General features: G+C 36.0%; 5 protein-coding genes across 6 annotated transcripts in view; 4 read left to right on the top strand and 1 right to left on the bottom strand.

Annotated features, from left to right (window-relative positions):
- The first annotated feature begins 7,331 nt into the window (after positions 1 to 7,331).
- On the top strand, positions 7,332 to 29,547 carry LOC115928516. Its single transcript, XM_030995796.1, has 10 exons — positions 7,332 to 7,556; positions 8,251 to 8,418; positions 13,881 to 14,048; positions 14,731 to 14,898; positions 15,595 to 15,762; positions 18,846 to 18,943; positions 19,441 to 19,580; positions 19,959 to 20,092; positions 26,473 to 26,601; positions 29,521 to 29,547. Exons 1-10 carry the CDS (start codon positions 7,467 to 7,469, stop codon positions 29,545 to 29,547), a joined length of 1,290 nt encoding a protein of 429 aa, XP_030851656.1. The 5' UTR covers positions 7,332 to 7,466.
- A 2,748-nt stretch (positions 29,548 to 32,295) lies between these two features.
- LOC115928515 lies at positions 32,296 to 33,108 on the bottom strand. The gene has a single exon (XM_030995795.1). It carries the CDS (start codon positions 33,106 to 33,108, stop codon positions 32,296 to 32,298), a length of 813 nt encoding a protein of 270 aa, XP_030851655.1.
- Positions 33,109 to 33,312: 204 nt separating this feature from the next.
- On the top strand, positions 33,313 to 41,305 carry LOC105438879 (protein NLRC5-like). The gene is made up of 3 exons (XM_011667231.2): positions 33,313 to 33,546; positions 34,974 to 36,655; positions 41,300 to 41,305. Exons 1-3 carry the CDS (start codon positions 33,414 to 33,416, stop codon positions 41,303 to 41,305), a joined length of 1,821 nt encoding a protein of 606 aa, XP_011665533.2. The 5' UTR covers positions 33,313 to 33,413.
- Positions 41,306 to 45,282: 3,977 nt separating this feature from the next.
- LOC100888825 lies at positions 45,283 to 54,731 on the top strand. Its single transcript, XM_030995794.1, has 6 exons — positions 45,283 to 45,456; positions 46,077 to 46,241; positions 47,473 to 47,634; positions 49,098 to 49,274; positions 52,524 to 52,621; positions 53,124 to 54,731. The coding sequence occupies exons 1-6, from the start codon at positions 45,283 to 45,285 to the stop codon at positions 53,605 to 53,607; spliced, it is 1,260 nt and encodes a 419-aa protein (XP_030851654.1). The 3' UTR covers positions 53,608 to 54,731.
- Positions 54,732 to 56,729: 1,998 nt separating this feature from the next.
- The window catches only part of LOC578259 (hydroxymethylglutaryl-CoA synthase, cytoplasmic), a 20,092-nt gene continuing 16,178 nt past the window's right edge, over positions 56,730 to 60,643 (top strand). For both annotated transcript variants that reach the window (XM_030995695.1, XM_030995696.1), the window contains exons 1-3: positions 56,730 to 56,861; positions 57,888 to 58,183; positions 59,071 to 59,245. In XM_030995695.1, coding sequence (XP_030851555.1) covers positions 57,908 to 58,183; positions 59,071 to 59,245 — 451 coding nt within the window. In that variant the 5' untranslated portion in view covers positions 56,730 to 56,861; positions 57,888 to 57,907. The remainder of the gene's footprint in view (positions 56,862 to 57,887; positions 58,184 to 59,070; positions 59,246 to 60,643) is intronic.

The following is a 60,643-nucleotide window of genomic DNA, read 5'->3' as shown; positions in this document are numbered from 1 at the left end:
ATGGCCCATGATCGCATTATCTCAAGAACTGCTTAACGGATTACCGCCAAACTTGATTTATTTATGTATCTTGCAGAGCCAATGAACTGATTAGGTTTTGAGGTTACAAGGTCAAAGATCAAAGGGTCATACATGTATATGAAAAAAAGCTTGTAATCATGATATTCTGAGAACCTGTTAATGGATTACAATCAAACTTGAATTTAAAAAAATGCTTCTGATTTGGTTTATAAAATTGCTCCATGGCGGAGGCATGAAGTCCATCTAGTCTATTTTGTCATCAGTGAACTCATATTTGCAACACTGTGATGTATCTTGTGAGCTCCTGTCCAATTTGCTCTGTACAGAAAATGTCATAAACTTTCATTTTCTTAGTTATTGATGATGGAATCGATTTGTTTCATACAGGGGTTGCATTAACTATAAAATATTATTAGGGTAAATGTATGAGTGAAAATTTCTTAAAGGAAAGTAAAAAAATTTTGAGTATTTTATTACAGGGTCAAAGGGAGGTGACCTTGCAAGATTCGTCACAGAGTTGCCAAATTGTCTTTTGTTGATCGCACCTTCAAAAATTAATAACTTTCTTATATCACTTCCCATTTAATATGATAGATAAATGTGGTTAGAGTATTTCATTCAAGGCAGTTTTGAAGCAAAAAAAGAAATTATTCATCTTCTGATTATGTCTAGAAGTGGAGCTTTATGAATGAAAAGAGAAAGCACATGTAGTAAAACATTGGGTAGATAATAATATACTAATTTTTTAGATACTTACAAAATCTCATACTATGCTACATCCAATGGGAAGGAAAAAAGGAAGAGTGATTTTTGCCTTTATTTTGGACTCTAATGCGTCTTAGTGTCGGTCAAATTCGCATTTGCTAGAAGGGAATTTGCATAATCTTTACGAATCGTGATTAAGGATTGTATAATAAGCAAATATTATTCGACTACGAAGGTAACGGTACAAACTATCATCACCGAGGTGATCTCGGGGCTACTATCATCCCGAGCGAGGGATGATGGTAGCCCCCTGTTCACCGAGGCGATGATAGTTTGTATCCAGGAGGTTAATATTTGTTTTATATCCCACATCGGCAATAAGGTCTATTTAAAGTGAATTTTACATAATTAAAAGAACTGATTCACTTTTATGTGTATGTAATAACTCAAGATCAGTACAGTCAATTTCTTTCAATTTGGCCACTGTCATAGGTCATTCTCATAAGACGTGACAGCAACATTTTAAAGGTCATCAGGTTATCGTGATGTCATCCAGGCGTCAATTTTTTTATTTTTTTTTACATTCAAGTTATTGTCATATCTTCATAACGGAAAGTCATTTATCATTCATATGTATCATGATCAAGGTCAATATCTGTCCGGTCAATTTCATGTAAAAAAACGCGCGCGTATGCATATTTTCTCGCTCCAGTAAGCGCGCAAAATTTCAAAATGCTCAAAATAACTGTTTAATCAAATTAGAATACGTTTCAGCATTTTAAGCATTTCCGAAAAAAATGTGACTCCGCTCGTCATGGCCGTACGCAACATAGAATCGCCATTCTTATTCTTTCATGATATTTCACATTTTTTTCTGAACAATTTGAGACCATGTTTATCTTTTTGTGATGATTAATAACGGAATGAGCGTCCATTCAAGATAAATGTCCGTGTGCGCGAGCTCTTGTAATACATAGCATATATGGGCAAAAACATGCCTATACATAATCCATCATAGCTCCTTGGATGCTTGGGAACCCCCAATTTTATTCTTCATATATGGAAAGACTATGCGTTGGAGATATGATTTCATGGCTAATATGGCCATTAAATTTATTGAGACGTCATAATAGCCTCGGAACTCAAAATAGGAATTTGCATATTATGACGTCAGCATATTTATGGAAAATTCAGTGTATCTCTGTAAATATCGATCGATTGTCTCCCAAATTGTGATATGTTGTAGCGAAGACAATTCCCTACCATCAGTTCCCACCATTTTTTATTTAGATGACGTCATCATAGTGAATATTTTATAAAGGGATTGGGTAACTTTGATTCTAAAAAAAATCCTGGATTTAGCTCATGCTGCAATCATAATTATAAACCTTTAGGTCATACATGAATCCCATGACTTTTACAATCCAATCTCCTGTCTCATTATCAGGATATCTATGATTGGAATTCGTTTTCCTAACAGTTTTTATAACACTACAGTCCATTGGGAAAAATGAGTATGGTAAAACCGGTCACTCAAAGAATTTTACTTTTTTGAGGCATTTCTTGATCATTTTGAAGCACCATCTTTTCAGGGCTTCAATATTATAGTATTAATGACTGCTTTGAGAGAAATAGTTGTTTTTATACACTCAAGGGAAGGTTACAATTGTGCTATTGCCCGAGGCGTGCCGAGGGCAATAGCACAATTGTAACCTTCCCAAGAGCGTATAAAAACAACTATTTCTCGAATATCAAAGCAGTCATTAATACTTTTATATACCGAAGAGTCAACTTACCAATCAACTGGTAGAACAGGTACTCAGGTAGAACTCAGAACTCTGTAGAAAATAACTCAACTGTAGAACTCCGTAGAAAATAACTCAACTGGTAGAACTCTGTAGAAAATAACTCAACTGGTAGAAATCCGTAGAAAATAACTCTATTTGTAGAACTCTGTAGAAAATAACTCAACTGGTAGAAATCCGTAGAAAATATCTCTATTTGTTAAAAATGTTTACAGTACAATTGTTAAAATGATATATGGGGGCTTGCACCTGCTGACTAGTAGAAACATGGGCATGGCTACTTGTAGTGATGTTGCATGTGCGTGGGAAGTTCTCTGGGTTATTTGTGATCTCATTGAAAATATCATTTAGTTCCCGCAGTTCCTGGCTTTAACTACGCTGACCACCAGTAGATGTTGATGACGATGGTACTGATTTCGGATCAACAGCTGCCGCGATACCATGGCTTATGTTTGATGACGATGGTACTGATTTCGGATCAAAGGCTGCCGCGATAGCATGACTCATGTTTTCTTTGGCTGTACTGCTGGTCATAGCATAGTGTTTGAGACTGGTCTCCGCCTTGTGTCCGGAGACACTCATGATTTCTCTGTCTCTGAACCCAGCATTTTGTAGGGTACTGATGCTGGTTGCCCTTAGGCAATGGTTGGTGTAAGCCTTGGTACCTGCACGAGATGAAATTGTTTTCATTTTGTCTCCGATGCTGTTTTTCCCTAGGGGTGCATTAAATTACCTACCATGGATCAGAAGAAGATGGATTGGATTTCAACTCACGCTTGGCCTGTGCATTTGCCGGTCTCTGCCAAAAACTCCCAATTTATCTTTGTAGCGTAAGAAGGAGGCAACAGGACATCGTGGACCATTAGTTGGAATCATGACACTACCTTGGCTTTTCTCTAGTTTATCTGCACGGTTATTTTTTGTGAGTGTATGGAGCATTTTCCCCCTTCATCACAAATGTCAAAGCTGTCAAGTGTCATTTCACGCAAATTCTCTCTACCCCGATTGCAAAAGTACAACATTACGTCCATAAATACCTTGTCCTGAAGACCCACAGGATCATCCAAATCAAGCGAACCTTGGATTTTGTCCATGTCTTCTGCTGAGATAGCTGGTTTGTGAGTTACAACTCCCTTTCCTTCCTGTTTAAGCATTGCTGAAAAACACTTAAAAACTCTCGTCGAGTTGGAAAAATCTTCATGCTTGATGATATCTATCTTATTACAGTTGAGGAAATGACGCTGAAGTCCGAATCTAATAGCTAACATTGACTTCTTCATGTAATAACTTCCGTTCTTCCGTCTAGCACCAGCGTAAAACTTTTGCAGTACATTGTCCAGCTCCGAATTTGAAAGCTTGTTTACGCTATCGAGGTCTGTCTTGATAACTTGCAGAAAGTCTTCGAATATTTTCATGGAGCATTTAACGGAATTTTTCGTGTTCTTGCTATCAGCAAAATCAATCAAGTCTCTCATTTGATCATCATTAAGAAGCTGAAATCTTGGGAGTGTTTCTAATTCAGCCATTTTGGCCTAGTAGTACAGTCGGTCGTCTGTGCTGGCAGCTACTAGGGAGTCGGGCTAACTCGCCCCACGGGACATCTCGCCCCAGTGAGATATCCCGACATGATTTATCGATCGAGAGATACCAGTAGTCTGCTAATTAACGGCCAGGACGAAAGAATGTGAACAAATATCAGCCATATCGTCTAAAATGTACAATGAGCTCAAACATATACACATTGGTATCTCTCTATCGATAAATCGTGTCGGGACATCTCGACCCAGTCTTTGATGCTGGGGCGAGATGTCCCGTGGGGCGAGTTAGCCCGGATTCACTGCTAGTTGTATTACAAAATTGGTAAAATATAGCGACCAATTCTTCGCACATGTACGGTATCCTCGATCGCTCAAACCATTTTTTAACATGTAAACCTATGGGGTAACCATGGAGACTGAACTATTTTCCCAGTAACCATGGTTACTGGGATTTTAAAACTGTTTTAACCATGGTTACTGGGAATTTTACAGAAATAGTTAAAGTTTATGAATGCAATTTCGACCAATCAGATGGCTGGATTTCTTAAGTGAGGTATATAATACACCATATCACAGTCACTGATAACACGTAGGGCCATGCATCTCAGATATAACATTGTTAAACAATGCCTTTAGATGCAACATGTCAGGATTTTCTTAATTTGCGTGTTATGCCTAAGGAAGGTGAATATCGTTCACATCATGAATGTACACGACATTGTTCTTTGAGCAGTATCTCACATTTGTTTGCTCTATTTTCCCCCAAATTTTAGTATGTTATAGCTGAGACTAGGAGCTATCGCGAGTGTGCCTTCTGTTTTTTTTTATCAGATGTTGGGATCAGGTCGAAAGTTCAATTGAAATTAGAAATTGCGACTATGCGAAGGCCGTTTGTCAGCTTTGCATGTAATGTCTATAGGACATATTTTGGTATATTGGTTAAAGCACTCGACTCCTATTCTGGTGACCCAGGTTCGATTCCTGGTTGGTCAATTTTATTTTTAATTTTTTTTGCTTTCATTTTATGTTTCATTTTATCATCTTCGATTAGTATAAAATATCATATATAATCACAAACAATGTAATAAAATGCCTTTTTTGCGTGTTGTATCTATATTGGAGAGGAATGTTAATAGTTTGGTACAACCCTATGGGAAATATGAATCCTTGTTGTGTATTATACCTATAGGGTCAATGTCTCTAGTCTGCTAAAATATCAAATTGTCCTATTTTTATGATGCTAGTCTCCTTCTCAGACGTTCATATTTTTCCAGTTATTCAGCCCAGGTATATGCAGTGCTTACATTCCTCCCACAGACATAGAATTGTTAACACATCTATAAAACTTCTCTCTTTCTCTATATTCAATTCTATTTATGCTAGAAAAATTAAACGCATCATTCTCCATCGCATCTCTCTCTCTCTTTCCCTCTCTCCTCTCTCTCTACTCTGTCACCCTCTCCCTGTCTCCCTTTCACTCTCTTGCTCTGCATCCCTCTCCTTCTCCTGCTCTGTCTCTGCATCTGTCTGTCTGTCTCTCTATTCTTCCCCCCTCAGCCTTCTCTCTGTCTCCGTCTCCCTCTCTTGTTCTGCCTCTCTCTTCTCTTGCTCTGTCTCCCTCGGTTTCTGCCTCTCCCTGGCAAACTACCTCATTCGTCTTTCATGTGATGATTTCATCTAGCTATTATCATTGTTATCATTATTTGTGATTATTATCATTTTTATGCCTCCACCCACCAAAGGTGCTGCCTGAGGCATTACGTTTAGGGGCTGTCCGTCCACTTTCTCTATTGCAATATCTCAAGAACCAATTGAGATATTCTTCTTTCAGAATTTTCTTCTACCTCCTTCATCCTTCTCTCTCTCTATCTTTTTGCTCTCCCTCTCTTCCCTATCTCTCCCTCATCTCCCTTTCTCTCTCTTTGCCTCTTCTCACCCTGTCTCTTGCTCCCCCCTCTTCCCCTGTCTCTCTCTCCTCTCTCTCCCTCTTTCTCAAATTCATGCTACCCACCCGCCCCCTTGAGTGCCCATTTTGGGTGGCCGTGCCCCCGACTTAAAAAATTGTGGGGTATGGTTTTGATCAATATTAAAATGATGTAAAAATGATGTAAAAACATGGGTTAGTTTACATATTAAACTAGGACTTAATTTTGTTGGATCTCAAATTGGAGGTACATGTATTTCAATCTGTATGAACGTCAAATAAATAAATGTATTCAACTGGTTATATAACACCGGACGGCAGTGTGTGGGATAAGGCTTGGAGGTTTACAGGTGCTATAGGATTTAAGGAAGTTTGGAAGAAACTGATCGCCCCCTACCCCCCCCCCCCCCTCCTCCCCTCCTGAAGGATGCCCTTGGGGTGATAAATTATGTGAAGCTCTATAGATGCTTAAGGTAAGGGGAAAAGTATACAATTCAGCAGTGTGTAGTAGATTCTAAACAATCACATCAAATAATTATATTGTCCAAATACAGGAACAGTTTATTCCAAATGATTAGTTACAATCTATTGTTCTGTACATATTTACTCCATGCGGCGTAGAAAATTATGTTTTATATTTAGATTAATATATTTTTGCATGGTACTCAACTATTCATTAACAGTAATCAATAACATTTCAACATAATTATAACTCTATCGCTAATACTTGATTCATGCAGAGATTATATTTGAATAATCATTTACATTAATGAATTACAGACCACCCTTAAAATCACTGTGGGTGTATACATTACACCTGGGAGCTGCCATTTGAGTAAAATTGTTACGTAAACTGTATATATATCCATTGACCTGCATGGTACACATAGAACCATGATGCAAACATTAGCCATCTCATTACTTCGGCATCTCAAACAGGCCAGTGATTTCTTTGAGCAGTTCTATGTATGTCCTGGCCACTTTTATGAACAATTGCATTGCATCCAACGCTGGATTGGGACAATCTAAACAAGAGTGAACTTTGTGGCACATGGACTTGAGAAGAAGAAGACCACTAAAATAATCCTTTTGATAATCATTTTTTTGACAGACAAGAATTAATTGAATGAAAAAGAAATAATATTATTCAATTGTTTTTGTTATGAATATGAATATTAATACAGCTTTATTATGCATATACATGTAGTTGGTGATATATAAAATAATGCAATGAGAAATTTAAGATGAGTTACTTAACTATATTGACAAACTAGGCAGATCCAACTATGTAATAAAATATAATTTCTGTTAAAAGGAAGAAGACGATGAGAAATATTTAATTAAATATATGCATGTGTAGGTAAACTGCTTAACTCTATTCACAAAAAATGGCAGATCCAGACTCTCGAGCTTGGTGATATCCTGTGTCCCACATCAGCCTCATCACATCACCTAGTAGAAGCACTATGTTCTATGCCAAACCTGACTGACCTGAAACTGGATCTATTGTATCTCAATGGGGAGTTCTGCACAACATTGAAAGCAAAGGCATCATCCATACAGGTATGTGTGTCCTAATTCAAATTTCAGGGAGAGGGTCATTGATAGAAAGAAAATGCAGAATTTTCTTTTCATGCCAAATTATTTGAATTGATTTGAATTGAATTCAAAACTATGCATGTAGAGATTCAGTTGAATTTTAAGTGTGCAGGAGATTAATATTGTCTTAATCAATAATTAATATCCAACCTTTTAAAAGTTTGGCTGATAGGAAAAAATATTTCATTAAGTATTTTAAGAGAAAATTTTGATAAAGGCTTAATTTACAAAACTGAACCATATCAGCAAACCTGACTTAGGATTCTTGTGCACATGATATCAAGAGTAAAGAATACCTTTAATACATTAATAGCAAATGCATATTTCTGGGTATTATTAATTTTCAGTGTTATTAGGATGAGAACTTATCAATGCAAACCGTTTGGAAGCCCTATAAAGAATACATATAGCATTATTTTAAAAATCACCCTTACTAATCATCCTCTCAAGAGCAACGTGTGTGTGTTCTTTATTTGTAATAGGCAAATTTGAATTTGAAAACAAAATGTATTCAATCAGTTTTGTCGTGTATTTTATTGTGAATATAACTATGTAAAACATAGAATTTCTGTTAAAAGTAAGAAGACGATCATAAAATATTTAATTTGATATATGCATGTATAGGTAAACTGCTTGACTCTATTCACAAACAATACAGGTCCAGACTCTCAACCTTTTTCGTCTCAAGAGTTCCACATCAACCTCATCACATCACGTAGGAGAAGCACTGTGTTCTATGCCAAACCTGACTGACCTGAAACTGGAGCTAATGGATCTCAATGAGGAGTTCTGCTCAACATTGAAAGCAAAGGCATCATCCATGCAGGTATGTGTGTCCTGATGTAAATTTCACGGATAGGTTCATCGATAGAAAGAAAGAGCAGAATTTTCTTTTCATGCCAAATAAATTGAGTTGAATTGAATTTAAAACTAAGCATGTGGAGATTCAGTTGAATTTTAATTTTTGCTATGAATACAGAAGTACGTTTTTTGTATCTTTTGTTACGTTTTTTTTATGTTTTTAATTTTTTTTTAAAGTAATTTTTTATAAACATTTTTGTAAAGTTTCGATTTATGCCTGGCAATGTCTCCCAGCTCAGTAATCAGTGTGTTGACTCACCACTCGGAAACTAGAACAACACTTAAATCTGTCTGTCATCTCAATATGTAGTTTATAATAATAATTCCTCCAATTTTTCTTCTATTACACACGGTGTACCAGTGTACCTCAAGATTCTATCCTATGTCCTCTACGGTTTTTAATTGACATTAATGATCTAATACACATTCTTCTAAAACGACATTGTTAATATTATTTGTCACAAGTTCACAAGCACAAATCAGCGCCTTCAACTGCACCTTGCATTCCTTCCCGCGTGGGTTTTTTTTATCACGGACCTGGCTTGCTGCCGACAGAGTCGGTAACAAAAAACAAAAAAAACAATGTTACGTGGTACTGCCGTTTTGTTAAGGTGAGGGATTTTTTCAAACATACTGTTTTTTGCTCTTAAGAATATTTGTTGTTGTTGATGAAGGTTGGCATCTCTGGGAAAGTAAGAAGACAATGAGAAAATATTTAATTCAATATATGGATGTATAGGTGAACAATTTTTTTTTTAATATTTAAAACTTTTATTGCTCCTTCATGTTAACAAGGAATAATATAGTATTAATGACTGCTTTGAGAGAAATAGTTGTTTTATTACGCTCAAGGGAAGGTTAGAATTGTGCTATTCCCCGAGGCTTGCCGAGGGGAATAGCCCAATTGTAACCTTCCCGAGAGCGTATGAAAACAACTATTTCTCGAATATTAAAGCAGTCATTAATACTTTTATATGCCAAAAAAAAATAGACTAAAAAATGAAAAATTAAAAATATTTATCAATTTGTCGAAGACGGGATTCGAACCCTTGCGTACAACAAGAGGTGTATCGAAAACCAATGCTTAGACCACTCGGCTATGGCCCGCCGTTAACATGCTTGGCAGTTTTCTCCAATATATACATTAAAATGGATTGAAACCGGCTTCGCGTGTGATGAATGCTTCGCAAAAGCTCCATATACGGACTCTTCTTTTACTTTTGCAATGCATATTGGCACGAACTTAGATCAAGATCTATCGGCAGATGTTGTTTTTTTGTTTTTGGAAGTTTATTTTCGTCTTCATGTCAACAATGCAAGATAAAATTGTCGGTAAGATCGATCGAGATTCAATTGTATTGAAATTACCGACCAATCCTTCGCACACATACGGCATCCTCCATCGCTCAAACCATTTTTTAACATGTAAACCTATGGGGTAACCATGGAGGCTGACCAACTGTTTTTAATAACCATGGTTATTAAAAATATTGAAATGTTTTATGCATGGTTACCGAGAATTTTACAGGAACAGTTGAAGTTTATGAATGCAATTCGACCAATCAGATGGCTGGATTTCTTAAGTGAGGTATATAATAAAACATACATTCATAGGCATTTTACAAATTAATAACTTCAATCGTATAATAGTACATTAGTCAGAATCATAAGTGTGAACATAAATGGATGAAGGCAAATGAAAATGAGTAAGACCTTTTAAATTACACTAAGGGTTTCCATTTTTTAAGATGAACATGTAGTTTCCCTTTACGTAAAGCAATGATTTGTTCAATTTTCCCAAGGTAAAGCATATCTGCCTGAAACTGACTGAAAATCAACGTTTTGTCAAAATATTTGTTTCTTTGTATTTATTTAAAGTATTTACTGTAAAATATAACTGTGTTTACAAAAATGTCTCCTGGGTGTATGCCAAAACAGATATCTAGTTGAGAAAGTGGTAAAGTAATTACTTTTAACTCACATAACCACTTGTAAACATAGGTCCAAAATTTAGCTACAATTAGGCAGGAGAAAAACAAATGCATCAAATTCTGGTTATCCTTTTGGCAAAAATTACATTTGGTGAGGTCTTTATACCAATATGAAAAAGAAATTCGTTGGTAGCAAATTTCTGGTGAATGAATTTAAATTGGAATGTTCAAATTTTTGTATCTAAAGTTGTCTTGAATACTTTAAGAAAACGGTCTTGACATTGCATTAAATTCTCTAGACTTCAATTAAAATCATCTTCCCATTTTCTCAATTGGTTTGTCTTTTCCAAATTCAATGAATTTTTTTTCCATATATAACAAATAACAAAATTTAGAAGATTTCTTTTTTGACAAAAATGTACTAAGTTTGTTATCTTCAAGGCTAGGATTACAAATTCTTTGGGTAAAAACTTTCTTCCAAGTTGACCTGATTGCATAAACAATAGCACTATAATTCATAAATTGAGTTAAATTCAGTTGAAAATCATGTTGAATTTCAGAAAATGTTTTAAAGCTACCATTTTCTTTCAATATATCGTGAACATATTTAACTCCTGAATCATACCATTTTCTATAAAATAAAATTCTACCGTCTACTTTGATGGCAGAGTTATTCCATAAAAGTTGTGACACAATATCCTTGAATTTAACCGGATTGTAGTACTTATAAGAAGACCATGCCATTAAGACATTTAACCAGAATTGATTTATTGAAAAGGAATGTATATCTCCCGCCTGAAAGTTACAACTAAAAACAATTTCTTCACCATAATGTTTCATTTGGCATTGAAATAAAGTTTTCCAAATACTCTTGTGTTGTTTATCCAAAACTCTCTTTACCCATGCAACTTTGAGTGCACTACAAAAGCTCGTAAGATGGGTCATTTGCAACCCCCCATCTCCATATGTATTAAACATAATATGTCTTTTGATCCTATCTGTTTTTCCACTCCATAAAAAATTAAAGCACATCCTTTGCATTGTGACAAAAAAACTATCTGGTGGATCTGGCAAATTACTAAATAAATAAACAAATGTGGGTATACCTAGTGATTTAATTACTGTAGTTTTCCCAAGTAGGGTCAAGTTTTGACAGTTTCATACCTTTAAAAGTGTTTTAGCTTCTTTTATCTTAGCCTCAAAATTGATTGAATAGATATCTGATAAAAAATCAACTGGAATGTTTATACCTAAGTAATTGATAACATTATCAACCCATTCGACAGTCAAATGATTACATAACATACCTGTAAACTTTCCCAATCTCACAATTTTACTCATATTAACATTGATTTTCAAACCAGAAATATTTGAGTACACCGATAAAATATTGAAGCAATTCCAGAGATTAAGTTCCGTGGCTGCAAGATAAATAAGTGTATCATCTGCGTATTGACTTATCCTCACTTCATTGCCTTTAAATTTAATACCTTCTATCTGAGTACTCTGTCTAAATATGATACCTAGAATTTCAGCTCCAATTAATAACAAGTAGGTAGAAAGAGAACATCCCCCCTTTGTAAAGTAAAAACTGATGACGAGTATCCATTGTTTATGACACAACTTTCAATATCGCTATACATCATTTTAATCTTGGATTTGAAAATACATCCAAATCCAAATTTGGTTAAACATACTAAAAAATTCCATTCTATCGTATCAAAAGCTTTCTCAAAATCAATCGAGCAAACTATACCCCCTATTGAATATTTTTTGCCAAAATCAATTGAGTCTATAAACAACCGAATATTTTCACCTATATATCTAACTTTAAAAAATCCAGTCCTCATGAATAATAAAAGGGAGAACCTTTTGAAGTCTGGTTGCTAAAATCTTCGCTAAAATCTTATAATCTGTATTTAAAAGTGATATTGGACGCCAGTTCTTCAGATGGCAGTTATCTTTATTTTTTGGGGGGTAAAAAAGTTATTATCCCCCGTTTCATTGAAGGACACAGTTCTCCATTTTTATAGCGAATATTAAAGCAAAAATTCACAAAGCAATGTTTTTATATTTTCCCAAAATATCTTATAAATATTAACAGGTAAGCCATCAGAGTCTGTTGTTTTATCACGAGACATTGGCATAATTGCATCGTAACATTCTTTCTGTAAAACAGATCCTTTACAAAGCAAAGCTAAATCATTATTGATACAAGGTATATTCAGATTTGTCAATGTGCTCTCGAGATAACATAATCAATATTATTTGAAGTACCAGTATACAGGTTTTCATAAAATTGTTTTTCTTCAGTCAATATATCAGATGGCTCCGTTATAATGACATCACCTTTTACCAACTGTTGTATATATTTCTTATCAAAACTCCTCTTTTCTACGTTCAGAAAATAACATGAATTCTTTTCTCCCTCTGGTATCCAAGTTGCTCTTGTACGGACCATTATTCTGCGAACATATTCTTCATGTATCTTTTGTAACTCTGCCTCTTTACAAATCAAATTTTCTTTCAACATGTCATCATCTTGATTTGCTACCAAAACTTCTTGGAGCTTCTCAATATCTTTTAACAAAACATCTACTCTCAGTTTCCTTTCCTTTTTTGTGAAGAGGACAATGAAATACATTTTTCTTTTACTTTTAACTTCAGATATTTCCATAATTTGTTCACTTCCATATTTATATTTCCTCAATAACAGAGCTATTAATTTTGTGTATCTCACTCCTATTAGGCAGTGACAATAATAAAGAAGTATTTAGCTTCCAGAATCCTGGACCCCTTCTAGGGACTGATTGTTCAATTGATAAACTAATTGCAGAATGGTCACTTCTGTAACCATAATGTATATCTGTACGAACAATAGAATTCTTAAAATTATTTGAAATCAGAAAATAATAGATTCTACTTTGGAAAGTATTTGAAGGCCAAGTGTATTGAAGTTTACATTGATTCATAAAAGGCCAGATATCTACTAAATCAAAATCCTCTTTCAAGGTTTCTATATGTGTGAAAGAATTCGGATGATACTGATGGTTGTCGGGATAGCGGTCGACGTGAGGATCTTGGACAGTGATCCTATCACCTCCAAGAATATAGGGTTTTTCACCAAACTGATTTAAAAAGTACATGCAAACCTTCAAAAAGTTTACTTCCATCTTTATTCGGACCGTATATATTTGCAAGAGTAAACTTCATATTTTCATGGAAACAATTGATACCAAAATGCGACCGTCTTCATCTCTATGCACGGAATGAACTGTGATACCACAGTTAGGTTTAAACAAAATACATACTCTCGCGCTGTTAGACTTTCCATGACAAAAGTAAATCTTATATCCCCACTCATTAGACCACATCTGTTGAGATTTTCTTGTACTATGGGTTTCCTGAAGAAAAAATATTTCATATGATAAATCTCTCATCCAATTAAAAAAACATCTTCAGGTAAAATTATTAACTATATTGACAAATAATGCAGGTCCAGACTCTCGAGCTTCATTATATCCAGTGTCCCACACAAGCCTCATCACATCACCTTGCAGAAGCACTTAATTCTATGCCAAACCTGACTGACCTGACACTGCATGGAATAGAGCCAAAGGGGGAGTTCTACTCCACATTGAAAGCAAAAGCATCATCCATACAGGTATGTGTGTCCTAATGGAGAAGTTCATTGATAGAAAGAAAGAGCAGAATTTTCTTTTCACGCCAAATAAATTTAATTCAATTGAATTCAAAACTATGCAAGTGGAGATTCAGTTGAATTTTAAGTGTGTAGGAGATTAATACTGTCTTAGTCAATAATTAATATCCAACCTTTTAAAAGTTTGGCTGATAGGAAAAAATATTTCATTAAGTATTTTAAGAGCAAATTTTGATAAAGGCTTGAATTGGCCAAACTGAACCATATCAGCAAACCTCCTGACTTAGGATGCTTGTGCACATGATATCAAGAGTAAAGAATCCCTTTAATACAATAATAGCAAATGCATATTTCTGGGTATTACTAATTTTCAGTGTAATTATGATGAGAACTTTTCAATGCAAACCGTTTGGAAGCCCTATAAAGAACACATATAGTATTATTTTAAAAATCACTCTTACTAATCATCCTCTCCAGCGAAACGTGTGTGTGTTTTTTATTTGTAATAGGCAAATTTGAATTTGAAAACAAAATGTATTCAATCAGTTTTGTCATGTATTTTATTATGAATATAACTATGTAAAAAATAGAATTTCTGTTAAAAGTAAGAAGACGATGATAAAATATTTAATTTAATATATGCGTGTATAGGTAAACTGCTTGACTCTATTCACAAACAATACAGGTCCAGACTCTCGAGCTTGATGGTATCCTGTGTCCCACACTAGCCTCATCACATCACCTTGCAGAAGCAATGTGTTCCATGCCAAACCTGACTGACCTGATACTGGTTGGAATGGATCCAAATGAGGAGTTCTGCTCTACATTGAAAGCAAAGGCATCATCCATGCAGGTATGTGTGTCCTGATGTAAATTTCACGGATAGGGTCATTGATAGAAAGAAGAGCAGAATTTTCTTTTCATGCCAAATAAATTGAGTTGAATCGAATTTAAAACTAAGCATGTGAAGATTTAGTTGAATTTTAATTGTGTAGAAGATTAACATTGTTTTGATCAATAATTAATATCCAACTTTTTTCCAAGTTTGATTGATATGAAAAATATGTAATAAAGATTGTAAAGAGCCAATTTTTAATAAAGGCTTGAATTTTCCGAACTGCACCATAGCACCAAACCTCCTGACTTAGGATTCTTGTGCACATGAAATTAAGAGTTATGAATAACTTTAATACATTAATATTAAATGTATTCCTGGTATTATTAATTTCAGTGTTAGTAGGATGGGGACTTATCAATGCAAACAGGTTGGAAGCCCTATAAAGAATACATATAGAATTTAAGAAAAATCAATTTTTACTAAATCATTTTCTCCGTGGAAACTTTATTTTGTTCTTTTTCTGAATAGACAAGAATTGAATTTGAAAACAAAATCTATTCAATCAGTTTTCTTGAGAAAGTTATTGTAAATACAACTTTTTAACTACCGGTAATGTAATTTGTGTGAAATGTAAGAATACAGTCAGAAATTAGTAAATATAATGTATGCATGTATATACGTTCTGCTTAACTATCTTCACAAACAATGCAGATCCAGACTCTCAAGCTTGAGGATATCCAGTGTTCCACACCAGCCTCATCACATCACCTTGCAGAAGCAATGTGCTGTATGCCAAACCTGACTGACCTGAAACTGGATCTAATGGATCTCAACGAGGAGTTCTGCTCAACATTGAAAGCAAAGGCATCATCCATACAAGTATGTGTGTCCTAATGTAAATGTCATGGAGGGTCATTGATCAACAAGACAGCAGTAATAGTCATATGGTACACAGATATATATGTTTTCTTTCCCAATCACCCTTTTTTAAAGGCCATTCACTTGGTAAATTGGAATAGAAATGAAACATGAAATGAAAGCAAACTACATGTAAGCTGATTCAGTTGAAATTCAAGTGTGTATAAGATTTACATTTGTTATGCCTCCGCTACAATGTAGCTAGAGGCATTATGTTTTCGGGTTATCTCATATTATCGCGTTATCTCCAGAACCAATTGATGGATTCCCGCCAAAATTGGGTCATGTATTTATCCTGCAGAGCCAATGAAATGATTATATTTTAGGGTCACGAGATCCAAGGTCAAAGGTCACAGAGCTCATTATGCATTCAAAAATAGCTTGTGATCGCGTTATCTCAAGAACCCATTGATGGATACGGGCCAAACTTGGGTCATGTATTTATCGTGCAGAGCCAATGAACTGATTAGATTTTGGTGTCACGCGGTCAAATGTCAAATGTCACAGGGCTCATTATGTATGCAGAAATAGCTCGTGATCACATTACTCAAGAACCATTGATGAATTCCTGCCAAACTTTGGTAATGTATGTATCTTGCAGAGCCAATGAACTGATTAGATTTTAGGGTCATGAGATCCAAAGTCAATGGTCACAGGGCTTATGTATTCAAAAATAGCTCCTGATCGCGTTATCTCAAGAATCCATTGATGGATTCCCGCCAAAATTGGGTCATGTATTTATCTTGCAAAGCCAATGAACTGATTAGATTTTGGGGTCACGAGGTCAAATGTCAAAGGTAACATGGCTCATTATGTATGCAAAATTAGCTCGCTTCTGTTTTGGTTTGCAAAATTGTTCCATGGCGGAGGCATCATTTTCGACTGCACGCGGTCGAAGGTCCATCTAGTTTAACCCTATTTTAACTGGGCTATTTCAGACCAGGTTTTTACTGGGGGGGGGGGGTCAATTTGACCCCCCCTTAAGATCTCGGCCGTTTCACGGCCGATCGCCGCGAAAATTTGCATACATGTCAACTGAAGTGTATAGAATACTATGGTATTTTAAATTTTTTGAAAAATTTACTTATTTACATATTTATGGTAATTTATCCAAATAAGGTCATAAAATTCACATTTTTGCCCATAAATCATACATTATTGATATTTGAGCATTCTTTTTCACTACATATATTAGTTAGACCGTTTGGAATAATAATACAACATAAAAAATTAGAAAAGCCAGGTTATTCCTTATGTTATCTCATGTTTTAATAATTTCTTTTGTATTTCATTGTTTTTTCAACTTGTGTATTTTATTGTTTTTGTTGTTTTATTTCATTTATAACTACAATTCAACTATTTTGACCCCAAAACAAACACCCAAACTTTAAACAAGACTAAATAACCAATGTTTTATCTCTTTTTAGGAAAAATGACATTTCCATATGTTTTGTACACAAATCACAAAAATTAGCGATTTTCGGGCTGACATGCAACAACAAAATGTCACGTGACTCCGTAACTATGCGTCCGATTTTCGAAAAAATTGTTTTAAAAGATGCGTAAGACTTGAAAGAAAAAAGTCATGAAAGGAAAATTTTATATCTGCCGCGGTTTCGGAGTAGTCGCGTAGGGTTAAATCAATAATCAATATCCAGCCTTTTCCAAGTTTGACCGATAGAAGAAAATATGTCATAAAGTATTTTAAGAGCCAATTTTGATAAAGGCTTGAATCTAACAAACTGGACCATAGCAACAAACCTCCTGACTTAGGGGACTTGTGCACATGGAACCCAGGGTTCTGAATACCTTTAATACATTAATAGCAAATGTATATGTATGGGTATTAGTAGGAGACCAGCCTGTAGGTCCCGTGACCAATCTCTGGGAACAAAGGTTTGAAAGTGTTTTTGTGTTCCCTGATGAATACCGAACAATTTTGACTTGGGCTGCCCCCTTGAAAATCCCGGGCATTTTCGTGAGGGGTCAACAAAGGTCACACAGGGATAAAAATTCAAATAGTTCCAATCGTGTCAATATGCATATAAAATTACTCGTCTGGTCATGAGGATTCCAAAAATGTATAGTTTCCTATACCTTCGACCTTAAATGAGGGCGCTATGGTCAAAAACGTTGAAAGGTCAACACACTTTTGACAGGTGGTCAAATTCACCAACACAGTGAACCTTATGAAATCACATATCAAATTACTCGTCTGGTCATAAGGATTCCAAAAATGTATTGCTTAGCCAATGAATCATGACTGTATGCATCGGGTGCTAGGGTACGTCGACGCCCCCACAAAAACAAAAAAACAAAGATAATGCAATAAATTTGCAATAATTCATTGCATTTTGCCCCGACCCCCAACATAAAAAATCTTCTATGTGGGCATGCCTTGAACCATAATGCATGGCCCTACAGAGCAATCATTCTTGACACTGCACAGTAATCAATGTTTAAAATCTATAAATTTAGTATCAAAGATGCTGTAGACTCTAGGCTATTAAGTCAGGACAGATCTTGGAAATATATTATGCTCAAACATATTGCTAACAGGAAAGAAGGCAGCTTCCAACCACCCAAGCCCTTTTAGAGTCGAATTATAAAAGTAATGCTCTCCTGTTCTCTATTGTTGTTCTCTGATCCTCTAATAGTATGAGAAAGTATAAAGATTTGTCTAGCAGGTATTTTTGGGGGGGTTTCTTTTAATCTGATGTCGATACCATATTTCAATTACTACTGCTTATAGAAAGTGATAGTGGATACTACTACCAGTACTACTACAGTAAAACTACCACTATTATTAATATTACAGGTTTTCATGGATCCATTTATTTTTGAAATGTTGAAAATCTCTTGTGCGAAATTTCTCTTATTCTAGCTTTTTTTTAACTTCTCGAAACTCCTTTAGTTAATGGGATGTTACTGTAGCTCTTGGGTGTATATTCCCAAGAAAATAGATTATATGCCAGAATGAAATAGATCCACTTACTTGTAACTAATACAAGGTTTACAAGCAATGTTGCTTTTATATGTTACAGGGTTGCTTTCCTCAGATCAGGAAGGGAAACTTCAGGTTCAATGGAGTTGCTCAAGTTGACTTGAACTTATTTCTCAAAACCCTCCCATGTTTGCAAAGGTTCGTACAGTAGGCCTATAAGTGATTAGAAAATAAAAATTCTGATAACAGCATATACCGGTAGTCTTTTCAAGGGTGGTGCAATACAGAAACAATAAAAAAGCCTCTAATGTAATACTAAGAAATGATATAAACCCCAGTAGGGAGCATGTGATAAAGTGGTACTGCATGTGTACCTTAAACAATTTAAGATTCTTGCTTGACAAAACTAAATATTCAGTAACGCTTTATTGAACAAATTCCGTACTGTACGTAAGTGCTTTCAACCTTAAATTTGTAGATTTTTTCCATTTTTTTAAGTGTCTGTACTTTATTTTTGATTGTGTGTTCTTGATATTTTTGTTACACTGTAGTCTCTTCTATTTTTTTCTTTTTCTTCATTCACTGATCAAAATGTTTCTTGAGACAGGTACTTTCAGTAATACCAATAGTAGTTGATATTTTATTTCTCATCTTTCATTCAGATAATAACAAAAAGAAATCTGTTTCCTCTACAGCTCGGACTTAGACTGCTCAAGTGACTCGGATGACTCTACCAACTCAGGCAACTCAAATGACTCAGACAACTCGACCGACTTTGGCAGCTCAAATGACTCGTATTTCTCGGCCAACTCAGGCAACTCAAATGACTCAGATGGTTAGGCTGACTCAGGCAACTCCCATGACATCCAGCTCTGCTCTGTTGCATAACTCCAGTCTCTGGATATCATCAACCTGCCATGTCGAGATGGCACTTTCAGATGCACCATTCAACCAATGATTGTAGAGTGGTCAGGATCTTGCTGACTTCAGCCTAGTCAGGATTGCTCCACTACAGGATTCCATTCAGCTTCCAATTATCGACCATTTATATGTAAAAGAAAAAATTCTTCAAGTAGGCCAGGTTCCCTCCAGTCGGGTATCGCATTCAGCCAGCTTTTCTCCCATCTCCAAGTACAAGCAATACTGGTCGATATCAAAACTTTTATGTTGGCAATATGTCAGATACTGTATATCAATTCTCTCAGACATACAGAGAAGGTAGCAGCAGTCGGAGCAGGCCCTGCAAGAGGCAACCTCCTTGTACTGAGTCAAGAGTTCCACAGGATGATCCTGAAATTCCAGAGAAGCAATCAAAGTATGAAATCTGGTTGCTATGGTATCGGTAGAGTAAGAGTGTAAGACAGTGTCCCACCCACTGGTAACACTTCATCTTGACTTTTTGTATGTATGATTCAGGGCTACACTAACTATTTTGGGGGAAAGAGGTTCAGATTTAACTTTTTACAGTCTGTATGCATGAGCCTAAGTAAAAGTTTCCAAATTCTGGGGGTCCGGACCTAGATTTAGGCGTCCACCTGCTGGTTTCAAGCCCTGGACTGATATCAACAAATTTGGGGTTAAAGGGATAATTTTCGGCGGATGTTTGTAAATGTTTGAATATTTATAATAAAGCTGTTTTCTTCTTTTTCACCTTGGATGAGTACAGTCCAAGGTGTTAGTGTATACATTTTACAAGAAAGAGATCATAATATTGTCACAATGTTTGAAAACTTGTGAAAGGAGTAGGCCTACCGTATGTAGAAAGTGATGCGAAAACAGGATATGTTTTGTGAATGTATACTTATTAAAGGTATTACAAAGTTTTGGGAAATTTTGAAAAATGGGTGGATACTGATTCTTTACAATTTTGATATATTTAGATGCCCCTGTGGATGTATTAAAAACACCAGAAGTGTTAGCCCCTAAAACACTTCTGCTTTCAAGAAAAATTGAAAAGATGGGAGTTGTTGCTACCTTGTTTGGCGTTCAACAATAAGGGATAGAGCAACGTCGATCTGGCGCTGCTCAGTGGCTGCCGGGCTCACGATCAAATTGGGCAAAAAGAATTTCCGTTTCGGTTTAATAAAATTTGGAGTGGACTATTAGGATATTATTATTATTATTATTATTATTATATATAGTGATTTACCGGTGCTCCCGGTAAATTTTGATAAATTTCAAATAGCTCCTACGGCCGTACAATGGTAGCTGCGACCATGAAAATCTCTGAGTGTGTAGTTGTGGTGTATATATATTGAACGAGAATAGCTAATCGATCGATTTTAGTCAATAAACATTGTTTTATAGCTTAATTAATATCTTGACCTTGAGAGGGAGCTATTCAACATAACATGTTTATTATTTACAATTTCGTAACTTTAGAGTCGATTTCGACCTCGACGACGATCACTGAATATTGTAGGATCGTATATGCTTCCAATATGTTCATTTGAACAAAATTCATGACCCCATACCAAAACTTTGTATTACCTTTAACCCCAGAGTTGCATCGAGATCCCATTGTGTACTTGTTTTATGCAGAGAGGGTCATGTTGTGTGGAAAACGTTTTTGAAAAAAATCTGAACAAGGCTTCATTTTTTACTCGGCTATGATCATGCATAATGCCTGTGTAGAAGTTATGAGTTAAAGCAGGGAGGTGATATAGAAGGAGTGGAATCAAGCCGCTCTCCTTTGACCCCATGCTCAAAGCCGCCAACATAGTTATGCCCTAATCTGCAACTGTTGACCAGGTGGTGATTTCAAAGAGCGCATGCAATATCAGAATTTAGAATTCCTACATCAGAAAATGATATCTCAGCAAATATTTGCTGTCCCTTTCAATGATTTCTCATCAATTGTTGAATGTGTAATGAGTTGAACAAGCGAACACAAACTTTTGTAATTTCATACTTTTTTTCCAACTGCAACAACACAAAAATCATGCAAAAGCACGCATTAGCAAACTTAAAGTTATCAAAGATTGTAAATTATGTATTATGTGACGGGGTATTAAAACATGCGAAAATAATCAGATTATCCTGAAATATTGAATTTTTGTCAGGATATAATTTTTCTTTTACCAACGCTGGCACACAAATTATAGGAAGGGCGGAGTACTAAATTTGAAAAAATTGTTTGATGCACTATTCCCAATACAATCCCCATATAAAGTTAATAATTTACACTGAAAGTTTGCCGGCTCTAGTTATCATGTCAACAAACTTCATATAATTCAATAGGTTAGTTGAAAACTAACTTTGTCTGGTTGGGGTATAGGCCTGAGTTATCGGTGTAACATTTTGTCTGATGTGGATTATTGTTTATATATTTAGAGCTACATCCAGTTCTAGATTTAAAAATCTGCTTGAAAAAATATTTTCCAGGATTTTCTTTACATCATTCCAGTGTATATGTAAATGTCCTGCTATAATTTTCAGATACATGTCTCTTTTGTCAATCTAACATGCCTGAGATATCAGTGGTATATTTAATTTGACATGGATTATTGTTTGTACATGTTTAACTACATTCACCAGTACTATATAATAAATCCATTTGAGGAAATTTTTTCCAGGATTTTCGTTACATCATTCCAGTGTACATGTAAATATGCTATTATTGTACGACACATGTTTATTGTAATATTGTATTCAGTATTGGATTTCAATTATTTTTACGATTCATATTCTAGGCTTTTCTTCGCATCATTATGATTATTTTATGGTATGATAGATGTATATTTTTAACTTGTTTGTGTTTGCCATACTTGCCTTAATTGTAAATAAGTTTTATATTGGAGTAAGTTTGCATCCTTGAGTGCCTTATAAGATACAAACATAGGTATACTCTTATGAGCATTCCGTTACCTTGCCTTTTGATCACCATGCATCCTCTCCTGATTAAGTGATGTCATTTTTATAATCCACTCTGATTTTCATAATAGACAATGCAAATTGCTCAGATCTGTGAGTTTATTCTGAATTATGTCATGCAAAAGGATGTTCTAAACAGCTAGGTCTTTCTATGTACCTCGGATGATCATGAATTACTGAAATAAAGTTTGCAGTGCCTTAGATATTTCAACAATGTGTTTTATAAAGGAGACAAAGGAATATGATGTGCTAGTTGTAGTTTGATGATATCTATGTATTTGTTAGCAAGTATTCTTTTAGCTGAAATGGTGTCATGTGACACTCAATATTTTGTTATATTTACACAACTGGGCGAGCCATAATGTGTGTCCTATTTAGCAACAACTAATGTAAGCAATTCGAATCCTGACTATTGAAATACATTTATTTGTATAAACAGGTAAGGTATATGCATAAATTTGGTTACATGACAGAAATGGCTTATTGATGTGCATGTCATAAGCAATCATGATTCTAAATTGAATAAAAAAGGAAGATTTAAATATACCTTCTGAATCTCTGATCTTTTTGTCTGATTTGAAATCTGGGAGAGACAGGGAAGACTAAGAGAGAGAGAGAGAGAGAGAGAGGAAGCGAGAGGAGGGTAAGAGAGAGAGAGACCGAGAAGATAGATAGGAAGAGGACGAAAGAGAGGGGTTAGAGTGAAAGATAGTGAAAGAGAAAGGGAGAGGGTAAGAGAGATGACTATAAGAGACCGAGAAGATAGATAAGAAGAGGACGAGGGAGAGGGACTAGAGTTAAAGATAGTGAAAGAGAAAGGAAAAGAGAGAGAGAGAGAAAGCGAGAGGTGGTCAATATAGATCATTATAGAGACCGAGAAGATAGAGAGGAAGAGAACGAGGGAGAGGGATTAGAGTGAAAGATAGTGAAAGAGAAAGGAAGAGAGAGAGAGAGAACGAAAAAAGAGACACAGATGCAGTCAGTGGCATTATCTTATAAATGAGCGTTATTCTTCTTTCATCTCTAACCCTATAAGAGCAATATATAATTTTTTAAACTCGCTCTCTAGCTGATCTTCGCTCGCTCGCATTTAAATTTGATATTATTATGTTTCTTATTAAAGCTCTTGTTGGCCTTTCATGATTAGGTTGTGCTTAAAAATGAGGAAAAAATATCACTCATCAGGATTGTTTTTTCCTCTTTTATATCAGATTAAAGTTTGTACACTGCGACCTCACAATTTTTTAAAATTGTGTATACATACCCAGGAGTGGACAGGTGAAGCTCAGGCGTTTTCAGGAGTTTCCAAGCTAGGAACTTTGACGACTCGACTACCCGACTGATTAAACTTAAGCATAAGTCAAATTTGACTGAACGCCCAAAATACAAACAAGAGATATGAAGACTGTCCGCGCGAACGTAGAAGATAATCTTGCTGAAATGACTAGAAGACAAAAAACACGCACGCGCACAGCCGCGCGCCGGGGATTCCCCTTCATTCGGTCGCACGTCGGCCACTTGAGTTCATTCGCCATTTTTCTTCCAGAAATTTGCACGTACTGCCACGCCACCTTGCTTCTGAGTTCGATTCAATGATTGATCTGACTAAATTTATCTTTCTTCAGTTGCAGCAGATTTAGATTTAAGTCTGTCGACGACATGCTGTCTTTGTAAACTTGATCAGACTGAAATGAAACAAGGTTAGTCTATCTAATCTATTTCAAATACCCATGTTCCTTGGGCTTGACTTTGTTGATACTGAGTCACGGTGATAGTTGTAACTTGTGTGAATGATGCACACCAGCAACACATAGTCAGATTGCTATACTGTTGTGGTTAATACTAAACTGCTAATGCGTATGGATTGGGCAAGGGTTGGGTGTCGGACACTACAAACATGAAGCCACCACTTTTGTCTTTCGATTTAACGAAATGCATGCAATATATAATACCAACCCTGATAATTATTTCTACTTTAGATCTAGTATTTTATAACATAATTCTTAAAATATCTAGACTAGATGATAGATCTAGACCGAATTTGCTGTCTCTTTCATTCGTTAAGCCTCTTATTTGGGTAGGGTCGGCTCTCTCTTTAGAGACGGAAGCCGACTATACGCAATCGTATTCACTTTCAAACACCATGGCCATTTATGGCCATATTTTTATGACCCGAAAATTCCCCCCAATTTCATTTTACCTCGTGCATATCCAATTTATATTATATTGTAATTAAATTAGGCCTAGGCTATAATACATCGGTTCCACTTACCTACTTGACTAAAATAATCTGTTTAATGGTCCCTTTTTAGGAAATTATGGGTCAAAATCGACATCCATGTTGAAAATCTTGCAAGCCGTATTTTAACTCTCGCTGCGCATGACGTCATCTAAATCTCATCCCTTCTAGTCTACGCCGAAGGCAAAATGATTATGAAGAAAAACTGTGATAACGCCATTACTAGCTCGCGCACAGTTTTTCCTTCAAATTACCGACCGATTTAAATCAACTGTCTGCACACAACCTCTGGACACAGAACATCTGAGTATACACGTTGTATCACCTACCTTTACTTTAAAGGCCGGCTGCACTAGTTCAGTCTGAAGGGATTAGACCACACAGCGAGGTCACTGACAGCACACATAGCTGCATTCCTATCCTGCCTGTGTATTAAAAGCTGTGCTATTGATTCTCAACATTTCAAACACCACTCTGTACAAAACTCAGCTGATTTCACTCAAAATCAGTACTTTAGTGAAAATTGATGACACCTAAATAGCAGTAAAATACAATTTTTTAACTTGCCGATGTTAGAAAGAATACTATAAAAATTCAAATTGTAAGTCTACTGTCAAACTTGCCGATCAGCCGCATCGGCATGATTGTGTGTATTTGTGTATTAGAGTTACTATTCATGTGTGCAAATGCTGCCTATTAACATGTAATGCAGCACTAGAGGTCACGCATTAGCATTGACTCTCTATGCTTTACTGGAGTGACTGACAGGTGGCTATCTCATTAACTCAGCTCTCAATCAACATAAGAAAAAGAGGATCATGGGGGACCAACAGGCACCGATTGGGGAAGTTTTCTATATAGAGGGAGCAAGTAGCTACCAGTAGGACAGTGTGGCTTTAACACATTTTTTAACAGGTTTTACTTCTAGGACAATTTGTGAATTACCCCCTGGACAATCACCCCCAGAAGATTACCCCCTGGAAAACTACCCCCAAGGACTATAACCCCCCGAGGACAATTAGCCCCCGAGAAATAACGCTGTAGACGATTACCCCCAAGGATAGTTATCCCCCCTGAGAATTACACCCTTAGACAATCACCCCCCCCCCCCCCCCCCCCCCTCTGAGGGGTACACACTGCTCTGTTTCTACAAACCTCATCAAAATCCATTGGTCTATCTATTATATTGGCTGCTTGTTTGACAATGGTTTTGAGGTTTCCTTGGTCTTTCTTTCTGGCACTATTGTACAACATTACAGAATTATATACGTCATTATACTTTCAACTATACGGACCAATCAAAAAGTGACGGTATGGTCGAAGTTGTGAAAGATTAACAACTACAAAGAATCACAGAATAATCTTCTCTGCCCAAATACAGCATTTCTTCTTGGCTGGTCCTAGCCATTCCCCGCAAGGGCAGGGTTCAGGAGGTGGGGGCAAAGAACTTTATAGCGTTGCAAGTCCCCCAAACATTATGCTGTTATACATGTAGATACAGTGAAATTGAAACTCCCAAGGATCTTTATTCCATATGTTTTATGTACATGATAATGCAGATATTTTTTAATATTGTTTCAGGTATTGTCACTTGTGTCATATCACCATTTTCCAGAGGACTACATTTCTGTCGAGTGAGAAGGACATCTGTTACACCATGGATGGATTCTGCCTTCTCTATCTGCTCCTGATCCTCTTGATGAGATCTGGTGACGTTGAAACCAATCCAGGTCCTAACACTGCAGTAAGGTATGCATTTGCACCAGTAGCACCTTCAGGAGTTAACAATGAAGTTGAGTCCTGGGCCCTTTTTCATAAACCTTGTTATCGATAACAAGTTACAATAACTGTTATAAGCTACTGAAATTGGGGCATTTCATCAGTTGAGAGCAAATTTTTCATAGAAATTTTTATTTAGCATTTGTGATTGATATCAAGTTTTATAAAACAGGGATCTGACTAGTTACACGATTGCATCGCGAAAAAAACAATGTGAAAGCGATTGGAAAGGTCGATCATGTAGCACACCAACATAAGTGAGGTTTTGGAGTTCTCAAAATGATAATTTTGCCCAGTCTTGCTAAAAGTCACATGTACTGGACACAGTAATTTGTATATCGGACTACACAAACAATTGGCAGGAAAGTGTGGTCCACAACAAAATATTTGTCATATTTAGAAAATGAAGGCATTTGAAGAACTGTCTTTTTTTAGGGAATTTTTTTCTTCTAAGAAACTCTTCCACACTAACATAAAAAGTGTGAACAAATTTGTTTCACCTTTCCCTAAACTCGACCTTCTTAAACAATTAAGGCAAAATAATTAAGACAAAACACATGATGTTTTCAATTGTCGTGAATGAGTCAGTGTGACACTTGAAATCATCATGTTATCAATCAAAATTTAATAGTGATTACATAGATTATGCATGAAACAGGTAATAATTATGATGATGAAGGTAATAATAACAGTCATAATGATGATGATGATGATGATAAATGTAATAATAATAATAATGATCATAAGAAGTATGATGGTGATGATAATAATAATACTAATTATAATATTAATATTAATATTAATATTAATATTAATAATGATAATAATGATCCTGATCATCATCATCATCAAAATCATGAATTCTAGTAATGATAATACATTTAAAGATTATCATTATTTTTACAAGTAGTAGTAATCATTTTTTCTTCTTATTATTATAATTATTGTATTTATTGCCATAATTTAATGGGAATAATTACCCTTGTAAGAACAATACCGCCCTGACCTGCAACTTGGGGCAATATGTTTCAAATGTTCATATCACATGCAGGCATTATATTCTGATATCCCAATGCTATTTTACTTTGTATGTCTCGTTGAAGAGACTACATAAGAGATCTCGCTCTTACCACATGCGTACATATAGTCGTTCTTCGCAGCTAAGGCTAATGGAAAGTAACTTTTCATTGCGGAAATTATACTGCAATTTTCATCGAAAATCTTCATTATATATTGTAAACAAAGATGACTTAAAAAACATTGTTACGACGTTTTGAACAGGTTAGACGCTGTCTAGGCCTACTATCGTTTTAGAGCGATTCTGGAAAATTTGGTTAGTAAGTAAGTCGTGAGTTCACGAACAATGTCTATAGACACAGCTGATTTTCCGCCTCACTTGTCGGTGGACTTGGCCGACACTGGAACACTCATCCCGCCTAATGAGCCTAAGAGCTCCTTGCGGGGGAAAAAGAAAAAAGTAAAGAAAAAGACTGACATCCCTTCGGGAAGTCGCTGTAGTTCAATTGAGCCAAAGTCTATGGCTACGGTCTCGAGAACCCCGGATGAACATATTAACAGAGAAGAAAATGTGGGGGTTTCAGGCATTTCAGCCATGGAACTTCGCATGAATAATATGTACACATTCATTTTACAGTAGGCCTACTGTCAGTGACAGTTCAGTTCAGTTCAGTTCATTTTATTCAAAAACCATACAAAGCATGATATAATCTGTTACATAAAAAAGAGACTGGTAATAGTACATCAATCAACATATTCTAACTTGATTACATCATAAACTGAACGGTTTTAGGACCCCTTTAGAAGCTAAGCTTGTGAGCGGGGCCCTATAACAAAATACATACATTTACAGTAAAAAGAATGTTACGTATGATTATACAATGGATGAAAATACTAATCTACAGAATATAGAACATACAAATACTCTCACACACACACACACGCACAGACACCACACACGCACATCACCATACACAGCAAACACACCGACGAGTAGGTCCTTAGTGGTCAAAAAGCATTTCAGAATGAGAAATTACTAAGATGCGAATAAAAACTATGTCAGTCTTTCAAGCAGGTACGTTTTAGATAAACTTCTAAACCTAGAAAGAGTTGTACTATTTTTTATATCATCAGGCAGACTGTTCCATTCTTTAATGCAAGAGATATGGAAAGAGGTCAGAGTGACATTTGTTCTTGCAAAAGGCTGTCGAATAAGACACCTTTGACGTGTATTATAATTATGAATTTGGGAGTTCTGACGGAATAAATCTTTTAACGTACATTCATGAGGCATAGACTTAAGATTAAACATAAACAATATGCAATTGAACGACACAAGTCCACTTAGTGGTAACGTTCTTAGTCGAAGGAACAATGGAGAACTTGGATGTCTATAATAAGAATTAGTAATAAGCCGTATTGCTTTCTTCTGCCATACTCTCAACTTATCAAGATATGACTTAAAGGTGTTTCCCCAAGCAACATTACAATATGTCAAATAAGGAAGAATAATACTATTATATAATGTTATCAGCACTCTTTCAGGTAAAATAAATTTTAATCTAAAAATGACACCTACACTACGGGACAACTTTGTGCATACAGCATCTAAATGATTTCTCCAAGATAAATGCTCATCCATGGTTAGCCCTAAGAACTGAACATTTTCACTAAGCGCAACATCATGGCCTCCAACATTAAGAAAAGTAATGCCATCTGGAAGCTTTTTACCCTTGGAGCGAAAAATAACACATTTGGTCTTTTGAACATTCAACAATAACTTATTACAACAATACCATGCATACAGTTTCTGAATCTCTTGATTCGCAATTAGTAATAAATCTTCAGCCTTCTTATCAGCCAACAGCAAGCTGGTATCATCAGCAAAAAGTGAGTATGAGAATAATGTTGATGAGTGTATTATATCATTTATATAGATCAGAAACAACAGGGGACCAAGAACAGAACCCTGAGGTACACCATATTTAATAGAAGCAAGTTGAGAATTAGTACCATTCACCACAACAAATTGTGTCCTGTCAAACAAATAGCTTTGGAACCAAGACAATGCTACACCACGTATTCCATAATGCTCAAGTTTCCTAAGGAGGATGCCATGGTCAATAGTATCAAACGCCTTAGATAGATCTAAGAATATCCCCAAACAATACTTGTCTCCATCAATAGCTTTTATGATATTACTTAATAAATTAAACACACCCATTTGTGTGGAGAAGTGCTTACGGAAACCACACTGCTGAGGAATCAAGATATTCTTTTTAGATAGAAACTCATTTAAGCGTTTATAAATTATTTTCTCAAGAATTTTAGAAAAGATTGGTAACAATGCTATTGGCCTGTAATTAATGACGTTTTTACGGTCAGATTTTTTATACACTGGTACTACTTTAGCTACCTTGAGTTTATCAGGAACAACTCCCTGAGATAAAGACATATTCATGATTTTACACAAGGGATCAATAAAAAGGTGAATGCACTCCTTTATAATTCTAGGTGAAATATCATCAGAACCACTAGATTTAGATGGTTTCAAAGACAACACAATATCGATGATCTCAGATTTTGAAGTTGGTTTTAGAAACATTGACGCATTATCATCACACTGTTTCATATAATCTTGAAAAGATTGTGGTACTTGAGGAATGTCTGCACTGATTTTCATGGGTAATCCAATGAAATATTTATTAAAACTTTCAGCCTTATCCTTGGCAGAAGAAAGAATTACTCCATTAAAATCCATCTCTTGAGGGAGTGAATGCCTAGTTGACCGACCTAACAATTCATTGATATGAGACCAAGTTTTCCTAATATCACCTTTAACACTGTGGAACAAATCATTGTAATATTTTTGCTTGGCTATACGAAGAGTATTAACCAAGACATTCTTATAATCGATATATTTCTTTTTATTCACAGCTGTTGGTCTCTTGACATAACTACCATAAAGCTTATGTTTATGATTTATTGTTTTCAATAAACCACGAGTTACCCATGGCTTTTTACATTTACTTTTTATCGATACTTCAATTAATGGGAAACATAAATTATATAATTCCAGAAATATTTGTAGGAAATGTTCATATGACTCATTGACGCCTTCCAGTGAAGGCAGAGCCTGCCAATTAATTTCAGCTAAGTGTTGCTTGAACCTTGAGATTCTTTCATCATTTATTGACCGCCTCATAACTTGTCCATCTCTCTTGACAGAAGTTACCACAGAGCCATTTTTAACACAAAATATAGGCATATGATCTGAAATATCTGAACATATTATACCCGAGCTAAACTCATTTTGAATGCAGTTTGTGAAAATAGTGTCAATCAATGTTGCACTAATTTCAGTAATACGGGTAGGTTTAGTGATGAGAGAAAATAATCCAAATGAGTACATGAAATCTACAAAATCTTTAACACTACGATCAGTATCATAATTCATTAAATTGATGTTGAAGTCACCCATTAAATATACTTCCTTGTTTTCTCTACTCAATATCTGTAGCTGATGTTCTAAGTTTTCCACAAAGGATATACTATCATAGCTTGGAGCCCTATATACACATCCAACAATAATCTTTTTACTGAGGTTTGTTATTTCAACAAAAACAATTTCATACCCTGAATTGGATCCAGATAAATCAAAACGGAATTTAAATTCCAAATCATCTTTAATGTACAGACATGCCCCACCGCCATTTTTGTCTGCCCTACATATGTGAACAAAAGAATAGCCAGGTATCTGAAACATATTGACATTAGTTGAAGTTTTAAACCAAGTTTCAGAGACACCTATCACAGAAAAATCATGCTTTAAGCAAGACAACAATTGTAACATCTCATCATAATTCTTACATAAACTCCTGGCATTTACATGCAAAAGATCGAAATTTCCTTGTAGATTCTGGTCAAATGCACCACAATCAGCATATGCACAATCTCTAAGCATTAAGTTTACATCTTCTTCAACAATGGTTTCCATTATATACAATTAAGAAAATTAATGGCACGATAAACTCTAAACACATATAAGTCTTGGAAATGACTACCCAGGATGGCATACATACTTGCATACATAACAAAACACAAACAGACATTCACACACAAACACACACACACACACAATACATGATTAAGAGTAAATATAAGAAATATACTACAAACATTAAAAGGTAATAAAAACACATATAGATACATGTAAAAACAACAACTGACTGCAGAACCCACTCCCACTCCTTAATTACTTTACAGAAGAAAAGCTAACACGAATATTACAACAAAAATATCTAAGCTAGAATGAAAAGAAAAAAAGACCTACACATTTAATAGACCATAATTACATAACAGCTTGCACCAAACTTGAAGAAGAGAAGAATGGAAGAGTTCTAAGAAAGAGAAAGAGAGAGAGAGAAAGAGAGAGAGAGAGAGAGAGAGAGAGGGAAAAAGAGAGAGAGAGAGAGAGAGAGAGAGAGAGAGAATATCTTTGGCCAGAAACAAGGCCAGCAAGGCACTCAAAAAGATGTAAATAAATCATTCACGGTGACTAATCACAAACTTATAAGATAAACAAATTGACCACAGCTATGCTGAGGACAATGCCACCCAGTCAAGAAGGTTTAAAGCTGCACTACGCAGTAAAGTATGGCACTCCTCCATTGCCTCTCCACTGTCCAGCGTAGAAGCGAAGTTTAGTACCTTTAGAATATAGATCTTGAACTTCCTTCTTATGTTTCCTTTTCTGCTCCAGATCACGCTTGGTTAGGTCATTGACAAAGTAAAAAGGATCCTCCTTCAAAGCTTCCCTTGCACTCTTCATGATGGCGACTTTCTCATCATACGAAGAAGTCTTCACAATGATATGACGGGGGTTATCTCCTTTCCTTCCTTCACGCAGGGCACGTTCCACCTTGACTTCCAATTTAAATTTGGTTTTTATAATGTCCTCTACTATCTGAGCACAGTCTTCTAATCCAACATCCAAGGATTCTTGTATTCCTATTACACGAAAGTTGTTCCTTCGTGAGGAGCGCTCAGCCTTGTTGACATCGCTGTCATGGCTTCCAACCCTCTGTGCTAAATCTGTAAAAGATTTCTCCATCCTGCCCAATCTGTACTCAAGCTCAGCATTCTTTTTCTCAAGTTCGTTGATTCGCTGACCCTCAAACTCAAGGGCCCTTTCCACTTTCCGCACACTTTCAATCAAAGATTGTACAGCTTCATCCATTACCTTTTCAAAGTTGCTGGTTGCAGCTTTAAGATAATCTGCCAGCTCCACACCAGATGATGGGAGAGAGCCCAAGTTGTTAGCAGGATCTGCCTGATCATCTGTGCCAGTAGGGGTGGCAGCAGCATCGTGAAGCTCGTCGTTTAAGATGGAGTAACTTCCACGGGTATTCTTTGTGGTTTTTTTCACAATTTTCTTCTGGCTGCGGCCACTCATAATGATAACTTTTTCAAAATCTGGTAGAGATGCAAATTATGAGTAGTTATCAACTTTGTTTTCGAAGAATAGTGATATCTAGGGTGTTGAAAAAATATATCTTGAGGAGAGGTTCACTCGCACGTGTTACTTAGTCAGCTGCCATTGAGTTGTGTTGTGACAAGGAGTTCCTGTGGCTGGCCAAGGATATCTGTCCATCTTACTACCAGGCTGTAGGGATATATCTAGGTTTCTCTTATTCTGAGCTAGGGAACATCCTGATACAGGAGCGGAATAACTATCCCAATGCATTTTTGTGCCTATTCATGAAATGGAAAGATATGGAGCAACCTCCACACTCAAACAAACGGCAGCTTTTGGCAGACAAACTTCGAGAGATTGGCTTGGGTGGCCTATCAGACAGATTACTCAATGAATCTCTTATTCCAAACATCACAGGTAAACAGATACTAAATCTTCCTACAACAGAAGATATCGAAAACCATGCATAAAAGTGAAGTCAGTTTTTACCATAGATAAAGCGAGTGCTCTGTGTTCTATATATTTGCCACAATTTACAATGAGCACATGTTCTACAAACAAATTATATTCTTTTGCGTCATTCCATTAAGATAACTGTAATTATGCATCCGTCCAAGGAAGATGGTGCGGGAGAAAATATATTTTGGGGTTGTATGACCATCCGTCCGGCTTTTTTGCTATTGCGATATCTCAAGAACCACTTGAGGTATGAAATTCAAACTTGTTGGTACAAAATGTAGTATGTTAGTATCACCATAGGAAGATAATCTTGATTAGATATGGGTTTAAGTGGTTTATATAGGTAAATTGTTGAAATGACAGCTTTTAGCCTCATGATATGTCAAGAACCACTTGAGCTATGAACTTCAAACTTGGTGTTATCATGCATCACCAAAGGTTGGAGATGAAGTGATTAGATTTTGGGATAAGTGGGTCAAAGGCTATGAGGGTCCTATTATTTGTTTTGTTTATTTTTTGTTGTTTGGTGGGGGGGGGGGGGGGGGGGGTTAGCCCCATTATTGCAGTGTCTCAAGAACGGTTTGAGCCATGAATTCAAATTTGATGTTGGTTATAAATCTCCATATTGAGACAAACTGATCATATCTAAAGTTAAGAAGGTCAAAATGAAACGCTTATCACCATAACAATAACTACTTTGAGCTATTTGAGCTGAAATTTTTATTTTAAAAATACATATGGTATTCAATTCAATTCAAAATGGTTTATTTTAAACAAAACTTTCATCGCGGCGTTAAGCCGAATTACAAAAGTTTACAAACAAAATTAATAACACATAATGTAATATATAACATAGCTTCACCATTGGAAAACAATTCATCAGATGTTGGATTGTCGGGTCAAAGATCAAAGGTCAAAGGTTGTAAAGATCACTCAACATGTATTTATATGCATACATATATATATATTTATTTAATTCTCATTGTGATATTTAAAGATTGATCAAAGCCCAGTTCTTAACTGAATTTAGGCAGAGGCATACTAGAGATGCAGTCATATTTGTCTTGTTTTTTTCTTCAAAATAAGATGTGTAAATGTGAGGGAAACTCTGCATTGCTGAAATGTCCTAGGAAAAATTATTCCATTGATATGCATCTACAAGTACATATACACCTGTATACACAAATTACTCAGATTTTAAATGCCCTGAAAATTGAATGAAGTCATATAAATTCAGACAAACATGTATGACTTAGTGTCTTTGAGTACATGCATGCATCTAGTCATAGTCATACTATTAGCCTCAGGCCTTTACAATCCTTTCAGATGTATCAAAATATTTGTATGTGTTATCATCTGAATATGGATTTTCTATGTATTTTTAGGAGGGCCATCGAGACTGACAGAATCACCGACCAAACCTCCTTCAGCTGAATCTCAGACCAAACCACTTTCTCCTGAACTGGTTGAGCGGTGTGCAAAGGATTTCAAGTTCAAGTACAGGTCCACTGTCTGTAAGATCAGAGTTGATCCTCTCAATCCAGCTTCCACTGTGCAGTTTAAAGACATGTATACTAATCTCTTCTTACAAGAAGAGCATGGGACAGAGAAGCGAATGCTAGATTGCAATGATATCCTTGATCTCAAAGTCAATGGAGAGTTCCCCAAGCGGATCATGGTCCAGGGAGAGGCAGGGTCTGGAAAAACTACATTTTGTGCTAAGATTGCCTGGGACTGGATTGAAGGGAGGTATTTTAGTCAATTTGTGTGGGTCTTGATTGTTCCTCTACGTGAGTTTAAGAAACACACTATTGGCGAGATTGCAAAGTCTTATCTGGCCAAAAACAATCAAGCAACGGTTTCTCAGATGACTGAGTTTATTCAGTCAAATCCTGACAAGGTATTCATTGCATTCGATGGGCTAGACGAAGCCAGTGGCCTAATCATGAAGACAAAATCTTGCGAATCACAGCCAAGTGTCACCTCTTCAGAGGCATGCGGAAGCTCATCTGAGACTGGTGATATTGAACTTGTAGATATTCTTTGTTCAGATCAACTTGCCTCTTGCCCAGTCTTGGTGACTACTCGCCCATGGAGAGCAGTGGAGATTAGATCAGATGGTGATCTAATGAAGCTCTACACATTCATTCATGTTGAGGGTTTCAACAGAGAGAATTTGTCAGTTTACATTCACAAATACTTTCCAAAGAATGATGATAAAGCAAATCAGCTTATCCAATTCTTCAGTGATAATGATGTCATATCTGAAAACATGGCCCCCTATCCTATATATGTAGCCATGTTGTGTCTTATGTGGAAAGAAAAGGACAAGCAAAAAATAAAGAAAATGAAATCACTGAAAACTTTTTCTCAGATATTCAAAGAAATGATTGCCTTTCTAAAAGAACATTATGCCCAGAAAGAGGTGAAGAAAGTAGGCAGCCGCTCACTTATTGACTATTTGAAAAAAATTGATGAGCTCCTTGGACCGATTGCCAAACAAGCCTTCAATGGTCTGCTAGAAAATACCTTGACTTTCGGTGAAGATGATTTCCAAACATGCCAAGAAATAGAATCCAAGGATACTGCCTGTCGGGTCGGGATCTTGTCTCAGGAGGACAGAATTACAGCTGACATGGATACACATGAGAGGAATTCTCATGTGCAATTGCCAGTCTTCTTCCCTCACAAACTGTTTCAGGAGTACATGGCTGGAGTCCATCTTGCTTCCCTGTATAAATCGGATCGTAATGAATTCAACAGGCTGATTAAGCAAGTGGTGCTGCTAAAGAAGGAGGAGTTCAGGTATCTCCTGTACTTCACTGTGTCACACAACAAAAGTATTGCAACCCATGTAATGACCTCTATGCTCCAGGGATTAAGCATGGATGTTGAGAGCATACATAGAAAGTTACCTTTCATTGTTGATGTAGCCTTTGAGAGTCAGGACGCAGATGTAGCAGCCTTGGTGAAGGACAGGGTTTCATCAGAGCCGATTGTGCTGACTGTGAACAATTCTGTGACAGCACACACTGTAGCAGGTTTTGCATTCATTGGACCACATGTGGTAAGTTTGATCATAGATAAACAAAATTAGTTCATCCATTTTTGTACAAGTTCTTACTTTCACGTTGTTTTCAATTTTCTTACAGTACAACAGTATAATTATGGAAAAGTGCTTCAAAGAGGTTTGTAGGAAACTAGAACTGCAATTGTAGAACGATATGCATGCATTGATGCCCGTATTTCTATTTCTTTGAGCAGATAAATAAAACAATTAGATGATCCTTTATACACGACACGCATCAAGACACACATTGCTAAACATGTATGGTTTTCCATTTACTTAGGCCTACATGGCCTTGCATGCTAACGGACTAACATATGTATGTGACGCATAAAGTATGATACATTGCAATGCAGGATATAACATGGCGCCTAAAAAGTCCTGTTTGAAAAAGTTTAAAATCTGGCTATGAGATGTCCTGCGTTTGGCCACCCAGAATATATTTGCAAAATTTCAAGACAAAGAAAAATAGGAAAGGGACCAATTGACGTCATTGCAAGTACGTTTTACCCTTGGTAATCTGAATTGTGACCTGCTTTCAATTTCGATTTACTCAAAATTTTCTGTGTAGACATACTATATACCATGTATGGTATCATTTCAAACGGCATTTCATTGCGGTCATTTTGACCCCATTGTCATCCACGCTAATGTACTACAAGCATGTCACGCAGTGTAATGTGATCATTGCATAACAAATTCAGCATTTTTGACAAAACTTTGTGATGAAATCATGAAATTTTACCAAACTTGGCAGACAATTGTCAAGTAGGTTTCAAGGTTTTTTTTATTTTCCACATGATATAACATAATCAAATGAATATGAAATATATACAAATTCAATAACATAATATTAACCAAGCATTTTACAAATGATTATTCAATTGTTTAAATTAATTGGCACAGTGGTAAAACATAGTGGAGGAATTCTATTAAAAAAGCATAGCTTGTATTTTATAGACCCCTTGAGAATAAAAAAGTTACAAGTGCTCTGTAATATAATTAGAAAATAAATGTATACAAATGCTTTAGGTAATCCTACACCCTCCCCTCCCCCTACGCTACCAAAAGGTTGTATTTAACATGGGTGTATATACACAAACAATTTATAGATAATCGAAATAATAACAAATGATAGCCTTTCTAGCAGAAAAGAGAGAGAGAGAGAGAGAGGGGAAGAGAGAAAGAAAGATAGAGATAATGGAAGATGAAGCATGAAGGACGAAGGACGGGGACATTACACACTAATACACTATGGTTACTTTTGCAATGTTTTGGTCTTATCCTACTAATAGGTTTATCTTTTAATATTTTCTTTTTCTTTATTGTTCTAAAAGCTGTTTTCTATGTACATGTTTTCGTTTTAATAATTGTTTCTATCTAGAAGGTATTGTCTATTAAAGTCTACGTTTAGATGAGAAAAAAATAGTGGGAGCTGTTTTAATGTTATCATTTAATGAGTTCCATAGCTGTGATCTGGTACCGGTATATACATGTATAAAAGTCTTTTGAGCAGTGATGGTTCTGGTCTGTGGTAGATGAAATTGATCTGATTGTCTATCATAAAATGGGTTGTATCAAGATTTAGTGAAAGTTTATTTGCTGAAATCCAAATTGCTACATTTTTTAATTCAGTGTTAACAAATTGAGAGAGCTGGTGTGAATCCTTATTTGTGTAAAATAAATTTGAATCGTCAGACAAACTCAAAAATGCTATGTTACCAGTAACATTTTATAACAGTTTTCGTTTGAACTCATTTAATACAAGAAAAAAGAATGACTTCCATCTACCAAAATTCACAAACTACTTTTTGCAAAATATATCAATAAGATATCAAGGCCCTCATAAATGGAACTCCGTGTTAAATTAAGTCATTTAAAGGGTGTTAAGAACCACAACGCATTTAAACTTAAACTGAAAACAACAGTACTTGCCACTTATTGATTTATTGAAATACATAATTGATTCATATATTTTGTTAGTATGTAACATTATTAGTATTGTATTGTATTGTATCGTATTGCATCGTATTGTATTGTATTGTATCTGTATGTTTTTATGTTTGGAGTTGCTTGTTTACAAGTTTTTGACTTATTTTAGCAATCCCGGTATTTATAATGATTTCATTTGTAATGACTTCATTTTTATTTTTTTATCTTTTGTCAAATAAATGTGAATTAAATTGAAAGAACAATTGTCTAGATGAAAGATAAAAGTCATTGATATAAGAGCCGGCCTAGTATGGAGCCTTGTGGCACACCGAAAGTTATGTCACCTAAGGTGGATGTACAGTTGTCGATAACTACAAATTGCTTCCTATTAGTATTAGTGAGGTAATTCTTGAACCACTCAAGGCCTTTCCTCTGATTCCATAATGATTCAGTTTATGTAAAAGTATATTGTGATCCACTGTGTCAAAGGCCTTGGAGAAGTCCAGGAATATACCGATGGTGTGGGAATTATGGTCAAGTGCTTTTATAACTTTGTCAATAAACGTCAAAAGCGCATATGTAGTATTATGTTTTTCACGAAACCTGAATTGAACCTTGCACAATATATTATACTCCTCAAGAAAACTACTTGTTCTGTTGCACATGATCTTTTCCAGGATCTTAGAAAAAGTTGATAGTAACGAAATAAGACGATAATTACTGATTTGGTGGGTGTCACCCTTTTTAAATATTGGTTGATACACATGTCTGCCAAGTTCATAGACCTATAGGTATAAAGTTCGCAAACGGATCGCAAGCTATTTTGGAATTTTTCTGAAAAGGATGGTTTTCGAGAGCAATATTCGCAATGTCGGTCAATGGTATAGCCTAGGGTGTATTTTTTTATTTTGCTGAAAAGGCAATATATTAAAGTATCTATACGAAACCGGGTACTGATTAAGCCAGGCATGATGGAGCTATGGCCACACAAACACAATCATTTTCATAACTTTAGAAGGTGTTATCTGTATCATGCGTGACCATTGGTGTGTGAAATTCAGCAAGATAAAGACGATTTAAAATGCCAGACAGAAAGGAATTGATATGACAAAGTTATGGTAATTTTTCCTTTTCATTGGTCACTAGAATTTTAGCGATTCTCGAAAGAGTTGATTTAGGCATTTTGAAGGGCAACTTGTATGTCAAAGATAAAGAGCAACTCTTGCTTGATCTATAGTAATTTGTTAGAATTCTTTACTAGGATAGTGGAAATAGGTAGGCCGAAAGAAAAGCATGAAAACAGACCCGAAACGGTCAAAATGGCGCGTGCACAGTCATGCAGGAGGGATTTCTGAAAATGGAGAGTTCAGTGCACATGATGGGATGGTAGAAAATGTGGATACGAAATTTGAAAGGAATCGGGATAGAGAAAAGGATCTACATGTAATTAGGAATAACAAGCACTGCGTGCAAAACAAATGTGATTAGGGAGCAACAAGAATAAGAAGAAGAATTCAGAACGTGCAAATGTGGCAAGGCATTGACGAGGACGTCAATACAACGTACATGTATGTACTAGCTGGCACGTGCATGTACAATATAGTCAGTGCATCTACATGTACATGTATCTTGTAGATGAGATAGAATTTGGGAAAAAGGGGACTTCACCAATAGTTTGCACATTTTATTCCCTTCCCAAAAATATCTCTTGCCTAATTGAAATCCAAATTCATGGTTTGTACATGTCTAACAATGTACAAAGGAATCTATCTGATATCCTTGGCCCTGTCTAAACTTGGTGCTGTTGATATGAATCGTTGCAGCACAGTTTGAATTTGATAGCAGTTGCAACTGGGGCATTTGCAACTCTTAACATACATGTGATATAGGCAATGTAGCTTTATAACTTGAGATTGATTGGAGGACTATGATCACTGTAGATCAGTTCATCTTCACTCTCCCTTGGTGAGACTGAATATTTTGCTCAGGGGGTATCAACATTTTACTTCTTTTCTTCTTGAAAGCCTCAATTTTTGCTCCTTATCCACCCTTGTAATTTAGTGACCATGTTCATATGAACATAAATGAGATAAACTTTAGTACTGGTAATGCGATTGCATTGTGAAAGAAAAGGTGTGGAAAGGATCATAAACAGTTGATCATGAAGCATGTAAGTATTGGTGTGCACTGCAAGGTTCTGGAGTCATCAAAATCATAATAAATTTGACCGAGTCTTGGTAAAGTAACAAGCACCGTACACAGAAAGCTATATATGGGACAACACACATGGTGTCGGGGCTAGTACTAACTTGATTTCCTTGTCTTTCTATGCTCGTTACTCAGCCAGTATACATTTTCTTCCAAAATTGTTTGGCACATGTCATTTATTTGTACTCTTGAACATTCAGTGTAAGTTTCGTTTGATTCTGTGAGAATTAATTTTTTTTTTTTTTACCAGAACTGGAGTTTATCTTTAAGGTATGAGTCACCAGATGGTGTGAACATGCAAGGAAAAAAATGGAAGTAGTCTTTTTGCAGCCTATTTCTAGACCTATATACTCTCCTTTTATTTTGTTGAAGGTTTCTCTGTTTAGTAATTGGCAAACTATAATGAGTTATTTATACTGTTGCAAAAATAAGAATTTGGTATGGAATGTTGTGGCAATGCAGCCTGTAATGTCATAATCTCCTTTTCCCTCTTATTCTCTGTAGTTCTAGCAGTACATCTAGGGCAACCGCTGATTTAGCTTATACATTTATATCCCTAACATCCAAGTGAACGTCCATATTCTATATCACATCAGTAACCACTTTGTCATTTTATCCAGGTTAAACTCGAGATTGAGAGAGATTGTGGACCTACTACGTCACTTGATGTGGCAGAGATAATATGCTTCATGCCATCCTTGAAGGATGTTATTCTTACAAATTGCGATTTACATCATTGTTTTTTTGCAACACTTGCAAGGAAAGCAAAAGAATCAAAGGTGAGCAGTTCATCCACAATTGTGATGTACATGTATGTGTGAGTGTTTAATTTAATTTCATTCCATCACCATCTCTTCCCATTTCTAATCTACATTATACTGTTCTTTAATTCCTTTAATTGTCTCATATATAATGATTCTTTTACTAGAAGGATATATCGATGGTCTTTTCACTAAGGCGGCAGCAGTGTTCACTAAAGCGGGAATACTAAACCGTGGAAACCTAGAGGGTGGGCGGGGAGCACCATGTAAACAGTTGTATGCTTATACAACTTGAATGCTCTAAAAGAAACTCACATGTAGGAAGATCACAACATACTTAAAGGGGAAGGCCACCCTGATACTATGTTGGTTTTAATAAAAACAGAAAAATAAGAGAAACAAATTAGTGAAAGTATGAGCAATATCCGATTAAAGATTATTATCCCCTCGCCGGTTGATATAGTAACGCTGCCGTCCGTCCATCCGTCCGGGCTCCTTCCGTCCGTTCGTAACAAATTTGGTTTCCAATCGATAACTTCAGTAATGTTTGACGGCTTTTAATGAAATTTGATATGATGGTACATGATATCAAAATTCGGGCTAAGTTCGATTTCGGAGTATGTAGGTCAAAGGTCATAGCTCATGAAATATGCAAATCTGGTTTCTGTTCGATAACTTTAGTAATGTTTGACGGATTTTAATGAAATTTGATATGGAGGTTCATGGTATCAAAACACAGCCTAAGTTCAATTTCGGAGTATGTAGGTCAGAGGTGAGAGGTCATAGCTCATTAAATATGAAAAAAAAAACCTAGTTATATATGTGAAAATGTGGTTTATAACTTCCTTGCCTAGTAATATAAGGACGTAGTAACGCTGCTGTCTGTCCTTCTGTCCATCCTTTAGTATCAAATCTGGTTTCTGTTCGATAACTTTGGTAATGTTTGACAGGTTTTATTGAAATTTGATATGAAGGTAAATGGTATCAAAACACAGCTCAATTTCGGAATATGTAGGTCAAAGGTCAAAGCTCATTAAATATGCCAAATACCTAATTATATATGCAAAAATGTGGTTTTCATTCAATAACTTAAGTAACATTGTTAAGTTCGTAAGTTCGAAGGACACAGCTCATTAAATATGCAAACATTGCTAAATATATGCCATTTGTTCCCGGCAAGGGGATGGTAGGCTTTGCGTTGACTTCTTTTAAAGATACTATGTCCCTTTTGCAGCTAAACATCAAATTTTGTAGAACTGTATAGAATATCATGTGTAATATTTGATATAATATATTTTTGCACAGTATTCATCAACAACAGTAATCAATAAAATTATAACTCTATCGCTTACTTGATTCATGCAGAGATTATTTTTGAATAACCATTTACATTAACGAATTACGTACCACCTTTAAAAGCACTCTGGATGTATACATTACACCTGGGAGCTGCCATTTGAGTAAAATTGTTATGTCAGAGTAGACACTGTACATACATATATATCCATTGACCTGCATGGTATTGCATAATGACTTGGTGTTGTCCACATAGAACCATGATGCAAACATTAGCCATCTTATTACTCCGGCATCGCAAACAAGTGATTTCTTTTAACAGTTCTGTGTATGTCCTTGTCACTTTTTTGAATAATTGCAATAATTGCCATTGCAATGCATGCAACTCTGTATAGAATATCATGTGTAATATTTGATATAATATATTTTTGCACAGTATTCATCAACAACAGTAATCAATAAAATTATAACTCTATCGCTTACTTGATTCAAGCAGAGATTATTTTTGAATAACCATTTACATTAACGAATTACGTACCACCTTTAAAAGCACTCTGGATGTATACATTACACCTGGGAGCTGCCATTTGAGTAAAATTGTTATGTCAGAGTAGACACTGTACATACATATATATCCATTGACCTGCATGGTATTGCATAATGACTTGGTGTTGTCCACATAGAACCATGATGCAAACATTAGCCATCTTATTACTCCGGCATCGCAAACAAGTGATTTCTTTTAACAGTTCTGTGTATGTCCTTGTCACTTTTTTGAATAATTGCAATAATTGCCATTGCAATGCATGCAACTCTGTATAGAATATCATGTGTAATATTTGATATAATATATTTTTGCACAGTATTCATCAACAACAGTAATCAATAAAATTATAACTATATCGCTTACTTGATTCAAGCAGAGATTATTTTTGAATAACCATTTACATTAACGAATTACGTACCACCTTTAAAAGCACTCTGGATGTATACATTACACCTGGGAGCTGCCATTTGAGTAAAATTGTTATGTCAGAGTAGACACTGTACATACATATATATCCATTGACCTGCATGGTATTGCATAATGACTTGGTGTTGTCCACATAGAACCATGATGCAAACATTAGCCATCTTATTACTCCGGCATCGCAAACAAGTGATTTCTTTTAACAGTTCTGTGTATGTCCTTGTCACTTTTTTGAATAATTGCAATAATTGCCATTGCAATGCATGCAACTCTGTATAGAATATCATGTGTAATATTTGATATAATATATTTTTGCACAGTATTCATCAACAACAGTAATCAATAAAATTATAACTCTATCGCTTACTTGATTCAAGCAGAGATTATTTTTGAATAACCATTTACATTAACGAATTACGTACCACCTTTAAAAGCACTCTGGATGTATACATTACACCTGGGAGCTGCCATTTGAGTAAAATTGTTATGTCAGAGTAGACACTGTACATACATATATATCCATTGACCTGCATGGTATTGCATAATGACTTGGTGTTGTCCACATAGAACCATGATGCAAACATTAGCCATCTTATTACTCCGGCATCGCAAACAAGTGATTTCTTTTAACAGTTCTGTGTATGTCCTTGTCACTTTTTTGAATAATTGCAATAATTGCCATTGCAATGCATGCAACTCTGTATAGAATATCATGTGTAATATTTGATATAATATATTTTTGCACAGTATTCATCAACAACAGTAATCAATAAAATTATAACTCTATCGCTTACTTGATTCAAGCAGAGATTATTTTTGAATAACCATTTACATTAACGAATTACGTACCACCTTTAAAAGCACTCTGGATGTATACATTACACCTGGGAGCTGCCATTTGAGTAAAATTGTTATGTCAGAGTAGACACTGTACATACATATATATCCATTGACCTGCATGGTATTGCATAATGACTTGGTGTTGTCCACATAGAACCATGATGCAAACATTAGCCATCTTATTACTCCGGCATCGCAAACAAGTGATTTCTTTTAACAGTTCTGTGTATGTCCTTGTCACTTTTTTGAATAATTGCAATAATTGCCATTGCAATGCATGCAACTCTGGATTGGGACAATCTAAACAAGAGTGAACTTTGAGGCGTAGTGACTTGAGAAGAAGAGGAAGACCACTTAAATAATCAATTGCATGAAGAAAAAAAAATTATTCAATTATTATTGTTAAGAATGTGAATATTAGTACAGCTGTATTATGTAATATTTGGTGATAAATAGACGAATGCAATGAGACATTTTGAAAGAGTTACTTAACTTTATCGACAAACAATGCAGATCCATTGTGTATGATTGTTTGATCCAATTGATTGTGCATGATTTTTAATTTGTTCAAAAGCATATATTTATCAATAAATTCATTTTACAAAAAACAAACAAAAACAATGCAGATCCAGACTCTCGGTCTTTTTGATCTCGACTATCCCACACAAGCCTCATCACATCATCTAGTAGAAGCACTGTGTTCTATGCCAAACCTTACTGACCTGACACTGTTTCTAATGGATCTCAATGAGGAGTTCTGCTCTAAATTGAAAGCAAAGGCATCATCCATACTGGTATGTGTTTCCTAATGTAAATTTCATGGACGGGGATGTTGATAGAAAGAAAGCAGAATTTTCTTTTCATGCCAAACATATTGAATTGAATTAAATTCAAAACTATGCATGTGGAGATTCAGTTGAATTTTAAGTGTGTAGGAGATTAATATTGTCTTAATCAATAATTAATATCCAAACTTTTAGAAGTTTTAGAAGACTTGAATTTACACAACTGAACCATATCAGCAAACCTTGTGCACATGAAATCCAGAGTTCTGAATACCTTTACTACATCAATAGCAATTGCATATTTCTGGGTATTATCAATTTCAGCGTTATTATAGTAGTAGGACTGATCAATGCAAACAGATTTAAAGCCCTATAAAGAATACACATAGTATTATTTTAAAGATCACTCTTACTAATCACCCTCTCCATAGAAAATGTTGTGTGTTCTTTTTTTTAATAGACAAATTTGAGTTTGAAAATAAACCTTTTCAATTTTGTTGTGAATGTTATTATGAATATAACAATGTAATAAATATAATTTCTGTTAAAAGTAAGAAGATGATGAGAAAATATTTAATTAAATATATGCATGTAGATATACTGCTTAACTAAATTCATAAACAATGCAGGTCCAGGCTCTCAAGCTACTTCATCCCCAGTGTTCCACACCAGCCTCATCATATGACCTAGTAGAAGCACTGTGTTCTATGCCAAACCTGACTGAACTGACACTTGGAGCGTTTCTCCATGAGGAGTTCTACTCTGCATTGAAAGCAAATGCATCATCCATAGAGGTATGCATGTCCTAACGTAAATTTCATGGAGGGTTCATTGATCAACAGAAACAGCAGTAATAGTTATATGGTGCACATGTATATATATATGTTTTCTTTCCCAAACACCCTTTTTTAAAAGCTATTCACTTTGTAAATTGGAATAGTCATGAAACATGAAATGAAAGCAAACTAAACTTAAGCTGATTCAGTTGAAATTCAAGGATGTATGAGATCTCCATTGTTTTGATTAATAATCAATATCCAACTTTTTTCTAAGTTTGACTGATAGGGGAAAAAATGTCATCAAGTATTTTAAGAGCCAATTTTGATAAATGCTTGAATTTACCAAACTGAACCATAGCAACAAACCTTCTGACTTAGGGGTCTTGTGCACATGAAATCCAGAGTTCTGAATACCTTTATACATTAATTAATAGCAAATGCATATTCTGGGTATTATTTATTTCAGTGTTATTAGGAGTAGGACTTATCAATGTAAACCGGTTGGAAGCCCTATAAAGAATACACTATAGTAATATTTCAAAATCACTCTTACTAATCATCCCCTCCATAGAATTTTTTTTTAAAAGACAAATTTAAATTTGAAAATAAAACCTATTCAATCAGTTTTGTTGAGAATTTTATTATGAAAACAAATATGTAATAAATAAAATTTCTGTTAAAAGTAAGAAGACGAGAAAATATTTGATTAAATATATGCATGTATGCAGGCGCGTACGCAGGGGGGGGGGGTTTGGGGGGTTAAACCCCCCCCTTTGGAAAATTTTTGTGTGTAAACCCCCCTAAAAAAAACCTAAAACCCCCCCCCCCTTTTGGATTTTTTTTTTTTTTTTTTTTTTTTTTTTTTTTTTTTATTATTAAAAAAAAAAAAAAAAAAAAAAAAATTATTCCCATGGCCGACCTAAAAAAGGTGACCTTACCCCCCCCCCCAACGGAGCAAAATGTCAAATTTCCAAATTTCGAGACCAAAAAAAAAAAAAAAAGTGTCCTCTTACCCCCCCCCCCCCCCCGCTTATTCAGCGGTCGGCTGAGTCGTTGCGATTTTTTTTGGGACCAAAAAAAAAAAAAAATGTGTCCTCTTACCCCCCCCGCTTATTCAGCGGCTGGCTGAGTCGTTGCGAAATTTTCGGACCGATTTATAAATGTTAAAACCCCCCCCTTGAAAAAATCCTGCGTACGCGCCTGCATGTATGGGTAAACTGCTTAATTAAATTCATAAACAATGCAGGTCCAGGCTCTCAAGCTACATCTCCGGTGTTCCTCACCAGCCTCGTCACAACACCTTGCAGAAGCACTGTGTTCTATGCCAAACCTGACTGAACTGACACTTGGATTGCGTCTCCACGAGGAGTTCTACTCTGTATTGAAAGCAAATGCATCATCCATACAGGTATGTGAGTACTAATGAATATGTAACTTAAAGGGTCACGAAAAAAGAGTAATAGTGATTATATGATGCACATGTATACAAGTTTCTTTTAAATTCCAAACATACTTTTGTTTTTTAAAGGACATTCACTGAATATGTAGAAATAATCATGAAACATGGAAGGAAAGCAAACTACGCATGTGCTGATCAGTTGAAATTCAAGTGTGTATAAGACTTACATTGTTTTGATCTATAATCAATATCCGTTTGATTGATATGAAAAATATGTCATGTATTTTTGTTTACAACCAATTTTAATAAAGGCCTGAATTTACCAAAAGTGTACCATATCCACAAACTTGCTGACTAAGGGTTCTCGTGCACATGAAATCAGAGTTATGAATACCTTCAGTACATTAATAGCAGATGCAGATTAATGTAAACTGCCTTTTGGAGAATACAAGTCTGACATTCAACAACAACAAAAAAGGTAATGACCCTTCTGATGGAAATTGTACTTACTGCCCATTATGCCTCCTGGCACATAGGGCAGCAACAAAAGTCTTCCACTCCTTCCGATCCTGGACCAGTCTTTGGATGGTATCCCATGTGTGGTTCAGGTCTTTAATCTCCCCTTCCACATTTCTCCTCCAAGTGTTTTTAGGACGTCCCCTCTTTCTTTTGCCTTCTGGTGTCCAGTGGAGGGCTGTTCGTATGATGCCATCTATGTTTTTTCTCATTACATGTCCGATCCATCTCCACCTTCTTCTCATGATAATGTTCTCCATGCTGTCTTGATGTCATTGGTCATACAGTGCTTCATTTGAAATGGTGTTTGGCCAGAAAATGTGGCATATTCCTCTCAGACTCTTTGTGTGGAAGACCGATAGCTTATTGAGGTCGTTTTTCGTCATTCTCCAACATAAGTTCAGAGCCGTACAGGAGAGTGGAAAGGACACAGCTCTGGTACAATTTTAGCTTGGTCTTGGTGCTGTACAGCTGTGATCTCCATATATTATTGAGCATTTTGAGTACATTTCTGGCTTTATTAAGACGGTTCCTAATGTCTTTGCCTGCGCCTCCATCATGCCTGACAGTGCTGCCCAGGTAAGTAAACTCCTCAGTTATAGGTAGGTCTTCCCCGTTTGCTTGTATTGGTAGAGGGTCCGAGATGTTCAGGGTCATCACCTCAAGCCAATTTGCTGGGCAAAATCACTGAGTCTGGATGTTTTTTCTTGCATATGCTGGTGGTTGTGAAAGTAGAGCGAGATCATCTCAAGTGTAGAAAAGAGGGGATGGAAACTGTAGTGAGAAGAATTGAATGAAAAAAAACTCTATTTAGTTGTCTTTTTTAAGAATGTGAATGTGAATATGTTTTGCATACAGTTGGTGATAAATATAAGAATGCAATGGGAAATTAGTATTAGTAAATACATATATGCCTGTATAGACGTGCTGCTTAACTATATATACCATGAATGCAGGTCCAGACTCTCAAGCTTGATGATATCGAGGACCCATGGAATTGTCTCACACCAGCCTCATCACGTCACCTTGCAGAAGCATTGTGTTCTATGCCAAACCTGACTGACCTGACACTTCACATGGATTACAATGAGCAGTTCTACTCTATATTGAAAGCAGAGGCATCATCCAAACAGGTATGTGACAGGGTCATTGAGGCTGTTCACACCGGCAGAGATAGCGCGCGCTAGACCGCGATATCTCTGCGGTTTGGAAGGTACAACGTCTTTTCGGTCCGCCGAACAGCGAACCACGGCGAGCCAAAACGGCGTGCCACTGGAGCACCTCTTGGGAGTGGTCCACGAGAGATAGCAAGGTCTAGCGCGCGCTGGAAAAAAAGGGGGTGCTACGATAGACCGCGCTATCTCATTGCGGTGTGAACAGCCTCATTGAAAGAATGAAACAGCAGTAATGATTATATGGTGCACATGAACCATACACTTTTTTATTATTAAAAAAAAAAGTAACGCAAGCTGTGCAAATCTCCGCTTGGCAATTTGGTCACTGAATTGTGACAGACCCATAGATAACTCTCCTGTTCGTCATGCACACAAATATCAAATAAGTGTTTTACTCCTAAGCACGTTCTCTGTTGGGGGACTACTGAAAATAATTGTGGATAGCCTATCTTTAAAGGCTCTGTAGAAAGAAAAGACATTCGGGGTCATAGAATTTGAAAACTTGACATTTTAGTCATTTTATGTGTTTGAACAAATTGGAAAGATGTTGGCAGTATGTCACAGTCAAAACAATCTTATCATGAAAGACTGAAAAGACCTCTGATAAGAAACATTATTACATCAACTATAAATGCGAGCGAGGGGGAGAATTAAAGAAAAAGTTGCTCTTAGTTGCTTAAAATTGGGGGCACATTTTATGGTGAAAGGTAAAGGGGACACTTATCAAAAAGGGATAAAGACACTTAAAAGAAAAGCAAATGTTAAAGCAAAAGGGTAGTTATCAGAGGTAAAAAATAAGGCACTACTCACACCTGAAATGGGGCACTCACCAGAGTACAAAATGGGCATTTTTTAAAAGAAAAGAGGCACCTATCAGATTTTTAAAGAGGCATTTATCATAAGTGAAAAAGGGCATTTATAAGCAGGGGAAGTGGTTGTGATTAAAAAGGAAAAGGGCCACTTGTAATGAGTTCAGGAGCAAGGGAATAGAATGATAATTATTGATAAGTATACAGGGTGGCCCCAAAACATACTAGCCTACTTCCAATAATATTGGGGTAAATTTCATGAGGAATATTAGAAACGAAAAATTATACAAAACTTGCAAAAATTGGTTGAGTATATTTATTCTAGATGCATTTTTGTGAAACAATTGCAGATATCCATTGGCAGTGCTCCTTGCAGAAAAGAATGTATCTTTTGCAGAAAAGGCATTATGTCTTGGCCTTGCATTGGAGAGCTGTAATAAATATTAGATTGAACACATACATAACGTCCACACACATTTTTCTCTTTTTTTGTTATAAATTGTTAAACGCAGATATTGAGAAAATGACCAGTCTTGAAGTATTGTTTAAAATGCACTTTCATTGATACTGAAGAAATTTGAACACCTACATGTACCTTGCCTCACAAAATAATCCGTAAAACCAAAATCCCTATACAAAATTTGTCAATCTTGGTATCATTTTTCATGTGAAGAGATTCTCCTTCCACTGGTGCTAGTGAATTTGACCTCACATTATGAGAAGTACACTAGTCCCATTTTTTTTTTGGTGGTGGAAGCGGCATCCTGTATAATTGGTAGTGGTTGTGGCTTTAACATGAATTTGACAACTCGCACAAAAATATATACACAAAAATATTGGCTTATATACAGTATTAGTAATTGACCCCAGGGAAGTTGGGGTGGTGTGTGTACCGTACATGGTATACAAGGATGAACTGATTATATGTTAGGTGTACATGTATACGTCCATGAGGTCCAAGATGAAAGATTAAGTGTTAAAAAATGTAAGAATATATTTTATTACTAAAAAATGTTGATCAAACATGAAAAGATTAATTGAAAGGATTTGGGTTCGTGAGGTTGGATACTAAAGGCCACAGGATCGTTGATCATTATGCAGCCAGAGGCATATTAGAGATGGAGTTGCATTAATCTTGTTATTTCATTCGTCGGATATAGGCATATCTGTTATCATGATTTTTTTTTTATCTACCGGGTAAGCACATTCAACTTAATTATCACAACATATTTGGGCAAACAAGTCACAAATTTTTCATTCAAGAATTACAAAATTGTCCATCTTTTTATGCGGTATGCAACCAATGGGACAGAAAAGGTGACAGCCAGTGAAGAAACAACCATGATGAAGTGATAAGATTTTGGGGTGAGATGTGAAAGGTCAATGGTTACAGGGCCATACAAGTAGGAATCACATAAATTTATTGTTAGTAAAATATTTTTAACCAATCTTGGCTCAAGAACATATAGGCCTGTAAAGATGAACTCTTTAGATTTTGGGTGTAACAGGTCAAAGGTAAAAAAAAAACAGGGTCATAAAATGTAACAAATCCCAGAAAATATTTTATTAGTCTAAAAGTTTAACAAAAAATTGAAACAAATACAACCAAACTGGGTTCAGGTATATGTGGGCATGAACAGATTAAGTGAAAAGAGTTTAGGTTCGTGAGGTCAGATGTTAGAGGTCACTGGATCATTGATCAATGAACATACATGTAGGGGGAGTCGTATCAGAGATGTAGTCGCATTAATCTTGTTTATTCTGCATTGTGTACATTACTTGTGGGTAAATGTCTATATTTGCTGTGCACATGCAGTGCAATCATTCTTGACACTGCACAGTACAGGTAATCAATATTTTAATTCTATAAATTTAGTATCAGAGATGCTCTAGACTCTAGGCTATTAAGTCAGAACAGATCTTGGAAATAAATTATTCTCAAACACATTGCTAACAGGAAAGGAGGCAGCTTCCACCCACCCAAGCCCTTTTAGGGTTGAATTGTAAAAGTAATGCTCTCCTGTTCTCTGTTGTTGTTCTCTGATCCCCTAATAGTACGAGAAAAAGTTCAAAGATTTGTCTAACGGGTAATTACTTCTGCAATTACTACTGCTTATAGTGGATACTACTACCAGTACTACTAATATTATAGGTTTTCATGAAATCCAATAGGTATAGGATCCATTTATTTTTGAAATGTTTGTAAATCTCTCGTGCAATTTTTTTCTCTTCTTATTCTCCCTGTTTTTAATTCTCTAAACTTCTTTAACTTATGGGATGTTACTGTAGCTCTTTGGTGTATATTCCCAAGAAAATAGATTATATGCCAGAATGAAATAGATCCACTAATACCTACTGATACAAGGTTTACAAGCAATATTGCTGTTATATGTTGCAGGGTTGTTTTCCTCAGATCAGGAAGGGAAACTTCAGGGTCAATGATGTTGCCCAAGATGACTTAAAGTCATTTCTCAACACCCTCACATGTTTGCAAAGGTTAGTACAGTAGGCATATATGTCAGATAACAGCATGTAGCCTGTTTATGGGAGTGCATACAGAAACAATATAAAGATCCTCTAATATAATACTAAGAAATTATATAATGATGATACAAACCCCAGCAGGGAGCATGCGGTAAAGTGATGTTGTGTACCCGGTACCTTAACAAATTTGTCTGACAAAACTAAGTATTCAGTAACAGCTTTATTGAACATATTCCCTACTGTATAGTGCTTTCAACCTTAAATTTGTAGATTTAAAAAGGAAATTGTAACGTGTGTACCTTTTTTTTTCTCATCGTGATATTTTTTTGGTGGTGTTCTTGATATTTTTGTTACACTGTGTTCTCTTCTATTTATTTTCTTCTACTTCATTCTACTTCATTCACTGATCAAAATGGTTTTTGAGACAGGTTCTTTCAGTAATACCAATAGTAGTTGACATTTCATTTCTCATCTTTCATTGAGATAATAAGAAACAAATCTGTTTTCTTTACAGCTTGACCGACCAGCGCTACCCAAGTTTATGGTACTTGGATGGCTCAGCCGACTTAGGCAGCTCAAATGACTCAGGCAGCTCAAATGACTCAGGCAGCTCAAATGACTCAGGCAGCTCATATGACTCGGACAACTCAGCTGACTTGGGCAGCTCAAATGACCCAGACAACTCAGCTGACTTGGGTAGCTCAAATGACCCAGCCAACTCAGCTGACTTGGGTAGCTCAAATGACCCAGAGAACTCAGCTGACTTGGGCAGCTCAAATGACCCAGCCAACTCAGCTGACTTGGGCAGCTCAAATGACCCAGCCAACTCGGCTGACTTGGGCAGCTCGAATGACTCGTATGTCTTGGCCAACTCAGGCAACTCAGAAGGTAGCAGCATTCGGGTAAGGCCTTGCAAGAGGCAACCTCCTTGTACTGAGTCGAGCGTTCCACAGGATGATTCTGGAATTCCAGAGAAGAAATCAAAATATGAGGTCTAGAGTAAGACAGTGACCCATGCATGATACAGGGCTCCACACTAACTTTTTTTGGAAGGAAAAGATGTTTAGATTTAACTTTCTACACTCTGTATGCATGAGCCTGAGTAAAAGCTTTCAAATTCTGGGGGTCCGGACCTAGATTTAGGTGTCCACCTGCTGGTTTCAAGCCCTGGACTGATAGCACGAAGTTTGGGGTAAAAGGGGGTAATTTTCGGCGGTTTGTAAATGTTTGAATAAGGCTGTTTTCTTCTTTTTCAAGGATGTTAGTGCATTAATTAGACATTTTATGTAGTGCATTTACCAAGTATATGTGTATTGTAGACTTTTACCATTTTGTTTTAGGTGATTTGTATTTAATGTATGAAATACCACTCAACTGTCACAACAAAGTGAGTTATGAGTTTAAGTATGTAATATTTCAAATTATCCTATCGAAACGTCACTATATTTGTCAATGCCATTGCACATGTTCAATAAAAATATAATTAAGTAGAATCAAAATTAACTTGTGAATTTGTTAACAGAAATGACCCAGATGTTAAGAGTCAAATTGCTCTAGTTATCATGTCAACAAACTTCATATTATTCAATAGGTTAGTTGAAAACTAACTTTGTCTGGTAAGGGTATAGGCCTGAGTTATCAGTGTAACATTTTGTCTGATGTGGATTATTGTTTATATATTTAGAGCTACATCCAGTTCTAGATTTAAGAATCTGTTCGAGGAAATATTTCCAGGATTTTCTTTACATCATTCCAGTGTACATAATATGTAAATATACTGCTATAATTTTAAGATACATGTCTCTTTTGTGATCTAACGTGCCTGAGATATCAGTGTTATATTTAATTTGACATGGATAATTGTATTAATTATGTTTAACTACATTCACCAGTACTTTATAATAAATCCATTTGAGGAAATATTTTCCAGGATTTTCTCACATCATTCCAGTGTATATGTAAATGTGCTGCTATAATTTTCAGATACATGTCTCTTTTGTCAATCTAACATGCCTGAGATATCAGTGGTATATTTAATTTGACATGGATTATTGTTTGTACATGTTTAACTACATTCACCAGTACTATATAATAAATCCATTTGAGGAAATTTTTTCCAGGATTTTCGTTACATCATTCCAGTGTACATGTAAATATGCTATTATTGTACGACACATGTTTATTGTAATATTGTATTCAGTATTGGATTTCAATCATTTTTACGATTCATATTCTAGGCTTTTCTTCGCATCATTATGATTATGCAATGGTATGATAAATGTGTGTGTTTTCCATACCGGTACTTGCCTTGTAAATAAGTTTTATATTTGAGTAAGTTTGCATCCTTGAGTGACTTATAAGACACAAACGTAGGCTCTTATGCGCATTCTGTTTCCTTGTCTTTTGATCACCGTCCTCTCCTGATTAAGTGATGTCATTTTTATAATCCACTCTGATTTTCATATTATACAATGCAAATCGCTCAGATATGTGAGTTTATTCTGAATTGCGTCATAAAAAAGGATGTACTAAACAGCTATAGGTCTTTCTATGTATATCAGATGATCATGAATTACTGAAATAAAGTTTGCAGTGCCTTAGATATTTCAACACTGTGATTTATAAAGGAGACAAACGAATATGATGTGCTAGTTGTATAGATTGACGATAGCTATGTATTTGTTAGCAAGTATCCTTTTAGCTGAAATGGTGTCATGTGACACTTTTTTAAAGTTATATTTGCATCACTGTGCAAGCCATACTGTTTGTCCTATATAACAACAACCAATTCATGTATACAATTTGAATTCTAACTATTAAAATACATTTATTCTTAACAGGTGAATGAAAAAATTTGTATCGAGGCGATTCAAAAAGGCATATGCATAATTTGGTCGCATGACAGAAACAGCTGCTTTTGATGTGAATGTCATATTATGAGCAGTCGACATGATTCTAAATTAAATAAAAAAAGGAAGATTGAAATAAACCCGTGAATCTCTTTGTTTGATTTGAAATCCAGGGGAGACATGGGAAGATGAAGGAGGAGAGAGAGAGAGAGCGAGCTAGGGGGATGAGATAGAAGCAGGCCCGTAGCCAGAGTTTGATGGGTTTTTTTTTTTTTGGGGGGGGGGCACATACATGTAATCGATTGACGTCCTGAGGAGGGGTCTTAAAAAGTTCAACCGATCTTGGAGAAAAAAAATGGGGGGGGGGGGGCAAATGCCCCCCTCCCGTTTCCACGTGCCTGGATAGAAGGGGGCTAGGGAAAGGGAGGAGAGAGAGAGAGAGAGAGAGAGGATAAAAGGGGTGGGGCTGCGACACGGGGTGAGGGATCGAGAGACAGACAGAGAGAGAGAGAAAGGAAGGAAGGAAGGAAGAAAAAGTGTGAAACGAACGAGATGAACACCGAATATTGAAAGGGTATCTGAAGAAACCCTTGATCTCTATCCATTCTCATACTTATTTGCATAAGATGGACGAATCAGTGTACTGTGACAATTCCCAGGTCGGGTTTTCTCCACGTAACTTCTGCCAATAACGCGCAGAGGGGCAATTAAGGGGCGTGGCATATCGCCAGAAGGTAAAATCAAGGGTTTAAAATTGGACAGAGAAAATAAATAGTAAAGGTTTTTCAGGAATTAATCCTAAGACTAAATATTCTCTTTCAATTAGCCATTCGTCAGTTTGGGCGATTTTTTCCCTCTTCTGTATGTTTTGTTTTGTTGTTGTTTTTCCTTAATTCATTGTGTTGTGACTTTGTCATATCAAGGCACCATGGCTATACGCATGTGACTCATACAAAGAGATGGTGCGATCGTACCAGAATCATGTTCACACAGAAGTACTCGCACGATCCAAGAAGCCTCGCCATTGGTAGGTTTAAAAATGAATATTCATTACAAACTGTTGCCAATCTTTCAGCACATCATCAAGGACGTTCTAAAAGTCAGCTTTAGTATTTTAATAATACACAAAGAAACATTGTAATAGTTGCTATACATGAAATGAATTTTGTTGTTATTATGAATGCAAAATAATATAAATATTGCTGAATTGTATTTAAAACAAAATTTGTTATACGTAACACTTGGCTTATGAATATGCATATACGCATTCATCATAAACGTGTGTGGATCGAGGTGAATGTACGAGACCCCTACTACAAAATTATCCCAGCTGACTCGACTCTGATCTGCAAAGTAATCATTCTGATTCTAGAGACGATTTTGGATCTTCTTAGCTATAATTTGTAAGTAATGTTATCATAGATATTGATGCCATGGCCGCATATTTTTTGTGTAGAATCACCGTGCTTTTTAAACAAGCATAAGCCGCGCCGGCTGCCACACACCAATCTAGTCAGCTCCGTTAGGCTCGGCCGTATCTACGGGCTGCGGGCTCGATCGCGCCACGGCCCATTCTAGTGGGCGCGGCTGGGGTAACGCGAATATAAACGCTAAAAAATAATATTAATAGCGTCGACAATGACTGAGAGTAGATCTAGAGATTTAGATTCTTGCCGGTGAATCATGTGGATGCTATCATAATCAATGCTGAACAATGATGAAGGATCTAGGCCTACAACTCTGGCTCTTGCTGCATTCCATTGCATTTAAACAAAAATCAATTGAAAGAATTTCAATAAGTTGGGATTTCGGTGCTTGTTCTGAAACCTATCCAAAATTTGACCCATAACTCCGGCGTGGAGATACCCTACTAAAACATACCCAAAATGAAGTAAATATTCATTAAATGTCCAAATAAAGATCATGAGTTAAAATTTGTTATGTTTATTACCTGTTTCGTGTCAATTTCTTGTTATTTTTGGAGTATTTTTCGGATAAACGTACAGTTTTTCACAGGTTTCACGGCAAACCGCTGCAAAATACAAGTACATACCGATTGTGGGTAGCAGGCAGGCGCGCGCCTGTGTGAAGTTATCAACCGTAATGTCTCAGATCCTCGATCATAGTGTGCATGGTATTAATGATGTCAAAATGAGTGCAGTTTGACAACGATAGTAGATCTTAAGTTGGATCTAGATCAGGGTTAGATCAGGTAAAGACTGCAGGGCATGTCAATCTGAACTGCCTGGGAGGCTGTGCTTTAAAAAAGAACATCTAATGATTCCACTTAGATCAGATAGGGTCTATAGACTGTAGACCTAAAAATTAAACGAGCCTAATTTTCTTCAGTTACAAGTGTCATTACTGTAAATTTTAGTAGTAATTGTATTCGCTCTTTCTCTTTTTGGTTATCTCTGCTCTGACCACAGCCACAACCTTAACACTCAACATGCCTGGATTCCAGAGAATGACCAGCCCCTCAGGCCACTGGCCAGATAACGTCGGCATCGCCGCCCTTGAGATCTACTTCCCCTCTCAGTATGTGGACCAGACTGAGCTGGAGACGTTTGATGGGGCCTCGGCGGGCAAGTACACCATCGGTCTTGGGCAAGGCAAGATGGGGTTCTGCTCCGATCGGGAGGACATCAACTCCCTCTGTTTGACGGTCGTTCAGAACCTGATGGAGAATAACCAGATTCCATTTGATGCCATTGGAAGACTAGAGGTGATTATTATACAAATAATAAACAGCAGTGAGCGCATTAGTAAGAATTACCCACACAAGGTACCTTTGAAACAGTCTAACACGCCCGAGACGGTTGCAAAGGGTGTTTGGACTGTTTTGAAGGTACCGAGTGTGGGTAATTTTACTACTGCTTGAATAAAATGCTGTGTATTATTTGTTTTATAAGATTATGTTTTATTTGTTATGTAAAGTGATGTTTTATAACATGATTTTACTAATGACTGGTCATTAGAATTAAATAATGACCGGTCATTACCCAAATTACGCGTTAGGCAAAATAAATGCCTGGTCACGTGTACGCTTTCAACCAATCATTTGATTAGGATCCACGTCATCATCTTATAATAGACAATTGTGCTGTAGAAGGAAATGCTATTCATAAACTTTTGAGAGCACTACATTCATTAATTAATTTGTAGTAATAGTACGTCTCTTCTAGTGTTTGATTTAGCAATTAGTGTAAGAACTTAGTAAATCAGTAGCATTTAAACCTGTCATCTCTTAGTACTATTTGTATGCCATTGCTGGAGTATAGCAGTAAAGAACTGGAAACCAGTTTCCAAGTCCAAGATTTTTCTTTCAGACTTTATTACATTTAACAGTTCCCAATGTATCAGGGTTTTTATGAAGGAAATTTACTGGAACAGAGTGCTAGTTTGGTTGGTTTGGTTGGTGTGTTTGTTTTAACTGACTGTAATGATAATATGTTCAGATAATTAAATTTAACAGCAGATATCTCTTTCATACAATGTCAATTGACATAATTCCATGAGAACAACTCTTAACAAAATTCTAATCAAAATAAGAGGGACATCCTTATCTTTGGCATGAAAATTAATAATATCCATTAAATTTCAATTTGGTAGGTTGGTACCGAGACGATTATCGACAAGTCCAAGAGCGTCAAGACGGTGCTGATGCAGCTGTTTGAAGATTCTGGTAACACAGACCTGGAAGGAATCGATACCACCAATGCTTGTTATGGAGGCACCGCCGCACTCTTCAATGCACTCTCATGGGTAGAGTCCAGTGCTTGGGATGGTGAGTTATTCAAGGACCTGGGGGGTGTTTCACAAGGATCCTAGGTTGAACTTATCTCTAAGTTGGACTTAACAATTATGGAAAGCTGTTACGTCTATCTACAAAGCCTGAACAAATGAGCAACCAAAAATGAAATCAGCAACACCAGCTCTTTACAAATGGCATATTATAGACAGAAATGGAGAACCATGACCACCAATGTCTGTATTAAATAGACCCAGAGATGCCAACCCGTACGATTAAATCGTATTTAGTACGATAATAAGAGTGAAATACTATAATACGTTTTTTTAAACCCATAAAAACAGCGGAATCTCATAAAAACATATACAAGTAAACCCCGCAACCCCCCCAAAAACTTTTGCTTTAAATTTTCTCGTTAAATTTTAATGAAAGAGCAAACATTTTACTTGACCGTATTTACCAGCAAAACATTTTTCTGAAATGTTACTGTCCCAGGGCCGACGGGCCAGTGGTACTGTCGAGTTTTCGTGAAAATCTGATTTTTCTCTCCTAAATCGGATTTTTTAGGATACTCTGTCTGTTTTTTTGTGTCAAGTGGTTGGCATCTCTGAGACCTGGTACTTGATGATGATGATGATTAACCACATCAGGAATAAATTGGGAAGTCCAAGGTATTTGGTAACTATGTGTTCCATATATGTTTCCAAGTACTATGGAGTTTACAAACATGAATTGACAATAAATATCTCATATTACTTCATATTTAGTCTGTTCCAAGTTCTAGTAGGTCCATACTGTCATCAGATGAATATCTTAGATGTGGTCGGTAACATGTGACAAATTGCACTATTAAAAAGGAAAGTTCACTGAAATCCCATTAAAATATGTATTACAAATTGACCACTCTTTCAGTGGTTTATCATGATGATGGTTGCTTGCATTGTTTCTATGTCTTTGAATTGGCAGCTGCTTAGAAATGCATTGCACTTCTTTTTATCTTTATTTTTTAAGATCAATGCCGATAAAAGCATTTCAAACCAAGACAAAATCAGTGTAAATAGACACTAGACCGGTACATCATATTTGCTGAATCAGGACCTATGTAAATAGACTCCTGCCCAAATTAGATCTTTTATTCTATATTCATTAGCAAACAAATTTCTCTATCTTATGAATCCATTGACAATTGAATGTGATAAGACATGTTTTTAATTGCTATTTTGAGAGAGAATTGCTATTTTTGCTTAATCAGTTGATTTTATGTGAGATAGTGCTCAGTGGTGGATCCAGGGGTGGGCCGAAACGGCCACGCCCCCCCTCCCCTATTGGCGAAGCAAAAAAATTGAGAAGGAAAAAAGAGGAAGAAAAAAAGAAGGAAAAAAAAAAGGGGGGGAAAAGGAGAAGATAAAAGAAAAGAGAACAAAAAAGTAAAGA

Source organism: Strongylocentrotus purpuratus, unplaced genomic scaffold (genome assembly GCF_000002235.5).
Source record: "Strongylocentrotus purpuratus isolate Spur 01 unplaced genomic scaffold, Spur_5.0 spur5_scaffold_3, whole genome shotgun sequence".
Taxonomy (NCBI): domain Eukaryota; kingdom Metazoa; phylum Echinodermata; class Echinoidea; order Camarodonta; family Strongylocentrotidae; genus Strongylocentrotus; species Strongylocentrotus purpuratus.
This window is presented reverse-complemented; position numbering and strand designations above follow the sequence as displayed.

What these genes read in the sequence shown, in the direction of transcription:
- LOC115928516 (XM_030995796.1), top strand. Translation starts at nt 7,467, where the DNA reads ATGCCAAACCTGACTGACCTGAAACTGGATCTATTGTATCTCAATGGG. An exon ending in CAAAGGCATCATCCATACAA is followed by an intron (nt 15,763 to 18,845) that starts GTATGTGTGTCC and finishes TATATGTTACAG; the next exon opens with GGTTGCTTTCCTCAGATCAG. An exon ending in GTTGCTATGGTATCGGTAGA is followed by an intron (nt 20,093 to 26,472) that starts GTAAGAGTGTAA and finishes ACCATTTTCCAG; the next exon opens with AGGACTACATTTCTGTCGAG.
- LOC115928515 (XM_030995795.1), bottom strand. Translation starts at nt 33,108, where the DNA reads ATGAGTGGCCGCAGCCAGAAGAAAATTGTGAAAAAAACCACAAAGAAT.
- LOC105438879 (XM_011667231.2), top strand. Translation starts at nt 33,414, where the DNA reads ATGAAATGGAAAGATATGGAGCAACCTCCACACTCAAACAAACGGCAG. An exon ending in TCTTATTCCAAACATCACAG is followed by an intron (nt 33,547 to 34,973) that starts GTAAACAGATAC and finishes ATGTATTTTTAG; the next exon opens with GAGGGCCATCGAGACTGACA.
- LOC100888825 (XM_030995794.1), top strand. Translation starts at nt 45,283, where the DNA reads ATGCAGATCCAGACTCTCGGTCTTTTTGATCTCGACTATCCCACACAA. An exon ending in CAAAGGCATCATCCATACTG is followed by an intron (nt 45,457 to 46,076) that starts GTATGTGTTTCC and finishes TAAACAATGCAG; the next exon opens with GTCCAGGCTCTCAAGCTACT. An exon ending in CAAATGCATCATCCATAGAG is followed by an intron (nt 46,242 to 47,472) that starts GTATGCATGTCC and finishes TAAACAATGCAG; the next exon opens with GTCCAGGCTCTCAAGCTACA.